This window comes from Aegilops tauschii, chromosome 3 (assembly GCF_002575655.3).
Source record: "Aegilops tauschii subsp. strangulata cultivar AL8/78 chromosome 3, Aet v6.0, whole genome shotgun sequence".
In the NCBI taxonomy this organism is placed as follows: Eukaryota; Viridiplantae; Streptophyta; class Magnoliopsida; order Poales; family Poaceae; genus Aegilops; species Aegilops tauschii.
In genome coordinates, this window is record NC_053037.3 from 133,288,894 (window position 1) to 133,359,602 (window position 70,709).

Genomic DNA, 70,709 nt, shown 5'->3' on the forward strand with positions numbered 1-70,709 from the left:
GCTTCGAGGGTCCCACTACCCACCAGCACACGACCAAGGCCTCTGGCGTGCCCTGGTGGGTAGTGGCCACCTCCTTCACCTTTTGGTCCTCCCATGAAGCTTCTAGTGCCTCTTATGTTCCAAAAAAATCATCAAAAAGTTTCGTTGTATTTGGAGAACTTTTATTTCTGCACAAAAAACAACACCACAGTAGTTCTGCTAAAAATAGCGTCAGTCCGGGTTAGTTCCATTCAAATCATACCGAAACCATATAGAATTGTTGTAAACATGGCATGAATACTTCATAAATTATAGATACGTTGGAGATGTATCAGCATCCCCAAGCTTAATTCCTACTCATCCTCGAGTAGGTAAATGATAAAAGAAATAATTTATGAAGTGTGAATGCTAGCATAATGCATAAGTTTGATCAATGATAATTTCAATCAGTTTTCTTATCATCATAAAAACAACTCTTTCTCATAAAACTCATCATGATAAAGTAGCAATTGAAAATGGAATTTTTGTTGTCGAATGCTACCTATCATATTCATCATATACTCTTTTCTTTTGTAGCATGGACATTTGGACTTGAATGATTCAAAGCAATAGTCTATAATTTAACATGAAGACATCAATACTCAACCATAGTAACAAGCAACCATGTCTTTCAAAATATCAACGCTAAAAAAAGCTATCCCCAGCCCATTATGCTCAATCATTGATCCATTCATGAAACACACTTAAATATTAGCTACATCCAATGCACAAGTATGATAATAGTGTTCCCTAGTTGGTGCTTTGTAAGAGAAGATGGAGACTCAAAATAAAAATTGCAAAGTAAATAGATAGGTCCTTCGTAGAGGGAAGCAGAGATTTGTAGAGGTGCCAGAGCTCATAGCTTAATTGAGAGATAAAATTGTTTTGAGTGGCATGCTTTTCCTGTCAACGAAAACCACCAAGAATTTCCAATACTTCCATGCTAAATAAATCATAGGCTGTTGCCAAACATAAAATAAAGTTTATTCCTTTTTCCACCATTCTTTCACAATCCATGGCTAGTGTTACCTCTTGAGCATGCGTTGGTTTTCCCTTGAAGAGGAAAGGGTGATGCAGCAAAGTAGCGTAAGTATTTCCCTCAATTTTTTAGAACCAAGGTATCAATCCAGTAGGAGACAACGCACAAGTCACCTAGTACCTACACAAACAATCAAGAACCTTGCAGCCAACGCGATAAAGGGGTTGTCGATCCCTTCACGGTCACTCGCAAAAGTGAGATCTAATAAAAATAGTAAAGTAAATATTTTTTGTATTTTTGTTGTATAGATTGGAAAGTAAAGATTGCAAAATAAAAGAGCGGCGACAGAAATTGGCAAGTTGACGGGAAACTAATATGATGTAAAATAGACCCGGGGACCATAGGTTTCACTAGTGGCTTCTCTCAAGATAGCATGTATTATGGTGGGTGAACAAATTACTGCCGAGCAATTGATAGAAAAGCACATAGTTATGAAGTTATCTAAGGAAATGTTCATGAATATAGGCATCACGTCCGTGTCAAGTAGACCGAAACGATTCTGCATCTACTACTATTACTCCACACATCGACCGCTATCCATCATGCATCTAGAGTATTAAGTTCATAAGAACAGAGTAACGCATTAAGCAAGATGACATGATGTAGAGGGATAAACTCAAGCAATATGATATAAACCCCATCTTTTTATCCTCGATGGCAACAATACAATACGTGCCTTGCTGCCCCTACTGTCATTGGGAAAGGACACCGCAAGATTGAACCCAAAGCTAAGCACTTCTCCCATTGCAAGAAAGATCAATCTAGTAGGCCAAACTAAATCGATAATTCGAAGAGACTTGCAAAGATATCAAATCATGCATATAAGAATTCAGAGAAGAACCAAATAATATTCATAGATAAACTTGTTCATAAATCCACAATTCATCGGATCTCGGCAAACACACCGCAAAAGAGTATTACATCGAATAGATCTCCAAGAACATCAAGGAGAGCTTTGTATTGAGAATCAAAGAGAGAGAAGAAGCCATCTAGCTAATAACTATGGACCCGAAGGTTTGTGGTAAACTACTCACGCATCATCGAAGAGGCGATGGTGTTGATGTAGAAGCCCTCCGTGATCAATTCCCCCTCCGGCAGAGCGCCGGAAAAGGCCCCAAGATGGGATCTCACGGGTACAGAAAGTTGCGGCGGTGGAAAAGTTTTTTCGTGGCTCCCCTTGATGTTTTTAGGGTATAAGAGTATATATAGGCGAAAGAAGTACGTTGGTGGAGCTCCGTGGGGCCCACGAGGGTGGGGGGCGCGCCTACCCCCTGGGCGCGCCCTCCTACCTCGTGGCCGCCTCGCGGAGTTCCAGACTTCAACTCCAAGTCTTCTGTTTTGCTTTCGGTCCAAGAAAGATCATCGCGAAGGTTTCATTCCGTTTGGATTCCGTTTGGTATTCCTTTTCTGCAAAACACTAAAATAGGCAAAAAAACAGAAACTGGCACTGGGCCTTCGGTTAATAGGTTAGTCCCAAAAATAATATAAAAGAGCATATTAAAGCCCATTAAACATCCAAAACAGATAATATAATAGCATGGAACAATAAAAAATTATAGATACGTTGGAGACGTATCAAGCATCCCCAAGCTTAATTCCTGCTCGTCCTCGAGTAGGTAAATGATAAAAACAAATTTTTTGATGTGGAATGCTACCTAACATAATTATCAATGTAATTTTCTTTATTGTGGCATGAATGTTCAGATCCGAAAGATTCAAGACAAAAGTTTAATATTGACATAAAAATAATAATACTTCAAGCATACTAACAAAGTAATCATGTCTTCTCAAAATAACATGGCCAAAGAAAGTTCATCCTTAAAAAATATATAGTATGGCTATGCTCCATCTTCGTCACACAAAATGTTCAAATCATGCACAACCCCAATGACAAGCCACGCAATTGTTTCATACTTTAGCATTCTCAAACTTTTTCAACTTTCACGCAATACATGAGCGTGAGCCATGGACATAGCACTATAGGTGGAATAGAATGGTGGTTGTGGAGAAGACAAAAAAGAGAGGAAGATGGTCTCACATCAACTAGGCGTATTAATGGGCTATGGAGATTCCCATCAATAGATATCAATGTGAGTGAGTAGGGATTGCCATGCAACGGATGCACTAGAGCTTTAAATGTATGAAAGCTCAACAAAAGAAACTAAGTGGGTGTGCATCCAACTTGCTTTCTCATGAAGACCTAGGGCATTTGAGGAAGCCCATTGTTGGAATATACAAGCCAAGTTCTATAACGAAAATTCCCACTAGTATATGAAAGTGACAAAATAAGAGACTCTCTATCATGAAGATCATGGTGCTACTTTGAAGCACAAGTGTGGAAAAAAGATAGTAGCATTGTCCCTTCTCTCTTTTTCTCTCATTTTTTTTATTTGGCTTCTTTGGCCTCCTTTTTTTATTGGCTTCTTTGGCCTCTCTTTTTTTATTTCCTCACATGGGACAATGCTCTAATAATGATGATCATCACACTTCTATTTATTTACAACTCAAGGATTACAACTCGATACTTAGAACAAAATATGACTCTATATGAGTGCCTCCGGCAATGTACCGGGATGTGCAATGAATCAAGAGTGACATGTATGAAAGAATTATGAAAGGTGGCTTTGCCACAAATACGATGTCAACTACATGATCATGCAAAGCAATATGACAATGATGAAGCGTGTCATAATAAACGGAATGGTGGAAGTTGCATGGCAATATATCTCGGAATGGCTATGGAAATGCCATAATAGGTAGGTATGGTGGCTGTTTTTAGGAAGGTAAATGATGGGTTTATGGTACCGGTGAAAGTTGCGCGGTACTAGAGAGGCTAGCAATGGTGGAAGGGTGAGAGTGCGTATAATCCATGGACTCAACATTAGTCATAAAGAACCCACATACTTATTGCAAAAATCTAAAAGTCATCAAAACCAAGCACTACGCGCATGCTCCTAGGGGGATAGATTGGTAGGAAAAGACCATCGCTCGTCCCCGACCGCCACTCATAAGGAAGACAATCAAAGAAACACCTCATGCTTCAAATTTGTTACACAACGGTTACCATACGTGCATGCTACGGGACTTGCAAACCTCAACACAAGTATTTCTCAAATTCACAATTACTCAACTATCATGACTCTAATATCACCATCTTCATATCTCAAAAATATCATCAAGCATCAAACTTCTCATAGTATTCAGTGCACTTTATATGAAAGTTTTTATTATACCCATCTTGGATGCCTATCATATTAGGACTAATTTTATAGCCAAAGCAAATTACCATGCTGTTCTAAAAGACTCCCAAAATAATATAAGTGAAGCATGAGAGATCAATAATTTCTATAAAATAAAACCACCACCGTGCTCTAAAAAGATATAAGTGAAGCACTAGAGCAAAATTATCTAGCTCAAAAGATATAAGTGAAGCACATAGAGTATTCTAATAAATTTCGATTCATGCGTGTCTCTCCCAAAAGGTTTGTACAGCAAGGATGATTGTGGTAAACTAAAAAGCAAAGACTCAAATCATAAAAGACGCTCCAAGCAAAACACATATCATGTGGTGAATAAAAATATAGCCTCAAGTAAAGTTACCGATAGACGAAGACGAAAGAGGGGATGCCTTCCGGGGCATCCCCAAGCTTAGGCTTTTGGTTGTCCTTGAATTTTACCTTGGGGTGCCTTGGGAATCCCCAAGATTAGGCTCTTGCCACTCCTTATTCCAAAATCCATCAAATCTTTACCCAAAAACTTGAAAACTTCACAACACAAAACTTCAACAGAAAATCTCATGAACTCCATTAGTATAAGAAAATAAACCACCACTTTAAGGTACTGTAATGAACTCATTCTTTATTTATATTGGCCTTAAACCTACTGTATTCCAACTTCTCTATGGTTCATACCCCCCGATACTGCTCATAGATTCATCAAAATAAGCAAAGAACACACGAAAAACAGAATTTGTCAAAACAGAATAGTCTGTAGCAATATGTATCATACGAATACTTCTGTAACTCCAAAAATTCTGAAAAACTAGGACAACCTGGATAATTTGTATATTAATCTTATTCAAAACTAATTAGTATTTTATCACGTTCTGGTGATTTTAAACAATTATTTTCGTGAGCACAAAGTTTCTGTCTTTTTCAGCAAGATCAAACAACTATCACCCAAGAAGATCCTATTGGTTCTACTTGGCACAAACACTAATTAAAACATAAAACCACATCTAAACAGAGGCTAGATGAATTATTTATTACTAAACAGGAACAAAAAGCAAAAAACAAAAATAAAATTGGGTTGCCTCCCAACAAGTGCTATTGTTTAACGCCCCTAGCTAGGCATTGATAATTTTAATGATGCTCACATCAAAGACAAGAATTAAAGCACAAATAGAGCATCATAGAACACGTGATAAACACATCTAAGTCTAACATACTTCCTATGCATAGGCATTTTATAAGCAAACAAATTATCATAACAAGCAAAAATTAGCATATGCAAGGAAGAAGAAAGAGATGATAGCAATCTCAACATGACAAGAGGTAATTTAGTAAGATAAAAAATTCTACAACCATATTTTCCTGTATCATAATAATTACATGTAGTATCATAGGCAAATTCAACAAAATAGCTATCACATAACATATTCTCAACACGATCCACATGCATGCGAAGTTGACACTCTTCCAAAATAGTGGGATTATCATTAACTAAAGTCATGACCTCTCCAAACCCACTTTTATCAAACATACCATAAGATTGAACATTCTCCAAATATGTGGGATCTAAAGTTTACACTCTTCCAACCCACTTTCAATATTATTGCAAACACTATTATCAATCTCATATTCATCATGGGGCTTAAATAAATTTTCAAGATCATAAGAAGAATCACCCCAATCATGATCATTGCAACAAGTAGTAGACATAGCAAAACTAGCATCCCCAAGCTTAGGGTTTTGCGCGTTATTAGCACAATTGACATCAAGAGAATTTATAGTAAAATCATTGCAATCATGCTTTTTATTCAAGGAGCTATTGTGAATCTCTTCATAAATTTCTTCATCGCAATTTTCAGATTCACGAATTTCAAGCAAAACCTCATAAAGATAATCTAGTGCACTAAAATCACTAGAAATTGGTTCATCATAAATGGATCTCTTAAAAAGATTAGCAAGGGGATGAGGATCCATAACTTTTAGCAAGCGAATATGCAAGCAAAAAGAAGGCACATGGTAACACAAGATCGAACGTAAGGAGGGCGAAGAAAAGGCAAAGGTTTTCGAAAATCATTTTAGAAGTGGGGGAGAGGAAAACGAGAGGCGAATGGCAAATAATGTAATGCGAGGGAGAAGAGTTTATGATGGGTACTTGGTATGTCTTGACTTGGCGTAGATTTCCCTGGCAACAATGCCAAAATCCTTCTTGCTACCTCTTGAGCATGCGTTGGTTTTCCCTTGAAGAGGAAAGGGTGATGCAGCAAAGTAGCGTAAGTATTTGCCTCGGTTTTTGACAACCAAGGTATCAATCCAGTAGGAGACAACACACAAGTCACCTAGTACCTACACAAACAATCAAGAACCTTGCAACCAACGCGATAAAGGGGTTGTCAATCCCTTCACGGTCACTTGCAAAAGTGAGATCTAATAAAGATAGTAAAGTAAATATTTTTGGTATTTTTGTTGTATAGATTGGAAAGTAAAGATTGCAAAATAAAAGAACGACGACAGAAATTGGCAAGTTGACGGGAAACTAATATGATGTAAAATAGACCCGGGGGTCATATGTTTCACTAGTGGCTTCTCTCAAGATAGCATGTATTACGGTGGGTGAACAAATTACTGCCGAGCAATTGATAGAAAAGTGCATAGTTATGAAGTTATCTAAGGCAATGATCATGAATATAGGCATCACGTCCGTGTCAAGTAGACCGAAACGATTCTGCATCTACTACTATTACTCCACACATCGACCGCTATCCAGCATGCATCTAGAGTATTAAGTTCATAAGAACATAGTAACGCATTAAGCAAGATGACATGATGTAGAGGGATAAACTCAAGCAATATGATATAAACCCCATCTTTTTATCCTCGATGGCAACAATACAACACGTGCCTTGCTGCCCCTACTGTCACTGGGAAAGGACACCGCAAGATTGAACCCAAAGCTAAGCACTTCTCCCATTGCAAGAAAGATCAATCTAGTAGGCCAAACTAAACCGATAATTCAAAGAGACTTGCAAAGATATCAAATCATGCATATAAGAATTCAGAGAAGAACCAAATAATATTCATAGATAAACTTGTTCATAAATCCACAATTCATCGGATCTCGGCAAACACACCGCAAAAGAGTATTACATCGAATAGATCTCCAAGAACATCAAGGAGAACTTTGTATTGAGAATCAAAGAGAGAGAAGAAGCCATCAAGCTAATAACTATGGACCCGAAGGTCTGTGGTAAACTACTCACGCATCATCGGAGAGGCAATGGTGTTGATGTAGAAGCCCTCTGTGATCGATTCCCCCTCCGGCAGAGCGCCGGAAAAGGCCCCAAGATGGTATCTCACGGGTACAGAAAGTTGCGGTGGTGGAAAAGTGGTTTCGTGGCTCCCCCTGATGTTTTTTGGATATAAGAGTATATATAGGCGAAAGAAGTACGTCGGTGGAGCTCCGTGGGGCCCATGAGGGTGGGGGCGCGCCCTCCTGCCTCGTGGCCACCTCGCGGAGTTGCAGACTTCAACTCCAAGTCTTCTGGTTTGCTTTCGGTCCAAGAAAGATCATCGCGAAGGTTTCATTCCGTTTGGTATTCCTTTTCTGCAAAACACTAAATAGGCAAAAAAAACATAAACTGGCACTGAGCCTTTGGTTAATAGGTTAGTCCCAAAAATAATATAAAAGAGCATATTAAAGCCCATTAAACATCCAAAACAGATAATATAATAGCATGGAACAATCAAAAATTATAGATACGTTGGAGACGTATCAGCTAGTCGTATCCACGGGTGCCTTCCATACCAACACTTTCCATGGAATTTATTATTTGACAACATAATGTTTTTTTCATTTTGGGGCTGGGCATCCCTATTACCTTGCCACACTCTCGTGCAATGACAAGTGAATAAACACTCATCTTGAGAATAAAATATCTAGCATGGAAAATATTGGCCACCCCCTGCCACTTCATGAGCGGTACGGGCACACGAAAAGGAAATTCATTTTGAAAATTAGATTTGGCACATACAAATTTACTTGGAACGACATGGAAATACAGCATATAGGTAGGTATGGTGGACTCATTTGGCACAACTTGGGTTTGAGGAGTTGAATTCACAAGCAGTATTCCCACGTAGTACAAATGGAGGCTAACAAATAGATTGAGAAGCAACCAACCAAAAAACAAAAACGATCATAAACGAGCATTAAGCATAACTAACACTGAATGATGCACCACAAGTAGGATATAACTTCATTGCATACCTATTAAATTTCGTGCTTGCATAGGGAATCACAAACCTTAACACCAATATTCCTACTAAAGCACAAATACTCACCAACATGACTCGCATATTATTATCTTCATATCGCAAAACTATTGCAAGGAATCAAACTTATCGTATCCAATGATCTATATGAAAGTTTTTATTATATCCTTCTTGGATATTCATCACATTAGGACCAATTTCATAACTTGTGCAAATTTTCATTACTATTATAAACTCTTAAAATGATATAAGCGAAGCATGAGAGTGTTCGACAAACTACTCCAAAAAGATATAAGTGAAGATCAAGTGAGTAGTTAAGTAAACAAGTAGCTATGTGAGGAATCTCTCCCATTTAAAAACTTCAGATCTAAGTATTTTTATTAAAATAGCAAGCAAAATAAAATAAAATGAAATTCCAAGAATAGCACACATCATGTCAGGAAGCAAAAACCTAGGCTCAACCGAGGCTAACCGATAATTGTTGATGAAGAAAGGTGGGCTGCCTACCGGGGCATCCCCAAGCTTAGATGCTTGAGACTTCTTGAAATATTATCTTGGGATGCCCTGGGCATCCCCAAGGTTGAGCTTTTGTGTCTCCTTAATTCCTTTTATATCACGTTTCCCTAAATCTTAAAAACTTCATCCACACAAAACTCGACAAGAACCCGTGAGATAAGTTAGTATAAATCAATGCAAAACCTTATCATTCCTTACTGTAGAAAATAACTAAAATTATGATTTAACATTGGATACTAAATGCCTCTACATATTTAATAGTCCTATCCTCAAATAGAACCATTAAATAAGCAAACATATGCAAACAATGCAAATATAACATCAATCTGTCTAAACATGATAGTCTTAAGGAATGCAATAAGGTTCATACTTTTCTAACTCCAGAAATTCTGAAAAATCACCACACTGTATAAAATTTGTCATAGCTATGTAAAAATTTCAAGATTTTATCATGTTCCGACTTTCCAGAAAAATTCAGACAATAATAGAAAACTTTATGTTTTCAAACAGCAACATATAGACTTGCAAAATAAGCATGGTAAAGGCTATACTTGACATTTTTATTGAAGCAAAAGATACAAAACATTATTCTAAATAGCAGCACGCAAAAATAAAAGAAAATGACACTCCAAGAAAAACTCATATCATGTGACGAATAAAAATATAGCTCCAAGTGAGGTTACCGATAATGTTGAAGACGAAAGAGGGGATGCCTTCCGGGGCATCCCCAAGCTTAGTTGCTTGGGTATTCCTTGAATATTACCTTGGGGTGCCTTGGGCATCCCCAAGCTTAGTTGCTTGGGTATTCCTTGAATATTACCTTGGGGTGCCTTGGGCATCCCCAAGCTTAGGGTCTTGCCACTCCTTATTCTCCTTATATTGATATCTCACCCCAAACTTGAAAACTTCAATCACACAAAACTGGACGAAACTTCATGAGATAGGTTAGTATGATAAAGCAAATCATTCACTTTGGTACTATCAAAGACAAGATTCATAACTGTTCTCACACAATGCCTACTGTAACTTATCATTTCCACAATTTATATTGCTTAATATAAGCTATGGAAACACTAAAACAAGCAAACTATGCATTGAAAACAGAATCTATCAAAAAGAAAACAACCTGTAATGATCTGAACAATGACCATACTTCTGCTACTCCAAAAGTTCTGAAAAATTAGGACAACACATGAAATTGAAATATCAATCGTCTGTAAAAATTTCAGAATTTTTAGACCCTCCAGTGAGTTTCAACAATTCTGTTACTAGGCGCAAAAGTTTCTGTTTTTTTGCACAGAATCAAGTCAACTATCATCCGCACTATCCCAAAGGCTTTACTTGGTACTTTATTGAAACAAAAGTTATAAAACATGATTACTAAAGTATCCTAATCATTTGAATGAACAAAATAGTAGGGTTAAATGTTTTGTTATCTCCCAACAAGCGCTTTTCTTTAATGCCTTTTTAGCTAGGCATGATGATTTCAATGATTCTTATATATTGAAATATAAAGAGAGCATCATGAAGCATATGACTAGTACATTTAAGTCTAACACACTTCCTATGCATAGGGATTTTGTAAGCAAACAATTTATGAGAGCAAGAATCAACTAGCATAGGAAGGCAAAACAAGCATAACTTAAAAACTTTCAACACATAGAGAGGAAACTTGAGATTATTGAGATATGTAAAAGCATATGTCCCTCTCTCATAATAATTTTCAGTAGCATCATGGATGAATTCAACAATATAGATATCACATAAAGCATTCTTTTCATGATACATAAGCATAGAAATTTTGTTACTCTCCACATAAGCAAATTTATTCTCATGAATAGTGGTGGGAGAAAACTCAAGAAAATAACTATCATGTGATACTTGGTTTACATAATCAATCTGAGCGTTAAAATGGTGATGACATGTTTCATGGCTATCATTATTGTTTATATCATAAGTGTCATCACAATAATCATCATAGATAGCAATTTTGTTCTCACCATAATCAATTGAAAGCTCTTCCAAAATACTGGATTCATCACTAAATAAAGTTATGACCTCTCCAAATCCACTTTCATAATTATTAGAATTCAACACCCTCCAAAATAGTGGGATCATTAGCTCCTAGAGTTGACACTCTTCCAAACCAACTTTCATCAATATACTCATCATAAAAAGGAGGCATGCTATCATCATAATAAAATTTCTCATCAAAACTTGGGTGACTAAAAATGTCATCTTCATCAAATATAGCATCCCCAAGCTTATGGCTTTGCATATCATTAGCATCATGGATATTCAAAGAATTCATACTAGCTACATTGCAACCATGCTCATCATTCAAGGATTATATGCCAAATATTTTATTGAATTCTTATTCTATCAATTGAGCACAATTTTCCGACCCATCATTTTTAAGAAAGACATGATAAAGATGAAGAAAGACACGATAAAGATGAATAATATGAGGCCACCTCAATTCCATTGTAGTTTTCTTTTTATAAACCAAACTAGTGATAAAACAAGTAACTAAAAGATTCAATTGCAAGATCTGAAGATATACCTTCAAGCACTCACCTCCCCGGCAATGGCACCTGAAAAGATCTTGATGTCTACTACACAACGTGTTCTTGTAGACTCGTGTTGGGCTTCCAAGCGCAGAGTTTTGTAGGACAGCAGCAATTTTCCCTCAAGTGGATGACCTAAGGTTTATCAATCCGTGGGAGGCGTAGGATGAAGATGGTCTCTCTCAAACAACCCTGCAACCAAATAACAAAATGTCTCTTGTGTCCCCAACACACCAAATGCAATGGTAATTTGTATAGGTGCACTAGTTCGGCGAAGAGATGGTGATACAAGCGTAGTAATGATAGTAGATATTTGATTTTTGTAATAGGAACAATAAAAAAACAGCAAGGTACCAATCGATAAAACGGAGCAGAAACGGTATTGCAATGCTTGAAAATGATGCCTAGGGTTCATACTTTCGCTAGTGCAATCTCTCAACAATGCTAATATAATTGGATCATATAACCACCCCTTAACGTGTGATGAAGAATCACTCCAAAGTTATTATCTAGCAAAGAATATAAGATGAAATTGTTTGTAGGGTATGAAACCACCTCAAAGTTATCCTTTTCGATCGATCTATCCAAGAGTTCGTACTAAAATAACACCAAATTATCCTTTCCGATCGATCTATCCAAGACTTCGTACTAAAATAATACCATATGATACACATCAACCAACTCTAATGTCACCTAGGTAGTCCAATGTCACCACGAGAATCCGTGAGTTGATTGTACGATATGTATCAAACAATTTCAGATTCATAATACTCGATCCAACACAAAGAACCTCAAAGAGTGCCCCAAGATTTCTGTCGGAGAAAGTAGGACAAAAACGTGCATCAACCCCTATGCATAGATTACCCCAGTGTCACCTCGGGGATCCGCGAGTTGAGTGCCAAAACATACATCAAGTGAACCAATATGATACCCCATTGTCACCATGGGTATTCATAGCAAGACATACATCAAGTGCTCTCGAATCCATAAAAGTATTCAATCCGATAAGAACGAAATCTCAAAGGAAAAAATCAATTCATCACAACAAGATAGAGAGGCGGAAACACCATATTATCCAACTATATTAACAAAGCCTGCGATACATCAAGATCGTGCCAACTCAAGAACACGAGAGAGAGTGAGAGAGAGAGAGAGATAAAACACATATCTACTAGTACAAACCCTTAGACCTGAGGGTGGACTACTCCCTCCTCATCATGGTGGCCGCCGGGATGATGAAGATGGCCTCTGGTGATGATTTCCCCCTCCAACAGGGTGCCGGACAAGGTCTAGATTGGTTTTTCGTGGCTAGAGAGGTTTGCGGCGGTGGCACTTCTGATCTAGGGTTATTTCTGGGGGTTTCTGTATTTATAGGATTTTTTGGCGTCGGTCTCACGTCCAGATGGGCTTCAAGGGGCCCACTACCCACCAGCACACGGCCAAGGTCTCTGGCGCGCCCTGGTGGGTAGTGGCCAACTCCTTCACCTTCTGGTCCTCCCACGAAGCTTCTAATGCCTCTTTTGTTCAAAAAAATCATCAAAAAGTTTCGTTGCATTTGGAGAACTTTTATTTCTGCACAAAAAACAATACCACGGTAGTTCTGCTGAAAACAACGTCAATCCGGATTAGTTTCATACTTCCGTTCAAATCATACCAAAACAATATAGAATTGTTGTAAACATGGCATGAATACTTCATAAATTATAGATACGCTGGAGAGCCGTCATATCCTTGTCGCAGTTGTAGCAGCACCCATGGAGCGACGCGGGGAGAGCGGAGCGCGGCGGGCGCGAGGAGAGCAGGCCCACCGGCCTGGGGCGGGAGTCCCGCGACCGGCGCTCCTTTCGACCCCTGTCATGCTACCAGGGCGCCCTACCGAGTCCGGCGCCGGGTTGGCCTGCGGTGGTGGTGGGGCGACGATGAGGGAGCGCAGCCGGGGAAGGGGGTTTGCGGCCTGCGGTGGGGGAAGCGATGCGGGCCCGTGGGGAGGGAGGGCTCGGACGGGGAGCCAGAGAGCTGGACGCGGCTCGCCATGCGTGCCGGGAGAGGTGGCCGCCGGAGCCGGAGGGCTCGTGCCAGGAGAGGTGGGGCACTAACCTTTTCCACGCGAGTAGGCCAGAATGGTTCCTCGGCCCAAATTGCCAGCGTACAGCACGGGCCGGCAAGTTGGGGCTGCCAAGCCCAGCCATACTCTCTGATCTGAAGAAAAAAGCCCAGCCACGCTCCTCTCCGGCGGAGCCGCCGCCTTGCCTCGCCGGACTCGGATCTCTTCCTCCCCTTCCTTCACCACGCGTCCACGCCCCTACTTCATTCTCCGGAGTCCAGCCTACTGTCTCCACTTAATTTCACGCGTGGTGACGGAGTCGGGGCGCCAACAAGACCTAGGAGCGACCCGCCGCCGGCGACAAGTCCGAATACCTTCGGCGACTGATCCGCAGACGGCGAAGACGACATCCATCTCTCAGGTAACTCCCCACGCGCCTCTGACCCGCAGTCGCTCGCGTAGGCCCCTTCGCTCCATGGATTTGACGAGCTTTTCCTTGTCTGCAGGCCTCCCCCGCGGCAGCAGGACGCCATGTTCCCACCGCCGAATGCCTTTGGACCACTGCGGCCTCCTCAGCCTCCGCCATGGCAGTGGCAGTGGCAGCAGCAGCAGCAGCAGCACCACCACCACCACCAGCACCCGCACCAGCACCAGCAGCTCCCTTTCCAGCCTGAGGCGGCGGCACTGGCGGCGGCCAGTTCCTTTTGGCAGCGTGACAATGTGCGGGAGCATTTGAAGAAGTTGCAAGAGACGGTCGCGATTTCAAGCGCTCTGTGAGTTCCCTAAACTCCCAAAGGTAGCTATGACCGTGTATCCAGTCTCTGTACCATTTGTGCTGAAATAAAGGATTTGAATTGGCAGGATAAACGAGCTAGAGGAGATTGCACTTGTGAGGAATTCATCTGATGCTAGTGCACAAGAACCAGATTCGTCTGCCGTAGCATCGTCTTCAGGGTCTGGTGTCTCTTCTGCGGGCAGGCCTTGCCATTTTTCGGACCTCGCAAGTGAAATCAAGATTAGCCAAGACACTCATGAATCTCTGGCGACAGATGCGGCTAATTATCTCTGTTCTCAACTTCAGCACCTCCTGGCACCTATTTCTTCCGCTATTAACCAAGACGGTCCTTGGGCAGAAAAATCGGCAATGGTTTCGTTAGCTCAGAAGCTGCAGAAGTCCAAGAGAAATAAGCGATGGAGGAAGAGGAAGAGAAAGCATGTAGCAGAGCTTTTCCAGAAGGTGGAACTCATTGTTTCTATTTTCCTATCTTTGTGAAAATGTTCCGTTAGAATCAAAATGGCCACGGATCCAATAAATGCATGTCATCCCTTCTCTTCATGTTGTTCAGGAGAGTGCAGAATTTGACAGAATTGATCAGGAAGCTGATGAATGGAGGGCTAGACAAATTTCTAATGACATTGCAAAACGCAAGGTGCCATGGTGCCATTTCATTTGTTGAAACTGCCATTTCATTCATAGGATTTATCTGTAGTAACTAGTAGGAAAACGCAATTGTTCCACAATAATGAACTCATTGTTGTATGTACAAACCAGGTGGAAAGCATGAAGCAGATTGCCAAGAAGAAAGCAAATGAGGAAAGAAAACGTCTAGAATCTGAGGTAAGTATTGTACAGGATTCTAAATCCTTGTATTTTATTGTTTTTCTGCAAGAAGATCCGCGCATACAATTGAATTTGGATATAATCTAATAACATGCTAATACTCTCTGAGTTTTGGATATGCTGTGAGCCTTAAGTTATGCAATTGTTATTTTCTTACCTTTCTCTTGACGCCTTATGTTTTTGTTGAATTTCTGTAAGATGCCATCTTGAAGATCTGTTAAAATTGCCAATTAGTTGTCTTCAACGGAGTTCAGCTCAACTTCTGTGCTTGATTCCATGTACCTTGCTTGATTGTTTTCTTTCAGATTTTTGTGCAAGCAGTTTTTGAATTCTTGAGTTGTTGTTTGTGTAGATTATAAGCTCTTAATATTTTTTTTTTGAAGCATCAGTGCAGTATTACCTTATTCCAACTAACTATTTTCTGAAAACAAATCTTCCATTCACAGCTCGAGCTTGCTCTAATGGTCGAGAAACTACAGGAGCTCCGCTCTGTAAGGGTTGAAAAACTGAAGAAACAAGGCAAGATATTTTCATTTAGCCACTCCCTCTCCCTTTATACCGCAACCAGCCATATGACCCATATCCCATATGCTTAAATGACATCCTGAAACCAGTCATTAGATTGGACCATTCTTCTCTGTAGTAAATGAAGTATAACAGCCCAAATCCCTCGCATAGCGTAATGGGCAGTGGTTTAAAAGATTGCTGTAACTAAGCTCTTATTTTCTCAATGAAACTACAGTGTTACAATCCACAGAAAACGGAATTGTATTAAAATGGAGGAAGTATACTGTCGCATTGTTCTCTGAACTAAGATCTCAGCCATAAATTTTGAATTCTGTACGCAGTTGTAGGCAACACTTTTACTTATAAAAGTTGTCCAGGTGTGATGATATGATTAACCTGCTTTATTCTGGCCATTGCAACCCATGCATGCCTGATAATTTACACTAACGACAGTTATATTTCAGGTCATTTTCTGCCAGAAGAGGATGATAAATATCTTGAGCGTGTCAAGGCTGCAGTTGAGGAAGAGGAGCGCCAAGCTGCAACTGCTGCTCGAACTGATGCTGCGAAGGATGCTATTCTCACCGCTGAGGAATCAAGGAAGGCTGCCCATCATACAACTGCTCAAGAAGATGGCCTTGGACAGCCTAAAAGTGGGTCGGCACCAGAGCAGAACCAAGGAGATGCAAGCATAAGTGAGAGAAGTGATCATGCAAGTCAAAAGACAGAACATGATGGTCAAAAGGTCGAGATAAAAGGGCCTGGGCATTCCGAATCTCTGACCAACCTGCCTTTTGAGTTCTACCACTATTATCATGGAAGTAGCTATGACCTGGGGACACTCATTGAGGTAATTTATTCCAAACTCTCAACTTCATGCAAGTGTCACGGGTTTGTAGGACGGTGTTAATGAACTACTCCCTCCGTTCGGAATTACTTGTCGCAGAAATCGATGTGTCTAGACGTATTTTAGTTCTAGATACATCCATTTCCGAGACAAGTAATTCCGAACGGAGGGAGTACCTGACTAGGCTTAACAATCTTTGATATGATCTGTTGGGTTTTACTGGATGTCACCATTGGGGATGTTATGGAGCTACCAGATAACCATTGCTTCAAGCACTAGTGAGAACTATGTGAAAGGAAAGCAGGAGATTGTGTTGAAGTTTTATTGATTTCATATTTTATTTCTTTGAGTAGGAGATTTTCCCCTCACTTTTAACAAAATTTCATACTAGTTCAGGTTACTCAATACAGTATCTTATATGTATTTCACCTCCGATTGTAGGTACGCAGAATGTGGGATTCTTTTATCAGACCTGGAGGAAGGTGAGGCTTTTACTTGTCAAATCATGCTGCTTTATCTTGTCTCGTGATAATAACAGCACTATACCATGCTAGTTATTTGACAAGCATCCTTCTCATGCAATGCAAATTCACTGTGTAAATATGATTTGCTGATTCTTTAAAGGTTTTGTTTTATAAGCTGGAAAATAAACTCATGAGAAACCATCACGTAATGGTGTGTTCAAATCGGCTGACTTTAGGTCCACTATGATAAACTAGCATCTTTGGTGAGCTACAAAGTTTGATTTATAGTTCGTAAAATATAGGCTGATATCTTAATGGTGCATTAAGGTTGCAAATGCTTGTGGATCTTTTATATAGCTTTCATCTAGTTTTACTTATGGTATGGCTGTAATACCAGACCGTGTCGTTGAACCAACTAATATTTGTAAATTATGATAACCTTCATTCATTGCAGTTCTGTAAGAACAGAATTTCACATATCCATTTTAGTCTAAATCACAACCATAATAGTTAGTTACTGCAGTGGACAGAGAGATCTCTGATGTGCCGTGTTGAACAAATGTTACATGTATTTTTATTCTTCTAAATGCATTTTTTTGCGGGGATTCTTCTAAATGCATTGACTGTCTGCACCTGCATGCAGCCGTATACCTGGCCACTGGGTTCAGCCACCCCCTCCAGCTAATGAGGTATGGGCATCATATTTGGTGCAGCCCAAGTAAGTGCTATTGGGTTCTGACAATGGTTCTTCTGTCCATCCATTAGAGCTTTGAAGGTACTTGGGTTACTTAAATTTCTTTATGTCAACTAGTGATGTAAAAAGATTATACCGGATACAGTGATTACATTGTCAGACAAAAATTATCTCAGTGAAAGCTCATTGCTGGTCTGTAGACCTTCTTTGATGAATGCTCGATTGTCCTGTGGCTTTGGCATGGACTATCGAGTTTAAGTTGCTGTCAACTGTGAAGTTTTTTTCACACCTGATATGCTTAAGATCTGTACCCACCCTGTCAGTTTCTCTGGGGTTTTGTAATGGAGGAAGCACCGTCAGTTTCTCTGGGGTGCTCCATCTGTGTTGTCTGTACTTGATGCATGAAAAGTGGAGTTTGGAATTGGGGAAAGAGCTGTATCTCCATTTCTCCTAAATGATTATTTGCTATCTTGGGTCTTGCAGTTGGATTTCAGCATGTTGCTTTGTGAGATATTCGCCGCAAGATCTGCCATCAGATTTCCTAGCAAATAAATGGGAATGCTCATCTGCAGTTCTGCACTATTGTGGAATTTTGCTTGGAAATGGTTAGCGAGAGAAAACCTTGGCCCTGGTTTGCGTTGGCTTGCCCCTCTTTCCCGGTGGAGACAACCCGCTGGCAGCTGAAACTGATGAAGCTGTCCATTTCTTCAGACAACATTTTAAAAATATATATGTCCTTAATTCAGCTCAAAAGTTTTTTTTAATGGAGGCACGAGCTTTGCCCCATCTCATTGATTAAGAAATAATGTAGAAATAGTTAGAAGAGAACAAACTCTTGAACATCCAAAAGTTTCTACTCTCGTGGCATGATCAATTTTAAATGCTTTGCCCCAGCAAAAACCCACAAGGCTGATTCATCTTTGATTTTGCGCTCAACTACTTTAGGCATAGAAGGTACATTCCTGAAGAACTGTCCATTCAGTTCATTCCAAAGCTCCCACGAAGCAAGCAAGAGAAATCTGTGAACAAGACCAAGGAGCCAAGGAGCTCCGCCACTCCAACACTCTATTGAAGTTTTGCCAATGCTTTATTTCAGTGTTAATAAGACGTAGCCACGCTTTGATGTCCTCCCAAACGCGCCCAGAAAATCTGCACTTGAGTAGAAGATGCACGGCAGTCTCCAGCTCATTTCGGCCGTCCCCTCCCTTGCAATCCACAACCATCGTAAAATTGACCATGCAAAGAATTTTTGCTTAGGTGGCGTCCATGTGCTCCAAACCGCCTTTTTCAAAGTCGAGTCATTTGCGTTTGCAAGTTGGGCAAAGGTAGGCCGAAGAAGCCGAGTATGAACCCAAAGCGGTGAAATTCCAAATGCTGCATCTTCAAGGTCAACCCAAAGGCTTTTACATGTTCTCATCGGAGCTAGTACAAGTTAGCTGTCGATGCTGAAAACGATATCAACACAACATTCTTGATTGGTATATATAGATCTAAAAAAAACCTTTCCTTTTTAGACATGAATCTGAAACGGTTCAGGGGATAACACCAACTGAATAACAGGTGCCTTCAGTTTCAGATACTTATAGAACCCAATCGACTAGTGCCCCTTACGGATACTCTAGTTACTCACCTGATGCACTAGATGGACAGCAAGAGATGAACAATGTATACAGTTCATGACAGTTTTAGATTTATAACTTGTCCTGTCATAACTTGCAGACATTCCTCCCTCCTTTAGAACAAATTCTGCGCTGACAACTTCAACGAAAGCAACAGTCTAAAGATCAAGCATCTGCCATCCAAATATCTGCTAGACAGGCGATACCAACAAAAACAAACTCCCAAGTTTACATGTTATTGTCAGACTGCGGCTCAAACAAAAGGAGGGCCGAATGAAACTGTAACTACTGAGGAAACGTAGGTCTAATAGCAGCAGAGTTCTTGCTATAGATCTGAGACGGTTCTTGCGAGTGTGTGCCATCAGGAACTTTGACTCACATCTTCAGCTCCGTGGTCCATGTTCCCTGGACGCTTGGCCTTTTCGTCACGTGTCTGGTTCTCAGCTTCACGACTTTCCTGCCCAGAGAACACCTTAGCCTACTAGCTTGCAACATTATGTCCTCAGGTGCCAAGTTTCTGACGCAAACAACTCTCTCGTTATGGTTTTCTGCATAAGAATGGCATTGCTTAAAAATGATAACTTGGAACATAAGCAACTACAGCCACACATTCATGAAAAATAACAAGGGTGACGTATTGATATGAATCGTTGTCGCGATGACATGTGAGTGGGTCCTGTCAATGAGACAAGGAGTGGTACTCCCAGTCATGCCAATCTTTTGGGTGGCATATATGAAAATCTCCTAATAACAAAAATACACCAAAAGAAAACCTCCTCCCGCAATCATCACATGCTATAAGGTTGGTTTGCAATGAAATGGAATTATTCTTGGGCTAAACACTAGGAGAGAGAGAAAGTACTTAAATTTGTGAAATGTATCCCACAGAACATGTTAAATGAGCCTGCTCCCCCACAAAATCTGCACTTGTCCTAGAACAAGTGCGCCCCTCAAACAAAACATGTCAACGTTTCCTTAAGAAGATTTATTCACTCAAAAGGCACACGGTTAACCATAATACCATTTCATTCTTGAACCATGTGGGTTCACCTTTGAGCTCTTGAGTGTGTCAAAATTCATCACAAGTATTTAAGCACATGGAAGGAAATGGGTGGCAAAAATGCTTAAACCAAGCGACTTCACCTGTTGAGCATGTCCAATTCATCACAAGTATTTAAGCACATGGAAGACGAGTGAAAAATGACACGGTGCTGCAATTCTCAACTAAATACAGGAACTGTAAACTACAGTGCTTGACTGCGACAGATTAACGAAAATCAACTAATTATATGCATTTGGTAAGTACCAACACAAAGATCTCCCTCACTACCAGAAAGTAAAATCATTATAAGTAATACAGTTACCATATAACCCCTGGTAACACTAAAATGGTCAAAAGGAAAGGAGGTTCTTACTGTAAATGCCCTTCAAGTTAGGATGCTGACCACGGACAAGCTGTGTCACCACCTCTAACTGGGGATTCTTTTCCTTGAGAGCTGGAAGATGCGACTCCATAAAAGCCCTGCAATTCCAAGGAGCTCTAGTCGTAAAGGAGCAACCAAATTGAAGCACCTAATTGTTATCAGACACTAAATTCAAATGACTGAAGCATGGTGTCAAGCCACAATTAAGCTCCAAAATCATACTGTTTATGCTTAAACAATAGCCCACTCATCCGCAAGAAAGGAAGATACCATGTGAATAAAATTAGGTTCAAGGATCACAAATGCAGGGCTTGATCACAACCCAACTAGCAAAATACATATAATTGACTCAACTGTGACTGAACTGTCTAATGGGCCATTCTTCCAAATAGTTATTCCCATTTTCAATAATATCAAAGTGTCCTCTAGACAGATGAATTACTCATGTTCGATGGGGTCATACGAATAGCTCTTCCTTTTCGTCAAAACCGACACATAATCGCACGCGAGGCTCACCTTCAGAGAAGAGAATTCCACATTTCGCCATGCACAATTAAGAATCAACAGAGCACTCCAGCTCAGTCGACACAACGAATACGTCGGATCTCCAGGAACAAAACTTAAGGCAGAATCAAATCGGCACGACGAACAGTACCTGATCCCCTTGCTGCTCCCTCCCCAATCGCAGAAGTTCACCACGAGCTTCTGCAGCTGCCAAACGCCCCTCAGCGCCATCCCGCCTCACTCCGGTCAACCCAGACCAGACCAGTAAGCTGCGCGGCTAGGAAGGAGGCGAGGGCGGAGGAGGAGGCGGAGGCCGGCGTCGGGTTGGAGGGGAGGACGCTCTGGGTTAGGGTTTAGCCCAACCGGATGAGACAAGGAGCGTAGGCCAACATTCGGCCCAGTTTCGAGGCCCAGCCTCTTCCGCTTCGTCGTAACGGTTAGAAAGGAGCCAGTGGCGGCAAAATTTCGTGTTCTGACCCTTTTGTTAAACAAAATCGAGATCTGACCCCAGTTTGAAAGTTTTTCGAGATTTGACCCTTTCCCCTATCGCCATGAGGCACGGCGGTAGGATCATATAGCCTACCGCCGAGACCTGCGGCGGTAGCAAACTTGTCCACGTCAGCAACGATAACGGCCTCCGTACCCCCTCCGTCACACCCTACCGCCGCTCCTCCCGGCGGTAGGGTGCGGACATATATAAACCGCGGGGCCGGCCGCCCCCACCCCCTTCTCCCCCCACCCAGCCGCCCCCCACCACGAAGAACAGAGCAGTTGCTCCAACTCGCCCTCTCTCATCCCCTCCACTCCCTCCCTCCGATCTTCTTCGTTTCTTGACGGATTTTGCGGATCGAGATGGCCCCGAAGAAAGAAAAGTAAGCTCTTTCAATCCCTCCAATAAGTTTTAATCAAACACTTTTCGATTCGTCGCATTATTCGATTCAAATCACTCCTATTTGAATTTTTTTTAACCCTAGGATTGATTTAGGTTGATTCTAGATGTTATATTGTGTTAGATATGAACTATATTGAATAGTTGGTATGGTTGTGTTAAGATGAACCCTAGTTCATATTTGATTTGAATGGTTTTTTTATATGATGGATGTTGGAGGTATTTGTTATGATAGATGATGCATGTTCCTATGCTATGATGCAAGTATTGGATGTAGTGTATGATGAATATTGGAGATGAATATTTGATATATTTGTTATATGTAGTGTATGAATCCTCAAGATGAACCCTAGTTCATTTTTTTTTGTTTTTTAACAAAAAATGAGATGATGCATGTTGGATGTTGTTGGAGAAATATGTGTTATGATGCATTTGGACCATGGTGATTGCATCTTCATAAAAGTATTTTATTTAGTTCTTGATATATCTATTGTATTTAGTTCATGTTCATGATAATCTTGATATATGATTATTCAAAGATTGAACTCATAGGTTCTGTTGGATGTGATTAATTTTTGTTATGCATCGATATGTTTCGTAGTTAATGTTGAATCCTAGTTCATGTTGAAAAATCTTTTGATATGCTTATGCAATTCTTTTAGGAGGCCACCTCTTGCGGACGACATTGACACGAAGTACAAAATGCTTGACCCTAGGTTCGACAAGCGTCACCGTGCCCGTTTCATTGAGAATGGAGTGGTAATTACCATTTTAAACCAAATCTTTCGAATTGATGAAAACAAGTTGCTAACTATTATGTCCATGCTAATTATGCTTTGGTTATTGATTTTCACAGATGCTGCCGCCACTGCGGATGAGGGCTCACAAGATGACGGTTAAGATGGAGTACGACAATCGGTACGCATCGTTCTTCAGGAGAGCCCGACTATTGGGTTTCGTCCTGCAGTTCAAGCGTAAGCTGCCGACGCTCGTTCACTCAGCTCTCACGGCTTTGATCGACCGGTGGCGGCCAAAGACGCACAACTTTCATCTTCCATGTGGGGAGATGACCGTGACCCTCGAGGATTGGGCGATGATTACAGCACTACCGCTCGAGGGTCGTGCTCTCACAGGAAGAGTGGAGAGGGCGAACTGGCACGAGAGGGTTGCCAGCCTCATCGGCGACTGCCCCCCCCCCCCGCTAAGAGAAACCGGACTTCCGGCATACCGCTGTCATGGCTCCTTGAGCACCGGAGCAAGTGCCCGGAAGATGTCGAGCCCCGGGTGGTGGAGCAGTACGCCAGGGCCTACCTGTGGTACATTCTCACGGAGGTAGTGTTTCCGGACTGCTCTGGGAACTCTGCCCTATGGATGTATCTCGACTTCCTAAAGGACTGGGATGCGGGGTACAGCTGGGGGGCCGCCGGACTCGCCTACCTATACCGTTCGGTAAGTGAATATCACTTTCTTTCAAATATCAGACATGTGCTGCTTTACATTTTTGACATCTTATCATCTGAACATGGTTTGTAGCTTGATGACGCGACCCAGAGAGCGGAAGTCACGTCCGATATGTGTGGATGTGTATGGGGCCTCTCCATTTGGATGTGGGAGCGAATCCCGGTGGCCCGTCCGGAGAAGCTGCGCTCGCGTGCATGGACGGACTATGGCCAAGATGACGAAGATGATCGGAACCCGACCGTCGCATACGCTTGGGACGTGGTGCGTGTCTACACGGGCGAATCGAAGGCCTTGTACAAGGTCTTCAGCAACGAGCTTGATGCTCTCACGCCTTTCCAGGTATAAGAACTACATTTTCACTTGAGCTTACCATTGTTTCGATAACACTTTCACTTGAGCCTAACATTGTTTGGTTATAGGTTACTTGGCGGCCGTATAGTGATGATCGAGAGTGGGGGTTCGAGCTGAACAGCATGTGCAAGCAGGACCGGCTTCTCTTCCGGTGCATCGTGCCCATGATTTGTGTCTATGCCGTGGAGTACCACTTGCCACAGCGCGTTGCCGCACAATTTGGTAAGGCACAACACACACCACCAGCCGGCCACGATACCGGTGGCTACGACCTACACCTGTGAGTACCACAAGCCGTCCTAATCGATTCTAAGTTCTTGTTTTGATGCTTTACATTCATAAAAGAAGGGTGTTTTACATTCTTTCTTATGCATTGCAGGATGAGCAGGCAGAAGAATCAATCAATCACGGATTGGGAAGCCGAACATGCGAGATACGTGAAGGAATGGAACGAGTGGAAAGGACGCAAAGACACGGAGAGGAGAGTGATTGACTGGGACGAGTACGAGGATCACATGCTGTGGTACGATGATGGCATCAAGCATCGTCTGCGTCTGAGGTCCCAGTGGACGACAGCAGATGCCAAAGACCTGTTCGATGACGCCTCAAAGAATGAAGCCTACAACGAGAGCATCATACAGCTTCAAGGCGGATTTAGGGAGTACGGACCCCTCATGAACAGAGTGGTATGTTGTTTTTACCTCTTTTGAACCGACGGTTGGATGAAATCAGCTTTTCGTGCTATTGACTCATTTTATTACTTTGCAGTCTTCGGAGCTGAACAAAAGCATTTTTGATGCCTCTGATGCGCTTAGTGATGTCCCTGGGACTTGAGATAGTGAGAACAAGTTGAGGGAAACAGTGAAGGTAATACGGAGTTCATTTTCGTTATCATTGGACATTCGAGAAGTTCATATTGTTTCATTATCATTGCAGAAATACGTCAACAAAGCACGCCGGCTTGTGGGCCTGCTTGGGTGCGCTACAAACACCGAGGATGTTTTTCCTCCTGCACCGATGCGTAGCCTCGCTTCATCGAGCCATGCAGCCTCGTCGTCTAGGGCGGTTCAAGATGACGAGGAGGAGAGCAGCGACGATGATGATGCAGAGGAAGATGAAGAAGAGGGCGCAGAAGAAGAACATGGTGAGGAAGAGGAAGAGGACGATGAGGAGGAGGAGGAGTACGATGATGACGATGGACCTCCAGCAACTCAGCCAACCCAGCGTGAGATGAGGAATGTGCCGAGGAAGGATTGGAAGAGTCCATCCCCATTTCAGAAAGCACGTCCTACGGCCCGCAAGAAGACGGCGGCCGAGAAGCGATCCAAGGATAATGAGGACCGAAAGTCGAAGAGGGGAAGGAAGGACTGAAGTTGTTGCCGTGTCGTTGAACTAAAAACTTGCATATTTGCTTCGTGAACCATATGAATTTGCTCGTGAAACTGTTTCGTTAATTTGCTATGTATAACTTGATGAAAACCTTTATGGATGTCTATTTGCTATGTATCGAACCTACCTTATTTATAGATTTGTGGTGTGTGCATCATATATCATACATTGTGTGCTTCATATGTCATACATATGCTGTTTAAATGTTGTCTGCCAAAAATTGAAGACAAAAGAAGTTAGAAGGTGCAAAAAATGCACACTGGACCACCCTACCGCCACACACTAAGGCAGTAGGTCCTCGGCGGTAGGGTGTGCAACCCTACCGCTGCGCTGCTTGATTTTTTGGTCATAGAAGGGGGCGTGGGGGGAGGCATCCTACCGCCGGGTGTGATGGCGGTAGGGTGTGGCCTCCTACCGCCGCGCCCTATGGCGGTAGGGTTTGGGCATTTATAAACCCAACCGCCCGCCCACCCCACCCCAACCCCTAATCCCCACCCACCCAGCCGCCTTCTTCTTCCTCTCGCCCATTTTCTCATCTCCTCCACTTCCCCACTCCGATCTTCTTCGTTGATTCACGGATTTTGCGGATCGAGATGGCTACGGAAAGAGGAAGGTAAGCTCCTCCAATCCCCCAATTAGTTTGAGTCAAATCAATCTGCTTTCTTATAGCCATATGAGGAACCCTCTCTAGTTGATATGATGAACCCTAGAACCTAGATGATTGCAATGTGATGAACCTAGTTGATGAACCCTAGGTTTAGTCTTTCTTATAGCCATACGAGGAACCCTCTCTAGTTGATATGATGAACCCTAGAACCTAGATGAACCCTAGAACCTAGATGAACCCTAGGTTTAGTCTTTCTTATAGCCATATGAGGAACCCTCTCTAGTTGATATGATGAACCCTAGAACCTAGATGAACCCTAGGTTTAGTCTTTCTTATAGCCATATGTGATGATTTATTGTGTGAATATTGTAGATATTTGTTTTGCTATATATATCCATTGATTTAGGTGGAATCTACCTATATCTGATGAATGCTTGCATTAGAACAAATATTGATGTTTAATTAACTTTATCAATCAATGCTTATATAAGGAAAATGGCGCCACCACCACCACTTGATGAGGATGATGACTATGAAGACCCACTTGAGGAAGCCATCTGTGCTCACAGAGTGAGGCTGAGCGATCAGGAGGTGTGCAACCTATGGGACAACTTTCTGCCACGTGCTGACTTGGTCGGGGTGCCATTCGTGACCCGTCTGACAAGTACCATGATCGATCGACATGTCATGGTATGTTATTAGTGTAGAATCCAAGGAACTGTTAATAGTTTAGATAATCCATACTTATTAATTGATATGTTTTTCTTATTCAGAAATTGCCAAAGAGCCTATCTGAGAGTTGTGGCATCGAGGCTGATGAAGAAGGCTATGCTAGAATACGCCTTACCGCAAGGGGCTCCGTCACTACTTGTGCGTACGGCGTGGACACGGACGGTCGCACACACTTAAGCTCGGTTGGGTGGAAGAGCTTCCTCGTTGACAAGAATCTTCATGTTGGACATGCCATCCTAATTACTATCAGGGACACCAACCGTCAAGGCTTGAAGATGATGATCGTCATCGATATCATCTAGAACTATATATGCGTGTGGCTGCTGATGATCGTCATGTTTGATTGCTACCTATGGATGAAACCTTTTATGTGGTCGATGACCGTTGAACTTGTTAAACTTCTTATGTTGGCTTCGTGAAACTATTTGGATGTGATCAAACTATGTTATGTGATCAAACTATGTTATTTGATACTTGTTTCTTAGTCCGTAATGGCAAAACTATTTGGATGTGATCAAACTACGTTATGTGATCAAACTATTTGGATGTGATCAAACTTCTTATGTCTATGAAATTGTGCTTATTGTTTCTTATGTCTATGGCAAAAAAATTGAAGACAAAATCAAAGCAGTTAACTTCATGCCACTATGATAACCTACCGCCAGGGCTCTCGGCGGTAGGTTTGTGCTGACTACCGCCGTGGCCTATGGCGGTAGGTCCGTAAGCAGTCATTAACGGCTTAACGGTCGTCAGCCACACCTACCGCCAGAACCTGCAGTGGTAGACTGTGCAACCCTACCGCCTGAAGGCCTGGCGGTAGCAAAAGGGTCAGATCTCGAAAAACTTTCAAACTGGGGTCAGATCTCGGTTTTGTTTGACAAAAGGGTCAAAACACGAAATTTTGCCGCCAGTGGCTCCCCCTCAAAAAAGAAGAAGAAAGAAGCCAGTGGATACACGAAATGAAAGAGAAAGAAGGATGTAAAAGACAACAAAAAAGCCGAAATCACTAACTGAGATGTATACTATTTTAGAGATCACTTACACCTTCTCAGGTTGTAACAAGTGACGCGCTGCATGTGCGCCACTTCTCATAACCTGAATGTAAAAAACAGCCCAAAAGGCCGAAACACTAATTGAGAAGTACTTTTTTAAAAGATCACTTACACCTCCTCAGGTTGTAACAAGTGGCACGCTGTATGTGCGTCACTTCTCATAACCTGAAAGTTTCCCGTTTTTCGTAGATTCATTTATTAAAAAAAATTATCTCTTAAACCGTGTGTCCAAATTTCAAACCATTTTCAGCATTGGATTTCTCGCGTCCAGATCTTCATGAACGTTTTCTTTCACGAAAAAACAGACCAAAAAGCTGGAAGAAAAAAAGAAAAAATGTCTTTTTTTGTTCCCCAGAGGCACAACCGTGCCCCTCGCGAAAGCAAATCCATGTCTCTAGCGGAAGCAAAAACGTGCCTCTCGTGAAAGAAAAAAACGCGTTTTTCGCGCAGAAAGGTTTTTTTCTCGAATACACACAAGCATGCGTATCATTCATTAAAGAGGAATGGGAAGACTCCCAAGTGTCATATGTACAAGGTGTATTTACATGTCGACATTTCCGACACTACCGAGAAGGCGGAAAAGCTACTAAACCGGAGCTGCCCACCTAGCTACCTCTGCATTTTGAGCAAGCTTGCCGAGCAATCCTGTCTTAGTCCAGGCCACCCCTTCTTCCATGATCTGCTGCTTGAGACATGGTAATGATGGCAATATACCGTTAAACACCACATCGTTCCTGTGCTTCCAAAGCATCCACAGGACTAGGAGGCAGGTTGCTCTTGTAGCTTTCCGGTTTTGATCAACCAAGTCCTGCCTGATGCACCACGAGTTTAGATCCTCGTTTCCGAGCGTCTCATATGCCGTCCTGCCCATGATCCCACCCACCCAGTGCCATATTTGTCTAGCGAAGACACAATCCAGCAGCAGGTGGTGGATGGACTCATCAGCTTGGTCACAGAGAGGGCATGAGTCTTGATGCGGAAGGCCTCGACTAGCAAGTCGGTCTGAAGTCCAACATTTGTTTTTGAGTGCGAGCCAAGCGAAGAAGCGGCACCGAAGGGGTGCCCGGGATCCCCAGGTGAAAGCCGCAGTTGGCGACACCTCGAGCCCCATGAACCGGGCAGCATAAGCCGATCGCGCAGAGAATTGGCCATTGCTCTCCCAGCTCCAAGAAACCACATCCTGCTCGCCCACCGTCGTCCGCACCGTCGCCACACATGCCCAGAGCTGGAAGAATTGAAGCAAAGCAGCTGGTGAGAGGTCCGGACCAATGTCACCCACCCAGTTGTTGTTTTCAAGCGCGCTCGCCACCGTCTTCGATCCTCTGATTCTAGTCGAGATCCTGGCGCACCCGACATCCCTGAAGCCACTTGTCCTCCCAGAAGAGGGTGGTTGTCCCGTCGCCCACAGAAATGTTAACTGCCGCATGCACTAGTGCCAGAGATTCTTTAGGTACCTTGATTCGAAACTCGCTCCAGGGTCTGCCCTTGTCATACTTCTGCAACCACGGCCATCTGGCCTGGAGGGATTTGTTCAGCCACTGCAGGTTGGGGATCCCGAGGCCGCCAGCCCATTTAGGTCTGCAGACAGATTCCCAAGCCACAGAACAGTTACCACCGTTCGCTTCTTTCTTACCACACCATAAGAAGGCACGGCAGATCTTGACAAGAGCAGAGATCGTTTTCGCCGGCAGGTCTAAGGCCATCATAGAGTGCACTGGGATTGCACACAATACAGACTCAATGAGCAGCAACCGTCCACTCTTCGGAAGCATGGCCGCCTTCCAGAGAGGTAACTCGTCTCCCACCTTGTCCACTAGAGCTTGGAGTTGGGCTGCAGTTTGTTTTCTAAGGGTCAACGGCAGCCCTAGATATTTGCACGGAAACGGTGCTGCTGTGCAGCCCAGAGCATCAGTAACAAGTTGCATTTTGTCCTAGGAGCATCGAATTGAAAGCGCCATGCTCTTGTTCATGTTGACTACCAGCCCCGAGGCCTGCCCAAACAACTGTAGGATGGCGTGGCAAGTTTGTGTCTCGAGCTCACTTGGTTTGAGGAAGAGGACCACATCATCTGCAAACATAGAGGTTTTTTTGTCCAAAAGTGTAGAAAGACTGGTGGAAGACAAAAAGCTGAAACCCAAAAAAACAGTCCAAAAAATCGAAAACGCGTGTGAAAAAAAATCTGAAGAAAGCGTCCAGAGCGCGACAGGTTGCGACAACTTAGAGTGTGATGCACTCTTGGCTCACCCCAAATGATCATCGAAAGACTTTCGAAGAAGCGCTCGTCAACTACGCTCTAAAAAAAGCCGAGGAGTCCAAATAAAATAAGCCTCTTCACGCTCGGCCCATCACATATGAAAAATACACGAAAATGATGCAGGCCGTTTTCCTAACACGCGAGAAATAGAAACGGGCTCCAACGGCTAAGCATGTGACTGAGACTTTTTTTCTCAAAAAAGAAAAAGAGAGAGAGCGAGACTGAGACTTGTCAAAGCCGTTTCTTCCACCGAACCTCCTGGGTCCATTCTGCGTGATTTATCCTCCAGGGCGAAATTAGCGCACCCATTTACGACCGAGCCTTTTCACCTCTGCTAGGGTAAGGTCCAGGTGGCCATGGAGGACGGCCGCCGCCGCAAGAGTGCCCAGAGGGAAACCACGCCGGCAACCAAGATCGATGCCCTCACGGACGATCTTCTCGAGCTCGTGTTCCTGCGCCTCCCCTTGCATCGCCACCTCGTCTACGCGGCGTGCACGTGCCGGCGCTGGCGCCGCGTGATCGCGGGCGACGTCGGACGCTTCCTTCTCCGGTTCATCTCGCTCCGCGGCCTGTCGCCAGCCCACTTCTCCGGCCACTACCGCGTCGACGAGCGCCACCGGCACCCGCGTCCGCCCGGCGGCAACCCCGTCTTCGTCCCCTCCTCCTCGCGGTGGGTGGCCGCCGCCGTCGCGCGGAACCTCGCGCTCGACTTCCTCCCGCGGCCGGGACTGGCGGGTCGCTGCTGGGAGCTCGCCGACTTTTGGGACGGTCTCCTGCTCTTGCTGCTCCTAGACAAGGAGACAAATTGGTCGCCGGCGTATGCCCTGGTCGTCTGCGATCCGCTCACGGGGCGCTACATCACCGTCCCGCCCTCGGCGTGGTTCCAGGGCTGCGGTTGCCTGGGCGCCTTCCTCCTCCACGGCGAGGATGCGGGCGTGCGCATCAGCCTGTCCAACTTCAGGGTGACGTGCGCGGTCTATCGCCCTGGGGACGGCGTCGCCAGGGCCTGCGCGTTCTCGTCCGCCGGCGGCGGCCGCTGGACCTCCGGCGCCGCACGTAGCAGCATGGCAGTCTACGGCAACCAGTTCGGAAGCGGCTGGGGTGACGAGGAACACTAGATGAGAAGAAAGAAAACACATGACAGATCTGTTTGGCTACTTCTAGATGCTTTCACTCTAGTGTAGTATTTTTTTCCTTTTCTTTTCTATCCTACCTACTGTTTTCTAGAGTCTTTTAGTTGTGAGTAGCTATGAGTAGAATGGTGAAACTTACATAATGTTTTCTAGAGTATTCCAGCTATAAGTAGAAGTATGTGAAGGCTTCCCAAAGCCCTATAAATAGAGGTCCTCGCCTCTACTTTGGAGGCAGACTATGTATCCCTACCTATAATAGAACTTGTTGTTCTTATCTAAGATCTTGGAGTAGATCTTGTGCCCTAGGAGTTCTGGATTGAACTCTTGCTGCCCTATCAACCTACATTCGCCTCTAGAGCGATATCTAGCGCAGCACGTTGAAGCTGTTCCTTCAACACTTGTGTTGTACACATTGTAGCAGCAAGGTGGAGTTGCTCCTCCACAAACTTTGTGCTGCTTCAGGTGGTATCAGAGCCTCGTTGACCCATACTAGTTCTTGCTGTCCTCTTCGAGAGTAAATTGCAGCAAGCAATGGAGCAATTGGAGAAGAGGATGGATGCTGCTGAACAACAAATCAAAGAGCTGCGTGAAGATCTTAATAGGAGATTTGACCAGCTGGTTGAGATGATAAGAAAGGGTGTCCCCCCTGCTACCAATGAAGGAGATTCATCTAAAGAAGAGGAAGATGTTCATCAAGAAAGAAGGAGAGGTAATCTTGGAGCAAGACCGCCACGACAACATGTTGTTCAACGTGCTTCAAGAAGGCCAATTTATGTTGAGGCTTCTGAAGGTGAAGAATATGATGATGCCCTTGAAGAGCCAAATCTCTACGCATATCGGAGAGCACCCAACCCTACATATGCAAGAGATACATACAAGGTGAAAGCTGAGATCCCAAGTTTTAATGGAAATGTTGACATTGAAGGGTGCCTGGATTGGTTATATGAAGTGGAGACTTTCTTTGAGGTCATGGAGGTTCCGGAAGATCGTAGAGTTCCTTTGGTCGCATACAAACTGAAAGGAGGAGCCGGTGCATGGTGGCATCGCATTCAAGAGGAACGCAGGCTGAGAGGAGAACCTCGTGTTAGAACTTGGCGACAAATGAAAGGCCTCTTGAAAGGGAGATTTTTGCCCGATGATTATGACCAGATCCTATTTATCCAATTTCAAAATTGTGCTTAAGGAAATAGGACTGTTTCAGATTACACGGAGGAGTTTCTAAGGCTACAAGTGAGGTGCAACCTTGCTGAAACTGAAGAGCAACAAGTTGCAAGGTACATCAATGGTCTCAATGATGCTATTCAAGATCGATTGATGATGCAACAAATCTGGTCCGTTGATCAAGCACAAGCTCTAGCCTTAAAGGCCGAGAGGTTTGTGAGGATGAGAAAGACAACTAAGGCTCCATATCCTCATACCGAAGGCTCATCTATGAGCCAACCTAATAGAGTGGAAGAAAAGACCACTCCACCAAAGACAAAACAGCCCATCCCGAAGCAAACTAGAGGCAAGGGTAAGGCAAATGAAGGCCCAAAGTGCTATAAATATGGTAAAGAGGGACACATATCCAGCGGCTGCCCACTAAGGAAATTTGTTAACACGACTATCCATGATGGTGAAAGCGATGAGGAAGAATACGAATCTGAAGATGTAGACGGACAAGAGGTTTGTCAAGAAGAAGGTGAAGAGGTGGTATGTGTGATCCAGCGTGTCCTATGTTCCACACCACAACTCGATGACACACAACGGAAGAAAATATTTGAGAGCAAATGCACGGTGAATGGCAAGGTATGCAAACTAGTGATTGATAGTTGCAGCTGCGAGAATCTTATCTCCCAGAAGTTGGTGGACCATTTAAAGCTTGAAACCCATGATCATCCAAATCCCTACACTATTGGATGGATCAAGAAAGGAGTGAATATGAGGATCACCAAACAATGCAACCTGCCACTTTCTTTGGGTAAGCATTATTGCTCAAATGTGTTGTGTGATGTGGTTGACATGGATGCCAGCCATGTTCTTCTTGGGAGGCCTTGGCAATTTGATGTGGATACTACACACAAGGGCAAGGAAAATTCTTACTCTTTCATTTGGAACAAGAGAATTATCTTACCAAACAAACCCGAAGGTAATACCTCTAAGGAGAAGGGAAAAATTATGTTAACTATCTCCCATACCTCTCATGAGTTTATGGAAGACTTGAAGGAGGCAGATTTGTGTGCTGCACTTGTTGTAAAGGGAGAAGAGCACCTGACTGTTGAAATTACAGCAAAGGTACGTGGTTTATTGGCAGAATTTCAGAACATACTTAGGGAGCCACATGGCTTGCCACCGATGAGAGGAATTCAACATAGAATTGACTTAATTCCGGGAGCAAGTCTTCCTAATCTTCCACACTATCGAATGAGCCCAAAGAAGCATGGTATATTGAAGGAGAAAGTGGAGGAATTGTTGCAAAAGGGGCACATTCGAGAAAGTATTAGCCCATGTGCTGTACCAGCCCTACTCACGCCAAAGAAAGATGGATCTTGGCGCATGTGTACGGACAGTAGAGCCATTAACAAGATCACCGTAAGGTATAGATTCCCTATTCCCTGTCTGGATGATATGTTGGATCAGCTTAGTGGAGCAAGAGTGTTCACAAAGCTAGATTTAAGAAGTGGATATTATCAAATCCGTATAAGACCCGGGGATGAATGGAAGACCGCCTTCAAGACAAAGGAAGGGTTGTTTGAATGGCTAGTCATGCCATTTGGACTCTCAAATGCACCAAGTACCTTTATGCACTTAATGAATCAAGTCCTTAGACCCTTCTTATCCCACTTTGTTGTGGTCTATTTCGATGACATCTTGATCTATAGCAAGGATGAGGATGAACACTTTGATCACATTCGGAAGGTGCTAGAAGTACTAAGGGAAAACGAGCTCTACGTCAACTTGAAGAAATGTGTTTTCCTGCAAACACAACTTCTTTTCCTAGGATTCGTCATAACATGTGACGGCATTCGTGTTGATGATTCTAAGGTTGAAGCAATCCGAGAATGGCCAACTCCTAAGACCATTTCTGAGGTAAGAAGCTTTCATGGCCTTGCAACTTTCTATAGGCGATTTGTTAAGAATTTCAGCACTATCATGGCACCAATCACCGAGTGTTTGAAGAAAGGAAAGTTCCAATGGGCAGAAGCAGCTGAAGCTAGCTTCAATGAGATTAAACAAAAGCTATCACAAGCTTCTGTCTTGGTACTACCTGATTTCAACAAGACTTTTGAGTTGGAGTGTGATGCAAGTGGAGTAGGCATTGGAGCTGTCCTATCTCAAGAAAGGAAGCCCATTGCTTTCTTTAGTGAGAAGTTAAGTGAAGCTAGACAGAAATGGAGTACCCATCAGCAAGAATTATACGCCGTTTTCAGAGCGTTGAAAACTTGGGAAGTCTATTTGCTGCCTAAAGAGTTCATTGTTTATAGCGACCATCAATCCTTGAAGCATTTTAGAAATCAAAAGCATGTTGATCGCATGCTAGCAAGATGGGCAGCATATCTTGAGAGGTTTAACTATCTCATCGTGCATAAATCTGGAATAACTAACAGAGTGGCCGATGCTTTGAGTCGTCGTGCATGCCTCTTGACTTCTTTTGAAGCTGAACTTTCAGGCATGGGTCAAATAAAGGAGTTGTATGAGGGTGACGAAGACTTTGGCCATGTTTGGGTAAAGCACGCAAGGGGCCAACCATTAGGTGATGACTATTTGATACAAGATGGATATCTCTTCAAAAATGACCGTTTGTGCATTCCAAGAAGTTCTCTACGTGACAAGCTGGTTAGAGAGCTCCATTCAAGTGATCTTAGTGCCCATGTTGGACGGGACAAGACTATCGCTAACCTGGAAGCTCGCTACTTTTGGCCACAACTAAAGAGAGATGCTGGAAAGTTCGTTCAACGGTGCCACGTATGTCAGACCTGCAAAGGCCAAGTCCAGAACACAGGGTTATACATGCCTTTGCCTGTTCCTGTTGCTCCATGGGAGGACATTTCTATGGACTTCGTCTTGGGGTTGCCAAGAACAAGACGAAGAAGTGATGCTGTATTTGTGGTCGTGGATAGATTCTCTAAGATGGCTCATTTCATCCCATGCCGCAAGACAACGGATGCTCATCATGTGGCAAACCTATTCTTTCGAGAAGTGGTCAGACTTCATGGAGTTCCAAGGTCCATTGTCTCAGACCGTGATAGCAAGTTTCTTGCTGCATTTTGGCTCACTTTGTGGAAGCAATTCAACACTGAATTGAAATTTTCTAGCACTGCTCATCCACAAACAGATGGACAAACGGAAGTGGTGAACAAGTTTTTGGGTAATCTGATCCGTTGCATTTGTGGAGAATGGGATTTGGCTTTATCTCTTGCAGAGTTCTCCTACAATAACTCCAAGCATAGATCCACAGGAAGGAGCCCTTTTTCCATTGTCTACACTAAAGTTCCAACACATGTGGTGGACCTGGTGAAGCTGCCATCAAGGGGAAACTCAAAATCAGCATTGTCCTTTGCTAATAATTACACCGAGTTATTTGAAGAGATTCGCGACGCTTTGGAAGCACAAAATCAGAAATATAAACAACTTGCTGATTGCAAAAAAAGAGGCCAAAATCATTCCAAGTCGGTGATAAGGTGATGGTCTACCTCCGAAAAGAGAGGCTGCCTTTAGGTGTTAAAGGGAAACTTAGGCAGCGAAGGTATGGGCCCTTCTCTATCATGAGGAAGATAAATGATAATGCTTATGTGATAGATTTTTCAAGTGACATGGGTATCTCCAACACTTTCAATGTTGCGGACTTGACTCTCTACCATCCAGAAGAAGCGCTCTATGAAGATAACTCGAGGGCGAGTTCCAAACAACCAGGGGAGAATGATGAGGAACACTAGATGAGAAGAAAGAAAACACATGCCAGATCTGTTTGGCTACTTCTAGATGCTTCCACTCTAGTGTAGTATTTCTTTCCTTTTCTTTTCTATCCTACCTACTGTTTTCTAGAGTCTTCTAGTTGTGAGTAGCTATGAGTAGAATGGTGAAACTTACATAATGTTTTCTAGAGTATTCCAGCTATAAGTAGAAGTATGTGAAGGCTTCCCAAAGTCCTATAAATAGAGGTCCTCGCCTCTACTTTGGAGGCAGACTATGTATCCCTACCTATAATAGAACTTGTTGTTCTTATCTAAGATCTTGTGCCCTAGGAGTTCTGGATTGAACTCTTGCTGCCCTATCAACCTACATTCGCCTCTAGAGCGATATCTAGCGCAGCACGTTGAAGCTGTTCCTTCAACACTTGTGTTGTACACATTGTAGCAGCAAGGTGGAGTTGCTCCTCCACAAACTTTGTGCTGCTTCAAGGGGGCTGGGCCCCTTCCACTTCGCAGGGAGCACCTACCGGTTCGCCTACTGGACGGTGGGAGACGGCATCGTGCTCGCTCTGGACAAGAAGGCCGCCGAGTTCTCCTTTTCCGTCGGGCTGGACGAGTCGAAGTACGCCGCGCTCGAGGACAAGCGACACATCGCCGAGTACGCCTACTAGAGCCCGTGGTGGACTCTCCTCTCCGGCGCCTTATGCACCAGTTCGCTTAGCAGGCGCTCGCGCGCGGCCTCGCATGGGCCGGCCCAGCTAGCACGCTCTCTTCCTTTCTCCGCTTCGATCGCTCGCTCACGTTTCCTTCGTTCGTTGTTTTTTTTGCTGTTCGTCCTTTCGTTCACAAAACTGAAAACACATGAATCTGAAATTTACGATCTTAAAAATAGTTCACAAATTTCCGAAAGTTCATCAATTTTTAACAAAAAAAAGAGAAAAGTTCATCGGATTTGAAAAAAAGTTCAACAGATTTAAAAAAAAGTTCATCGAATTTGAAAAAAAGTTCATCGAATTTGAAAAAGTTCATCAGATTTGAAAAAAAGTTCATCGGATTTGAACAAAAGTTCAACGAATTTGGAAAATAGTTCATCAGATTTGAAAAAAACAGTTCACCCAATTTTGGAAAAGTTCGTTAAAGTTGAAAAATTGTTCGTGAAATCCGGTGAAATTAGAAAAAGAACAAAAGGAAAGAAGAAAAGAGTTAAGAAAATGTAGTTGATCGCATAATGGCGCGTGGCGCGGTGGTTATGCCGTAGCACACGTAACCTCTAGGGCGCGCGTTCGAATCCTCGTCCCCGCACTTGATTTTTTGCATCAGTTTAGAAAAAAAAAAGGAATGTGGGCTGGCCCGTAGCGCATGGGGGGTGTGGGCCCTGTACGGTTAACGCTGTATTCGGCGCTGAGGGCGCCAAATAGGATCCAGCGCCCGTGGTTCCGAGCCTGCTTATCCTAGCTGCCACGCCGTCGTTCAGGGTTCTAAATAATTCCTTCCTTAATTTGCCGTTTGTTGTGATGATCCTAGAGCATCATACTTATGTGTTTGTGTGAGCTTCTCGATGACCGCTTGTAGGCATCAAGTGGCAAACACTTTTAGATCTTCTAATTGCTGTGCATTCGTAGTATGTTTATTTACAACTTCAGTTCGTTGGATTGTTTGGTTATTGTTTTGGACATGAATCTCGCCTTCAGTTTACTTTCAAAAAGGTGAAATTGTTTGTTTCGGAGAAGGTCTTGTTCACAAAATTGTGTAGCTTAAACATAGGAAAAATCATGGTTGTGCCACTATCCAGCTCCGAAATGTGAAGGTTGCAACAAAAATTTCCAAAATTTTAGTGCGCCACCAAACCGTGCGAAGAAACTAAGCATGGGCCAGTGAAAGACGTTAGCGCTTGTTGTCATCTGCTCAACCCTCTAAGCCATCTCCTTTGACCCCGTTCTTTGCTGAGGGGCCCACCATTTGGCCACGTAGTCAACAATGAATAGTAAGCCCAGTAACGGCATTGCTGAGCCGCAAATTTGCTCCTGCATTCGTCCTCGGACAGGGGAATTAGTCTACGGATACGGATGATCTTCGACTAATAATTACCATAATGAATTTCTCTTACTGCTTGGTTCCACATTGGATTTTGGAAACTTTTGTTTAGTAAGTGGTGTCACGACCGTGGGGATCAAATGGATGGTTCAGGAAAGTCTAGTGAAGCGGCACGGTCTAATCATATAGATGACCATAGTGGTACGGGAGCTGGCCATCCAATGCTACCCGCTTACAATTCAAAAACTGTTTAAACAATCCGGATGAATTTCATTCAAACCAGACTATATTCATACAAACCGGACGAAATTCATACATTTCAGACATATTTTAACTAAAAACTATACCGGACTAAGGCAAAACTAGTCTATGGCCGACGCTGGCGGATATCCATTCCCGCGACACGAATACCCTTGACTAGTCTACAACCGGCCACGACGGATCTCCATTATCTTCCCCATGTCCGGCAGCCCGCTCATCGGATTACCATGAGCCCAGGAGGTATATGATTCAGTGCAAAGGGCCTCCGCTTCCCCATGTTCGGCTGCGCCACTCATCGGAGTGGCACCACCGGGATATGCTTCAGCCGGAAGGAAGAGTGCCCTCCGCTTCATCATGTCTGGCAGCCCGCTCATCGGATTACCATGAGCCCAGGATGTATATGATTCAGTGCAAAGGGCCTCCGCTTCCCCATGTTCGGCTGCGCCACTCATCGGAGTGGCACCACCGGGATATGCTTCAGCCGGAAGGAAGAGTGCCCTCCGCTTCCGTGAAGCACGGATCAAGGTTGTTTTTTGGGGCGGGGAACGACGGTGGCCTGCGAACCGAGCAAGACACCGGCTGTGTACGTTGGCGTCGCCTTGTCGGTGGCCTTCATGGGAACCAAGCGGTGGCGGCCTCCCATGTTCTACTACTCCTCGATGATGGCGGCGGGCACGGACGTGCGGGCCATCGCCTCGTCGATCTCCGTGAAGCCGACTTCTTTCTTCGCCGGCAGGACGCGGTTCCACGAATGTTGACGGCGCGGTCGCAGGTACTGGAGGAGCGGTATGACACGACGTCGTCCATGATAGTCACGATGCCCATGTCGTCGTGCTCCCTTGCTACAACTAAGATTCATGGACGTGCAACTTGTAGTTTTTGATCTTGAAATATAAATGCTAGTTGTCGTAGTTTGTATGTGTAATGTATGTATTCAAGTGTGAGTAGGTCTTGGTAGTTAGCACAAAGTTTTTATTCATTTAACTTATTGTGAAACCTTTGTTCTGTTTCATCTAGATAACCGAGACTTGTTGTGAGACGAATTTATTTTTAAAGTATTGATAACAAGATAACCCGTGCATAAGAGAAAGTTCCTTGAGAGACTTGATAGTTAAGAAAACTGCTCATGTACTTCCGGGGGGCTTCAAGGATGAGAGTACCCTCCGCGTCATCTGTTCGACGGTGGCATCCGGTGGGGGCCTCTCTTTCTCTAGCGCCAATGTTATGTTTTATACTCCCTTCGTCTGAAATTATTTGTCGCACAAATGGATGAAAATGGATATATCTAGAATTAAAATACATCTAGATACATTTATTTCTCCGACAAATATTTCCGGACGAAGGGAGTATGAAGGTGGGTCAGTTGGGTTAGGGAGCGCACCTTTCAGCAGGAATTGGCATAGTTATCGATTGATGCATGCTAGTTTAAAAAAAAAATTTGATGCATACCTGCGCTCTTCGCACCCCAAAAACAACCTTAAAAAAACTGTGCTCTTTGCTTGCCGCGGCGGCGCATCTAGTTTAACCCTAGAAATGCGATGGCAGATAGGCAGGAGAGGCACGCACCGCCGGCGCTAGCGTGCACCGGGTGAAAGCAAAGCATGGACGGGGTTTTTTCTTTTTGAGGGGAAAAGCATGGACGGATTGGTACTCTTGTTTTCGTTGCTTTGGATTAGGTACTATAATTCGTTCAGTTTGGCCAAGTTGAATCCATATTATGTACTCCCTCCGTCTTAACATAAATGTTTTTGATTTAGTATAACTTACTACTCCCTCCATTCCAAAATATAGTGCGCCCGCGCTTCCCGAGGTCGAACTTTGACCATAAATTTAACGAACGAGACCGACTGCGGCGGGTGAAAAAATTACATAATTAAAAACTTCTTTCGAATACGAATTCACTGATATAATTTTTGCTCCCGCCGCAATCGGTCTTGATAGTTAAATTTACGGTCAAAGTTGAAGCACGGAGATAGAGGAAGCACTACATTGTGGAATGGAGGGAGTACTAAATTATATTAAATCAAAGACACTTATTTTGAGACGGAGGTAGTATAAGTTACAACTAATTGCTCCGTAACCATTATCGAGTCTCGAATATTTTTCAACATCTTACTTTCTTAATATTTTTGTACAGATAGATTTTAGTTTTCACCTTGCTAATTATACATTTTATGTGATATTTTTTTTGCATGCTATCAAATTTTGCTATATCAAACATTAGGTCCATCCTCCACTAGAGCATGTGAGCGTAATTTAGCTTCCCTGATGGCAAATGTAATTTGACTTGATCTCCTGGGTGATCACACATGTTTAGCTGTTTCTAACCAAGGCTTGATTTCTCGTGTGTCATGACCCGTTCGTCCGTGTGAAGAGGCCGAGTGACACTCGCAATGACGCGATTTTTTAGATGTTTCCCTAGTGACTACGCGTTTAGAAATACCGGGGCCTATGTTCTAGTTTTTGCTAGGGCCTTCAAAATCTCAGGACCGGACTGCTCACCGCAACACAACAACAGCCATGAGAGGATCTTAAGTATGCACGGCAACAGAACGACACACTCAACAAAGTTTGTTCAATCTTCCTCTCGGCAGCAGCATTTTGAGAAGACCCGCAGCGCACCTGTTGAGAAGACCCGCAACGCAACAGGAAATGATGACGAGCGAAAAACTTTGGAGGCCAAAATAAGACAAGCGGTTAGTGAATTGGATGGCATTATCTTTCAGTACTAGATATCCACGGAGAATACAATTATCAATCATTCAGTACTAGATATCCATAGAGAATACAATGGCACGGCATAGTGCGCAATGCCTTTCTTGTTATGCTTGCTTGCTCCTCCCATTCTCTATCTCTTTGAGGTGATTGCTTAACCCAACACTTTGGATTCCTTTTTCCTGAAAAGGACAATAAATCATAAAGCTCATAGAGACAAATTGATGACAATGGAAATTTGGGCAAGATATCTCGTCCTTTTTGTGAAAACTAGTGCTGTTCTGCTCATTGGGAAATTATTGAGTGCACTGGTTTCTTGGGTGTGATAGGAAACAGACCATCATATGTTGTACAGAATTGTGTTTGTTTCTTCCGGGGTTAGTATGCATCATCATATTCATTGACTTCTCTAAACAGTTTCCATTCTACATTTAGACAGGACGGTCTAGAAACAGGTCAATGAAGCGACTCATCTAATTTTGGTATACGCACTAATAAATTTAAGAAAGTCAATGAAGATCTTCATTTGCTATCTGAGATATAAACTGAAATCTAAACCAGGTAGCATAGATATTTGTCTGGCTGAAATCCATTTCCAGTTTAATTCACATACAAATGGAATTGACATCTAACCCACATTTGATACTCACTTCGTATCAAAATATAAGACGTTTTTGAAGTTCAAATCTTATATTTTGGTACATACTAGTATGTTTCTTACTTGACCGCTGTGGCTCTCACACTGTCGCACACAAGTGACTACTAGTTGAAGTGTGTGGGTGGAAAGTGGCTTAACCATATACCCAAATTGATTAGGCGTTGAGTGATTGCTCTTTTGTTTGGCCTTTAGGTTGTACTAGTTTATACGACATTCTTCTATTGGTTTTAGCAGAAAAAACAACAGAAAGAAACAAAAGCAGCATACTTTTGCTCTTTTGTGCTTTTGATTCATATCCTTGGAAAAAGTGATCAAATTTCAAGGTTTTGATCCCTTTAACCCTTTTGCCGACAACGTAACCTCCCAGATAGTTCGTGGGTTTGCCAGTAACTTACGACATCTTCAACACCGTCCCCTAAAATAAACACATTATCTATTCGTAGATGGGTCCGGACTCGCCCGCAGACACAGGTACGAGAGTCGGCCATCCTACACGTCACCTAAATGTCCGCCCAGGTCCAGTCTTGATGTCAAATGCATAGCAATATGAGCAAATTAAAGTGCGGTGCTTACAGAGCTCGATCACGATCAAAAAGAGGCGAATGTTCATAGTTTTTATATGCGCTCGATCACAAAAGTTTTAGTACTGCAGTCCATGCAAAAAAAAAATTGCCCTCCCAGACTAGTTATTTTGCATTCTCGCTCACTCTGCCGCCGGCTCCTCCTCATTAGCCGCCTCCATCTCGGCCACCAAGCGCTTCAACATGCTAACACGGACGTCACGCATGATCATTGCCGCATTGGGATCCAACTCATCCATCATCATGGTCAACTTTTTGGTATCCTCCGAAGCGGCCGCGAGCTCAACCCTCCTCTCTTCCAGCTTGGTCTTCTTCTCTTCAAGGTTGATCTTCTTCTCAGCCGCGAGCTTAACCTTCATCCCTGTTAGTGTCATCATACGCCATCTCGCCCGGCTGAGACATAGCGGCGAACAGAGAGCGGGCACCCATTTGGTCTATGGCTGACGTTTGCACCCGGTCAAGCTACGGTGATGGCTAGTACGCGAAATGAAGCGGCGCCGCATTGATGTCGATGCAATGCAGCATGTACTCGATGGCGGCGGCCGGGGACTACCGCTGACAACCGAGCTGCTTGGCACCATAGTAGTAGGGCGGTTGAAACTACTCCAGACAGGAAGACGTGTGAATAGATGAACCCCCCCCTCCCCCCCGCGCGTCCCCGCCCTCCCCCTGCACCATGTACCTACCCCAGCCCAGCGCCCTTCTTTCACCGGTCATCGCCTCCTCTTGATCATTTGCATTCCTTTTGTGGCGGCGGGTTTGGTGTGTTGTCGAGTTGATCTTGCGGGCGACCACCTTCTCTGGATCCTCTACCTTCGCTAGCTCCTCCAGCTCTTCGTACGGGTCCATGCAGCGGCAGAAGGCAAAAAGTGCAAGAATTGGGGTGGAGGGCGCCGACGATCGGAGCAGGGAGGGTGGGAAAAGTGTGGGTTTTGGCATGGAAACAGTGTGGACTACTCCAAATGTATACAAGGATGTAATGTGTAAATTTCAAGATGAAATACCTTGAATGCGAGCTACACAAATTTTTGATGGATTTTGAGAATGAACAATGCATGGGCTAAAAAAGCCACATATTTGTTTTTTAGCTCTCGCTAGAGTATTTCTCATAAAAATCTACAAACATGTACATTATCTCTCTAGGTATATGTGTATTCTTTTCAAAAAAATCTAACATAAAAATATGAATTTTGTATTTTTGAAATTCAGCCTTCATTTGGCATTTTCGAGTATCTCCACTTTACCAAGTGATGGATATGATGCGGGAAAGAGAATACCATCATATGTATGAGCTCGCCTGGTCGGGCTCGAGCCAGGGCGAAGGAAGTTGTACACTACATCCGTAAAAAAAAATTGTACATTAAGATTCTCTAGTCTATCTGAACCTAACTTCGCTAAAATTCTTTCTCGATTAACATGGCAATTGGATCGGCAGTTGGAGCTCTCATATATAAATCCCAAGAGACGATGGCCAGGGGACACACACACACACACACACACACACACACACACACACACACACACACACACACACACACACACACACACACACACACACACGGACAGCAGGAGCGAGAGAGGGGTGTGCAACGCAATGCTCTGCTTGCTTGTACACGTACACCATCATCTCTTCTAGTTGAGCAGGTGCTTCCGCAGACACGCCAGGACAGTGTTCCCTCCCGTCTGTTGCCGCTCCGTGTCTGCTGGTGAGTCCAAAATCCGTATGCCTTTGCCCTTCAGCTCTGCATCTACTGCGGCATATGTGTTGATACGTCTATCTAGATTGGCATAAATTGAGAAAAATCATACCGGATATAAAATTATAAGCTTCCAGTAAATAAAGAAAAACATACTACGCGCACGCGGCAACCCTGATAAGCTATCCAAAGAAATAAAGAAACTGGAAAAATTATCTTGGGAAAAGATGAACGAAAAATGAAAATAATTTGGAAATCGATGGTAAATAAATCTTAATTAAGAACAATGGAAACAAGCAATCAGTAAAATGCGACAAAAATGTAGAACTAAAATTATAAAAATAAAGAAACACTTCTTTACATATAAAGACACTAATTTTACAAGTTTCAAATTCCCCTCTTTTTATTAGAAAGTTCTACAAAAGGGGAAATTTGTATAAACTACAGGAAACTAGGTCAAATACGTCTTGATACTCTAGAACCATTTATGTAAACATTTAAATTGGTTTCTGTTTTCTAGGCAGTTTTGTTTATGAATTACTCTGTTTTCTCCATTTCAAATTTATTTTGCTTGTCACTTTGTTTTTAAATATTTCAAAGGTATTATAAAAATATTTAATGTCTTTCCAGTTGTTTATTTCCATTGAAATTTGGGACCTCATCGATGTTTGTATAATATGCAACACAAAGTACTAAAAACAAAGTCCGAAATCACCCAATTTCCATGGGAGGCATCGTAAAGTGGACTGTTTTAAAGGTTAAGCGGTGTTTCATAATAAATTCGCTCGCGATGGTGAAGAGCAGTGATAGAAACATAGCGAGATATGATTTTCTTATTCATGATATAAAAGGAACCATGAAGAAGCGTAATTCTTGTATTACTCATATTAGGTGATGACAGAATAATTATAGTCATTTTATGGCGACCTTTGATAGAGCCCAACGCCGAACTGTTGTATGGCTAGGTTTGGGGCAAGAGGATGTCTTAAACATCTTTAGACATGATTATAATTCTTAATCTTGGGTAATACAAGAATTTTCCCAAAAAATATTTTTTTAAACACCCCATATATTAATTTGGTAAAACAATATTCTTACAATCGTTCATTACAAACGTAGCCACACAGGGCGGAACACTATTACATAAAGCACCACCGGACCTGCTATCAAAACTAAATTTAGCAATCTCGAATCAAACTTGTATATACGAACTTGTATTCCAAAAAATATAAGATGTTTTCGATATCTCAATATTGGCTGCATATATAAACTAAAATGAGTGAACAAACACACTAAAACATGTTTATATTCATCTGATTCACAAAATGTTAGAACATCTTATATTTGTGAACGGAGGGAGTTCTTCATATCTCTACATAAACAACAATGACCCTCAGGAAAAAAGAAACAACAATGTAAAAAGCATATTTTGGAAGTGTTGAGAATAAACAGCCAAGCCCAGCCCGACCCCACTCGCGGCCCAGACCCACATCTGCGGAGACAGATCACATGGACCGACCCAAGGTGCAGGTGGCCTGCAACACCTAGAGGCTAGAGCTCGGCCCCACTCCCAGAGTCCCAGCCACAGAGGGCACTCACGCCACCGACCCAACCGAAGCCCCGCTGGCCGCGCCACCGCCCCCATTGCCGCCGGCGAATACCACCTCTCATCCTCGACCTCTCCCCAAACAACCCGCCGCCGTCATCCAGCCAGGCCTCCCCCTGAGCCACCCACATCACCGCCGGACAACCGCATTGCCGGCCGGCTGGCCTGATCGCGCGTACACTCCACAGGTAACCTACACACAAATCAGAACCTTTGCCTTTTTACCATTTCCATTTTTTCTTTCGATCGGCAAACAGCACAGTGTTCCTACTTGCTACTACACCCTTTCCTATGAGAGTGAAACCCACAAGATGACAAGACGACCACAAGAAACCTTCGACATTTACAGGCTCGCGTGCCCTGCACCCTTTCCTCTTCTGATTCCGGGTAGTTTTCCGCTAGACGCCATGGCCAAGAGCAAGAATGTCTCCTCAGTTTCGGATCGGAGGCGCGCACGCGCCCCGTGCCCGGCCGTTCGGTGGCATCGTTTGCTGCACTCGCCACGCGATTCGCTCCTGAACTGAACTGAAAGCGACGACTCATGTGGCGCGGTTTCAGTCAGAAGCCCTGCTGCCATTTCCTCTGAGTTGCTTGCTGCAAGGGACAGGGCGATGAGGAGGAAAACCTTAGCATCTTGTGCGGATTCTGCCCGCGGTTCGTTTTCGGCTCGGAAAGTTCGTTCGTGGCCTTGCGCGCTTGTGGCTGATCATCAGAAAGAGATGCGTTTACTTGCAAAAAGTATGAGGGGAAAGGTTAACGAGAAGACTTGCAGGTCTTGTCTTTTTTGGTGATGGTGACCTTGAGAGCAAGGCTACCATCACACGACGGCCGTATTCCTGGGACACAAAAGCAATAGTAACAATCACTAGTCACTTATACACTATATGAAGAAAATTGTAATGATCCGTCCGAAATCCGAATTTGTGCTTCTTTGGGTAGACAGTGATTAGACTCAGTGCCCTGACAGAGAAAAATGATATAAGGCCCCTATCTATCATAAGGGTTTTGGCACAATCCTCACCAACCGAAGCAAGCCTTAAATATGACCATGACAAGCAAATCAATCACACCCTATCGTTCCACCGATGATTCTCGACAGCGCTTTGCTGACTTGGAGCTAATTTCTATTGCTGACGTCTGAGGTGAAACTGGTAGAAAATTCAGACTTCGTCGCATATGCCCTGCATGAATTGGCACCATTTCTTACAAATGACAAAAAAGTGATTGCCTACATCCTACTCAATCGCCACAAGTTTGTGCTAACCGGCAATCTTTGCCTGAAGATCATATCAATTTCCTACAGTAGGCGTGTCTGAATGCTGTTTCCATTACCCTGCTTTGCAACACGTACTGTCAGTCTGTCACCCGCGCTAGGGTTACCAGCAGACCAGGGAAGATTCTGCCATTCGTCTCTGGAATCCTCTGCCCAGCATTGCCATACCCTTCGGCGAAATCCTGAGCGCCACAAGCGTGGAGATCCATTTCCTTTGACATCTTGCACATACACACACCACGAAATATATACATACGGCCATCGGTACATCGGCGTCGAGCTGCGCTGTTGCGCATGTACACTTGCCTTCTCAGCCAGTCCGGCACCGACACGCCGTGATCATTTTGTTCTGAAGCTGGCAGAAACTTGTTATAAATACCCTATGTGGTTCAGCGAGGCGGGCAGGCAGGCAGCTGGTTTTGGGTTCAGTTCCAGTAGCACCCAACTGAAGAATAAGTAACCGAGCTACTGAGGACTGATTACGTCAGGTTGCAAAGTTTGCTCTCGTAAGGTTAATAATTACGAGCGAATCGGTGGTTCGGTCACTGTGTTTCGATCGTTTTTCTGATTGATAACGTGCTTCACTTGCCTTGCAGATTCCACGAGGTTGATGGAGACGGGCGAGTCTGCGCGGCAGGGTGCCGCCGGTGCTCGCGTCCCGGCAAGCCGATTCGCCGAGGAGCAGGCCTTCAGGGTAAGTCTCGTAGCGCCACCGGCTCGTGCCATGGATCATGCAATGCCGACTTGATCGGACCACGAGGTTGAGCAGTGTCGTGCCGGTGTAGGAGCGGCATGGCGATGGCGACCCAATGATGGCGTCTCCGGGCCAGGACTCGCCGTTCAACACGTCCGCGCTCTTTGCGGCGGGGCACCCGGTCTCCGTCAGCCTGCCCGCCTCTCCGTCCAGGTTCGACGTCGCCCGGACGGAGGCGGAGTTCCCGCCCAGGCACCCCGCGGCCATCGTGCCGGACGCGTCGCGCATGCTGTCGCTCCCGCCGCGGCCGTCGCCGATGGTGTCCGTCGTGTTCGAGCATCTCGAGGAGGTGATGTTCCGCTCGCAGCCGATCCCTGCGGCGGCCTCCGAGTTGCCCGACGCCCAGGACTCACAGTCCCAGGTGCTGCACGACGGCTCGATGAGCGGGGCGCGCATGGGGAGGAGCAAGGCGCGCAGGGACACGAGCTACGACCCGTTCAAGACGTGGTCCGGGAAGCTGGAGAAGCAGCTCACCACCCACCTCCGCGTCGTCAGGCAGCCGCCGCCGCAGGAGGCGGAGCCCGAGGAGGACGACGAAGACGCGGCGACGAGTGGCCGCCCCTACTCCATGCCCAGAGTCCACCGCTTCTTCGCCGCGCTGGAAGGCCCCGAACTCGACAAGCTCCGGGTACACCACGAGCAACTCGTTGCATGTCTAAACGCATTGATGATGAAGCAGGGGACCTCACGTGCTGTCGTGTTTTCCGTGCCGCGTCGCCGCCGCCGCCGCCGCCAGTCGTCGGAGGAGCTGGTCCTGCCGTCGGACAAGAAGTGGCCGTTCCTCCTCCGGTTCCCGGTGTCCGCCTTCGGCATGTGCCTCGGCATGAGCAGCCAGGCCATCCTGTGGAAGAACATCGCCATCTCGGCGTCCACGCGCTTCCTGCACATCACGCTCCGGACAAACCTCGTGCTCTGGTGCGTCTCGGTGGCGCTCATGTGCTTCGTGTCGGCGCTGTACGCGTGCAAGGTCATCTTCTACTTCGAGGCGGTGCGGCGGGAGTACTACCACCCGATCCGCGTCAACTTCTTCTTCGCGCCGTGGATCGCCTGCCTCTTCCTGGCCATCGGCGTGCCGGAGATGGTGGTGGCGAGCCTGCCGCACTGGCTCTGGTACGTGCTCATGGCCCCCATCGTGTGCCTGGAGATCAAGATATACGGGCAGTGGATCTCCGGCGGACAGAGGCGGCTGTCGAGGGTGGCGAACCCGTCGAACCACCTGTCCATCGTCGGCAACTTCGTGGGCGCGCTGCTGGGGGCCATCATGGGGTTGAGGGAGGGCCCCATCTTCTTCTTCGCCGTCGGGCTCGCGCACTACATCGTGCTGTTCGTGACGCTGTACCAGAGGCTGCCCACCAGCGAGACGCTGCCAAGGGACCTCCACCCGGTCTTCTTCCTCTTCGTGGCCGCGCCCAGCGTCGCCTGCCTCGCCTGGGCGCGGATCACCGGCGAGTTCGGGTACGGCTCCCGCATCGCCTACTTCATCGCCATGTTCCTCTACACCTCGCTGGTAAGCACCTCGGTGGATCCCCATCGGTCGCATGGCCGGTCTCGATCGACCAGTGTGGTAACTGATCTGATCGCTGTTGCGGCATTGTTGCGTGCGTGCAGGCTGTGCGGATCAACATGTTCAGGGGGTTCAGGTTCTCGCTGGCGTGGTGGGCGTACACGTTCCCGATGACGAGCGCGGCCATCGCGTCGATACGCTACTCGTCGGAGGTGAAGAACGCGTTCACGCAGGCCATGTGCATCGTGCTGTCCGTGGTGGCCACGCTCACGGTGACCGCGCTCTTGCTGACCACGCTGCTGCACGCCACCGTGCACCACGACCTCTTCCCCAACGACATCTCCATCGCCATCTCGGAGCGCAGGCCCAAGAACAGCCCCATCGCCGAGCTAAACGAGCTGCACGCCAACAGCAAGGACGCCGACGCCGCATGCAGAGACCTCGAAGCCGCCTATAGGCCCTGATCGACGCCGAGACTGAACTAGCGACGCCTTCTTCATGCATGTGGCGAAGCAAACTGGTGGCGACTGGTCGATCGTGGAAGACTGAGCAGGAGCATGTACGTAGCCGGGACGTGTCTTGGAGAGTTCTCTGTGGGTCGAGTTGACTGCTGCCGTGCGGGGCGGTGTGCGCCGCGGTCGGAATCACCACGGTGATGGGAATGTGCTATATGCTGTAACTTCCGCGTGGTGGTGTGTAGTACTCCCTCCGTAGACTAATACTCCATCCGTTCCTAAAAGGTTTCAAATGATTACCACATACAGATGTATATAGACATATTTTAGAATGTAGATTCACTCATTTTGTTCCGTATGTAGTCACTTGTTGAAATTTCTAGAAAGACAAGTATTTAGGAACGGAGGGAGTATAAGAGTGTTTATATCACTAATGTAGTAATCTAAATGCTCTTATATTAATTTACAGAGGGAATACGTAGGACCTAGGAGAGATGCTGTTACTTATGGCTTGCTTAACCGTGAGATGTGATACGGCTGTACAATAAATCCGTCTCCGTATGCTTGTCCCCATTCGTCCTAGCATCACCCTTTGCGAAGCATGTCTTTTTTTTTGCGGGAACCCTTTGCGAAGCATGTCAATATGTCACGCCCACCTTTTCCCCTACGAGTTATTGAAAATTTGAGCAAATTTACGTTAAATTTGATCTGGAAACACAATAGACAAAACATAATAATCATAGTAGAGTAATCAAATGAAGTATGTGATGTAAGTAGTCATGCAATAGGGTACATAACAGATGAACATCATATGGACATCTACGGATAAAAATAGTAGACCGGGCACGGTGCCTAACAGAAGAGAGTACAAGACATACAGTGCGGTGAAAGAAGATGCAAGTGTTGTCCTAAAAAATAGATGCAGATGCGTTGTTCGTCATGTCAAGGAGGAGGTGATCAATGTTGGGGAAGAAGTCGTCGTGCTCAGCCACGGTGGAGGAAGATCCTCCGTACATGATTACACGAGACCTGGTTTCGAAGGATTGATGCCTCTTAGTAAAAATAAAGACACACTGGAGATTCTCGTCCTGAGAGAGGAGGGACCTCTTATAGGTGAGTTTACTAGTAGGCCAAGCGTTTCAACTTCTTTCTTGTGTGGCAAAAATAAAGGCAACACGTACACGTGGCATAGGTCCTAGCTCACCCCGATCACGAAACACGACACGTGTGTGAGGTGTGGCGAGGTGAGGCCGACCAATTTAGCGCATGCCGCGACAGTTAACTTTCATCTTAACCAGTTAATTCAGAAGTAACAATCACATAGGTACACCCTTAGCCAAACTAAGCGAAAATGTAAGGGGTAAACACAAGAGCGACATAACTCAGCTATTGACCAAAGAACAAGTCAAAATCGATGCATATATCGGCAAGAGGTCCGAGGACGTTTACCGAGGACTCCATGGAGTACCTTGGTGACAGTGTCCTGGACTAAGGGGTACTAACCTAGTCGGCCCGTGGTCCTCGGGCCGGGCCAGTGGGCCCTGATTCTCATTAAGGTGGACTCTGGAAGCTGCACACTGGGAACGTGATCAAGACTATATTTACCGAAGACTTGATGTATACTCCAAGACATCTCCTGCCGCCTCTGCGCATCCCCTGGATACCGACTATGTAACCCTAGATACCCTTACTAACATGTATACAAGCCAAGGGGTTTAGCCCGTAGAGGGGACTTAAACACGTTTACCTTCACCTAGCCCTAGAGTTAGAACATCACTTACGATCTCAAGGTAGATTAAGCTTGTATTCGATACATCTCCATCAATATAAACAAGAGCATGGGTTTTACCTCCATCAAGAGGGCCCGAACCTGGGTAAATACTATCTCCCTTGTTCTTGTTACCATCTGCCCGATATCCACAGCTCGGGACCCCCTACCCCGAGGTTCGTCGGTTTTGACACCGACACTGGTGCTTTCATTGAAATTTCCACTGTGAGACCGATAGAAGGATCAATAGCTCATCTGCAGATCAACTGTGGCACTGGCAACGGGGACGTATACGTCCCTGGCCAGCTTTTTGTGTTTGACAGCATGATTTTCCGCGCCGACTCGACAGGCCGTCTGGCCACCGTCGGAAACTAAGCTCCGGACCATATTGTAACGTTCGGAGGCCTGGAATACACCACGGATTCCCGCGACGAGCTCGTCTTGTCAGGCTGGACGCCCGACCGGATTGAGGGCTCGGCTAACATCGGAGGCTCGACCTCGGAACCGACCTCTCTTGAGGGCATCGGATCAGGCCCTTCAACACCGCCAGGATGCACAGAGGAGCTACCTCCCTCGCTTCGGACAGCCCCATTGTAGCACCAAGCTCTGACGTCGACCAGAGTTCAACTTCGGATACAACATCGGGTTTCGAGCCGATCCCGGCAACAAATCTAAAATTTGCTCCGGTCCCTTAGGCGTCCGAAAACGCATGAAGCGACCCGCCTATGCTACTTCGAGTTAACCCGGCCTACGACCGGGCCATGAACTCCATGGAGTTATCTCACTTGAACGAGATGCTTGACCGTATCCCGAGTTTATTGATCTCGGATGGTAAAACCTCAGTCTACGACAGGGCCGTACTTAGAGCCGACGACCGGGGAATTTATATCCCACCCACCACCCACCTAGTTGCCATAATCGATGACTTAACCGACGTGTTAGACTACGACGAGGCCACCGACATGGATGAGGATGTCGACGGCCCTGCAGAGGCCACTTCACCGCTGACAAACACTGGCAAGTGGACCACAACATCTACTTACGATGTACACATGGTTGATACTCCCAAACCCCCTTCAAGAAGTCGGCGCAGACGCGGTACCAACAGGGACCCCAGCGGGAACAACGCCAAAGCCAATAACGGCGGCAGCCGACGACGCTGGCAATCACGGAGAGGACTTTCAAGCCTCCCCAGAATGACATGCCAGCCCTGAAGGAATTCCCGAGGACTTGGACCCCAAAGACCTCTTTGAAGGGGCCGATGACAATTACATGCCCGAATCCGAGGAGGACGAGAGCCTCGGTATCAAGGACTACATAGTCCCCGAGGACCCCATCGCGCAAGAACGCTTTCGGCGGCGCCTCGTGGCCATCGCCCGAAGCATGAAACGGAAGCAGCAGTAGCTGCAGGCCAACGAGGACGCCCTAAATGACAAGTGGGTCGAAATACTCTCAGCCGAGCAAGATCTCGAGGAGTGACGTCGTAGTGCACCCAAATCTTACCCGCACAGACGTCTGCTGACCCAGTTCGTTGAAGAATTAACTGATGACGTGACATGTGGACGGGCAGATCAACCTGATCGACCCCCTAGAGGGCGCGACAGGCCTATGCGGGAAAATTTCCACACTCAAGCCGCACCATGCCGTCACAGTAAGGACCCTATCGACTACTTGGAGCCTCATGATGCTCAACGCTAGATAGAGGCAAATCGGGCACCACCTCGGTCCATCTATGGATCAAGAGGACGCGCGCCAGCCGGACTCGATGGCTATGATGCCTGGTTGGACAGGAAGGACCGAGCTCTAGACCAAGCCTACACACGGCTATCTCCCGACATCTGATGCGAAACTGCTCGGTTGAGAGGTCCGGCTCACCCGATCTGTTTTACAGTCAGGGTGACGGAACACCAGTTCCTGGACGGGATTAAACCCATTGACATAGAATCATACAATGGCACGACTAACCCGGCGGTGTGAATTGAAGATTTTCTTCTCCATATACACAAGGCCAATGGAGATGACCTCCATGCTATCAAATACTTGTTGCTCAATTTAAAGGGGCCGGCGAGGCATTGGCTCAGTAGCCTGCCTCCTCATTCCATTGGTAGTTGGGAAGACCTTGAGGTTGCATTTAGGGCAAATTTCCAGGGCACTTACGCCCGACCTCCGGACGCCGATGGCCTTAGCCGTGTCACTCAGCAACCCGATGAACCAACTCAGAAGTTCTGGAACAGATTCCTCACCAAAAAAGAACCAGACATAGATTTCTCTGATGCCGGCCACCGCAGCATTCAAGAATAACATCCGAGATGAGTGCCTCGCCCGCCAGCTTGGGCAGGATAAACTAAGGACCATGGCGGCCCTCACCTCACTCATGACCCGCTTTTGCGTGGGAGAGGACAGCTGGCTGACCCGCAATACTCATAATGGCGTGGCTGGCACCTCGGAGACACGCGACGCCAACAGCAAGCCTCGACGCAATAAAAACAAGTGCAGGCATAAGAACGGCGGGAGCGACACAGAGGACGACGCAATCAATGCAGGGTTCAGCAGACCTAGATCCGGGCAGAAAAGGAAGCCGTTTAAAGGGAATAGAGATGGACCAACCAGCTAGACAAGATTCTTGATAGACCGTGCAAAATTCATGGCACCTCGACAAGCCAGCAAACCACACTAACAAGAATTGTTGGGTCTTTAAGCAGGCTGACAAGGTGGCGACAGAGGGTCAAAGTAAAACCCAACCTTGCAGTGAAGATCAGGATGAACCTCGGCAGCCAATAATGGAGGCCAGAAGAAGTTTCCTAATGAGGTAGCAGAAGTAACCATGATTGACGTTACCCACATCCCTAAAAAGGAGAGGAAGCGCGCACTTCGGGACATTTACGCGTTGGAGCCCGTTGCCCTGAAGTTCAATCCGTGGTCGGCTTACCCGATCACATTTGATAAGCATGACCATCCAACCAGCATTAGGCACAGCGGATAGGCCGCACTCGTCTTGGACCCGATCGTCGATGGCTTCCATCTGACGCACATCCTTATGGACGGGGGTAGCAGCCTCAACCTAATCTACGCGGATATGGTCAGAAAGATGGGCATCGACTCATCCAGGATGAAGCCCAGCACCACGACCTTTAAAGGTGTCATACCAGGCGTTGAGGCCCGCTACACTGGAATGGTGACGCTGGAGGTGGTCTTCGGATCGCTCGAGAACTTTCGGAGCGAGGATTTAATCTTTGATATCGTCCCTTACCGAAGCGGATACCTGCTACTTCTTGAGATTGTGTTGGTTTTTCCCTTGAAGAGAAAAGGGTGATGCAGCAAAGTAGACATAAGTATTTCCCTCAGTTAAGAACCAAGGTATCAATTCAGTAGGAGGAACACACAAGTCCCCAATAGATGCACCTTCACAAACAAACAAATACTTCCACCCAACGCGAAAGGGGTTGTCAATCCCTTCACGGTTAATTGCAAGGATGAGATCTAATAGAGATAGGTATAAAAGATAAATAAAAGTGTAAAATAAAGTAAAGATAAATAAATTGCAGCAAGGTATTTTTGGGGTTTTGGTTTTATAGATCTGAAAATAATATGATAGGAAATAGACCCAGGGGCCATAGTTTTCACTAGAGGCTTCTCTCTTGAAATAAAGCATACAGTGGGTAAACAAATTACTCTTGAGCAATTGATAGAAAAGTGCAAAGTTATGATGATATCTAAGGCAATGATCATGAATATAGGCATCACGTCCGTGACAAGTACACCGACTCCTGCCTCCATCTACTACTATTATTCCACACATCGACTGCTATCCAGCATGCATCTAGTGTATTAAGTTAACAAGAACGGAGTAACGCCTTAAGAAGATGACATGATGTAGAGGGATAGATCCAATCAATATGGTATAAACTCCATCTTTTTATCCTTAATGATAACAATACAAATAAGTGCCTCCCTACCCCTTCTGTCACTGGGTGAGGACACCGCAAGATTGAACCCGTTACAAAGCACCTCTCCCATTCCAAGAAATCAATCTAGTTGGACAAAACAAATCAATAGATCAGAGAGAAATACAAAGATATCTTAATCATGCATAAAATAGTTCAGAGAAGACTCAAATAATATTCATAGATAATCTGATCAAAAATCCACAATTCATCAGATCTCAACAAACGCGCCGCAAAAGAAGATTACATCGAATAGAACTCCAAGAACATTGAGGAGAACATTGTATTGAAGATCAAACAGAGAGAAGAAGCCATCTATCTACTAGCTATGGACCCTTAGGTTTGTGGTCAACTACTCACACATCATCGGAAGGGCAGCAAGGTTGATGTAGAAGCCCTCCGTGATCGAATCCCCCATTCGACGGAGTGCCAGAAAAGGCCCTAAGATGGGATCTCACGAGAACAGAAGCTTGCGGCAGAGAAAAGTAATTTTTTGTGCCCTCTGGTATACGGGGAATATTTTGGTATTTATGGAGTTGAGATTAGGGTTAGGAGAGCCACGGTGGGCCCACAAGCCTGGGGCGCACCCCCCTCGGGCGCGCCTCCTGAGCTTGTTGCTCAACCGTGCACCTCCTGGCCTACTCCTGAAGCTTCCAAGGTGCCTTTTGGTCCAAGAAAAATCGTCAAAGTGTCATTCCATTTGGACTCTGTTTGGTACCGATTTTCTGTAGAAGTCAAAAACAAGGAAAAAACAACAACTCACACTGGGCACTTGGTTAATAGGTTAGTCCCAAAAAATGATATAGAATAGCATAATAATGCATATAAAACATTCAAGATGGATAATATAATAGCATGGAACAATAAAAAATTATAGATGCGTTGGAGACGTATCAAGCATTCCCAAGCTTAATTCCTGCTCGTCCTCGAGTAGATAATGATAAAAACAGAATTTTTTATGTGGAATGCTACCTAACATGTTTATCATGTAATCTTTCTTATTGTGGCATGAATATTCAGGTCCATAAGATTCAAAACAAAATTTTAATATTGACATAAGAACAATAATACTTCAAGCATACTAATAAAGCAATCATGTCTTCTCAAAATATCATGGCTAAAGAAAGTTATCCCTACAAAATCATATAATCTTGTCATGCTCTATCTTCATCACACAAAGTATTTATCATGCACAACCCCGATGACAAGCCAAGCAATTGGTTCATACTTTTAGTGTTCTTCAGCTTTTTCAACTCTCACGCAATACATGAGCGTGAGCCATGGATACAACACTATAGGTGAAATAGAATATGATGGTGGAGGTTGTGTGGAGAAGACAAAAAAGGATAAATTCTCACATCAACGAGGCTAATCAATGGGCTATGGAGATGTCCATCAATTGATGTCAATGCAAGGAGTAGGGATTGCCATGCAACGGATGCACTAGAGCTATAAGTGTATGAAAGCTCAAAAAAGAAAACTAGGTGGGTGTGCATCCAACTTTCTTGGTCACGAAGACCTAGGGCAATTTTAGGAAGCCCATCATTGGAACATACAAGCCAAGTTCTATAATTAAAAATTCCCACTATTAATATATGAAAGTGACAAAATAGAGGCTCTCTATAATGAAGAACATGGTGCTATTTGAAGCACATGTTGGGGAACGTAGTAATTTCAAAAAAAAAATTCCTACGCACACGCAAGATCATGGTGATGCATAGCAACGAGAGGGGAGAGTGTTGTCCACGTACCCTCGTAGACCGAAAGCGGAAGCGTTAACACAACGCGGTTGATGTAGTCGTACGTCTTCATGATCTGACCGATCAAGTACCGAACGCACGGCACCTCCGAGTTCATCACACGTTCAGCTCGATGACGTCCCTCGAACTCCGATCCAGCCGAGTGTTGAGGGAGAGTTTCGTCAGCACGACGGCGTGGTGATGATGATGATGTTCTACCAACGCAGGGCTTCGCCTAAGCACCGCTACGATATTATCGAGGTGTAATATGGTGGAGGGGGGCACCGCACACGGCTAAGAGATCAATGATCAATTGTTGTGTCTATGGGGTGCCCCCCTTGCCCCAGTATATAAAGGAGCAAAAGGGGGGGGAGGTGCGGCCAGCCTTGGGGCGCGCCAGGAGGAGTCCTACTCCCACCGGGAGTAGGACTCCTCCCCTTTTCCTAGTTGGATTAGGACTTGGGAGGGGGGAAAGAGGAGAGGGAGAAGAAGGAAGGGGGGCGCCGCCCCCTTCTTCTTGTCCTATTCGGACTAGGGGGAGGGGCGCGCGGCCCAGCCCTAGCCGCCTCTCCTCTCTTCCACCTAGGCCCACTAAGGCCCATTATGTTGCCGGGGGGTTCCGGTAACCTCCCGGTACTCCGGTAAAATCCCGATTTCACCGGAACACTTCCGATATCCAAACATAGGCTTCCAATATATCAATCTTTATGTCTCGACCATTTCGAGACTCCTCGTCATGTCTGTGATCACATCCGGGACTCCGAACAACCTTCGGTACATCAAAACATATAAACTCATAATATAACTATCATCGAAACATTAAGCATGCGGACCCTACGGGTTCGAGAACTATGTAGACATGACCGAGACACGTCTCCAGTCAATAACAAATAGCGGAACCTGGATGCTCATATTGGCTCCTACATATTCTACGAAGATCTTTATCGGTCAGACCGCATAACAACATACTTTGTTCCTTTTGTCATCGGTATGTTACTTGCCCGAGATTCGATCGTCGGTATCTTAATACCTAGTTCAATCTCGTTACCGGCAAGTCTCTTTACTCGTTCTGTAATACATCATCTCGCAACAAACTCATTAGTTGCCACTTGTGATATGGACCTTTATTATGCAGTCCGTCGCTTTTATTTCTTCCACATCACAAGATCGTATAAAGCTTATTTTCTCCACACTAATAAATCATACATATTTAGAGAGCAATTTTTATTGCATGCAACGATGACAACTTACTTGAAGGATCTTACTCAATCCATAGGTAGATATGGTGGACACTCATGGCAAAACATGTTTAAGGATATTTGGAAGCACAAGTAGTATCTCTAATTGGTGCAAAGAATTGGCTACATGAGGGAGAAAGGCAAGCTCAACATGTTGGATGATCCATGACAATATACTTTATTTCGGATATAGGAAAACATAACCCATTACGTTGTCTTCCTTGTCCAACATCAACTCTTTAGCATGTCATATTTCAATGAGTGCTCACAATCATAAAAGATGTCCAAGATAGTATATTTATATGTGAAAACCTCTCTTTCTTTATTACTTCCTATTAATTGCAACGATGACCAAAACTATGTTTGTCAACTCTCAACAACCTTTATTCATCATACTCTTTATATGTGAAGTCATTACTCTCCATAAGATCAATATGATCTCTTTATTTCTTTTTATTCTTTCTTTTCTTTTATTCCCTCAAGATCAAAGCAAAGTAATCAAGCCCTTGACTCAACACTAATCTTTATTATATATAGCCCACGGACTCGATTACATAGAAGGATCATAAGGCAAAACTCAAACTAAATCATACTAAAACTTTATTCTACTAGATCAAGATATTACTAAAAGGATCGAACTAAGAAAAACGGTAAAGATAGGAGTGTGATGGTGATATGATACCGGGGCACCTCCCCCAAGCTTGACAGTTGCCAAGGGGAGTGCCCATACCCATGTGTTTATGTCTCCTTCCTCGGAGGTGGTGATGATGGAGTTGTTGATGATGTAGGCTTATCGTCCATCTTCCAAGGCATAGGCTCACCATCATAGAAGGATGATCGAGTCTCCGGAATCCTTAAATCCGCAGCCAAACTCATCCTCTTGAATCTATATTCATACTCACAGTTTTGGTTTTGCAGGTCATAGATCTGGGCTTGGAGGTGCTCGATTTTCTCGTGAAGCTTGAAGATGGTCTCCCCAATGTTCTTGCCATCTAACTTGTGGTTGTTAGTGAACTCCGCGATCATCATGTGGTTGGCGTTGAGTCCGCGTTCCACCATCCCTTGGCACTTGAAAACTTGTTGCTCCATTACTCGGAGTCTTGTCTCCGCGCTTCCGGTCCTCCTTGGTCCCTCGACATCGCGGATGTGCAGCAACCCATCACGCATCTCAATGGTTTGAGGGTGTTGCAGCACCTACGCGAGGTAGGGATTGATAACCTTCTCGAAGAACTTGTCCTTGGGGGCACTTGGGGACGTCATGGTGATCTAAATCTGTCGGAAAAACAGCTAGAAACAAAAACAGAGGATATTTGCGTGATACGGTGGTCAAAACCTTCGGGAGATTATATAACGAATTTTTACCGACCAAAAGAAGTATCGTGCAAGAAAACGGAGTCCGGAGAGCGCGCGAGGTGCCCACGTGGCAGGGGGCGCGCCCAGGGGGTAGGGCGTGCCCTCCACCCTCGTGGACGCCTCGTGTCCTTCCCGGACTGCTTCTTATTTTCCTATTTTCTTAAATATTCCAAAACGGAGAAAAAATACTATTAGAAATGTTTTGGAGTTGGTTTACTTACCGTACCACGTACCTATTCCTTTTCAGAGTCTGAAATGTTCTGGGAAGTGTCCCTTATGTATTCCTCCGGGGTTACAGTTTCAATAACATTAGTTTCAACATTTATAGGATTACCTGAGATATAATGTTTGATTCTTTGACCGTTCACCACCTTTGGATTTGTGCCTTTGAAGTTGTTGATTTTTATGGCACTGGAACGATAGACCTCCTCGATAACATAAGGACCTTCCCATTTAGAGAGAAGTTTTCCTGCAAAGAATCTTAAACGAGAGTTGAATAGCAACACATAATCACCTACATTAAACTCACGCTTTTGTATCCTTTTGTCATGCCATCTTTTAACTTTTTCTTTAAACAGTTTGGCATTCTCATAGGCTTGAGTTCTCCATTCATCCAGTGAGCTAATGCCAAAAAGCCTCTTCTCACCGGCAAGTTTGAAATCATAATTGAGCTCTTTAATAGCCCAATATGCCTTATGTTCTAGCTCGAGAGGTAAGTGACATGTTTTTCCATAAACCATTTTATACGGAGACATACCCATAGGATTTTTATATGCAGTTCTATAGGCCCATAAAGCATCATCAAGTTTCTTGGACCAATTCTTTCTAGATCTATTAACAATATTTTGCAAAATTAATTTGAGCTCTCTATTACTCAATTCTACTTGACCACTAGACTGCGGGTGATACGGAGACATAGTTCTATGATTAACATCATACTTAGCAAGCATTTTACGAAAAGAACCATGAATAAAATGTGAACCACCATCAGTCATTAAATATCTAGGGACTCCAACCCTCGGAATAATAACTTCTTTAAGCATCTTAATAGAGGTGTTATGATCAGCACTACTAGTTGGAATAGCTTCTACCCAGTTAGTAACGTAATCAGCAGCAACTAAAATATGTGTATACCCATTAGAGGAAGGAAACGGTCCCATATAATCAAAGCCCCAAACATCGAATAGTTGAATAACAAGTGAATAATTCATAGGCATTTCTTGACGTCTGCTAATATTACCAATTCTTTGACATTCATCACAAGATAAGATAAACTTACGGGCATCTTTGAAGAGAGTAGGCCAATAAAAACCGGATTGCAATACCTTATGTGCAGTTCTATCTCCAGCGTGGTGTCCTCCGTAAGCCTCAGAGTGACACTTGCGTAGGATCTGTTCCTGTTCATGCTTAGGTATACACCGTCTAATAACACCATCTACTTCTTTATAAAGGTGTGGGTCATCCCAGAAGTAATGTCTTAAATCATAGAAAAACTTTTTCTTTTGCTGGTATGTGAAACTAGGTGGTATAAATTTAGCAAAAATGTAATTAGCATAATCAGCATACCATGGAGCAATACGAGAAGCATTTATGACAGCTAATTGTTCATCAGGAAAGCTATCATCAATAGGTAGTGGGTCATCAAGAACATTCTCTAACCTAGACAAGTTGTCTGCAACGGGGTTCTCAGCTCCCTTTCTATCAATAATATGCAGATCAAATTCTTGTAGCAAGAGAACCCATCTAATAAGTCTAGGTTTAGCATCTTTCTTTTCCATAAGATATTTAATAGCAGCATGATCCGTGTGAACAGTTACTTTAGAATCAACAATATAAGGTGTGAACTTATCACAAGCGAATACAACTGCTAAAAATTCTTTTTCAGTAGTAGCATAGTTTCTCTGGGCATTGTCTAGAGTTTTACTAGCATATTGGATAACATTCAATTTCTTATCAACTCTTTGTCCTAGAACAGCACCTACAGCATAATCGCTAGCATCACACATAATTTCAAAGGGTAAATTCCAATCAGGTGGCTGAACAATAGGTGCAGAAATCAATGCTTTCTTAAATATTTCAAATGCTTCTACACAATCATCATCAAACACAAAAGGTATATCTTTTTGTAAGGGATTAGTCAGAGGCCTAGAAATTTTTGAGAAGTCCTTAATGAACCTCCTATAAAAACCGGCATGACAAAGGGAACTTCTTATACCTTTAATGTCCTTGGGACACGACATCTTTTCAATAGCATCGACTTTAGCTTTATCAACTTCAATACCTCTTTCAGAGATTTTATGCCCCAAGACAATACCTTCATTAACCATAAAGTGGCACTTCTCCCAATTCAAGACAAGATTAGTTTCTTCACATCTCTGCAAAACTCGATCAAGGTTGCTCAAGCAATCATCAAAAGAAGTTCCATAAAAGGAGAAATCATCCATGAAAACCTCAACAATCTTTTCACAAAAATCAGAGAATATAGCCATCATGCATATTTGAAAGGTAGCAGGTGCATTACATAAACCAAAAGGCATACGTCTATAAGCAAAGGTACCGAAAGGGCAAGTAAAAGTAGTCTTTTGTCGATCCTCTTTTGACACAGGTATTTGAGAGAAACCAGAATAATCATCTAGAAAGCAAAAATGTGTATGTTTGGATAATCTTTCTAGCATTTGATCCATAAAAGGTAAAGGGTAATGATCCTTTTTAGTAGCTTTATTTAATTTGCGGAAATCAATTACCATCCTATAACCTGTAAAAATTCTTTGTGGGATCAATTCATCTTTGTCATTAGGAACAACGGTAATACCTCCTTTGTTAGGGACACAATGGATAGGGCTTACCCACTGACTATCAGCAATGGGATAGATTATACCTGCCTCCAGAAGCTTTAGTATTTCTTTTCTTACCACTTCTTTCATCTTAGGATTTAACCGTCGTTGGTGATCAACAACCGGTTTAGCGTATTTCTCCAATTTAATTTTGTGCTGGCATAGAGTGGGAATAATGCCCTTAAGATCATCAAGAGTATACCCAATAGCAGCACGGTGCTTCTTCAGAGTTTTCAATAATTTCTTCTCTTCATGCTCTAAAAGGTTAGCACTAATAATAACAGGATATATCTTCTTTTCATCAAGATAAGCATATTTGAGAGTATCAGGTAATGGTTTGAGCTCAAACACGGGATCACCCTTGGGTGGAGGAGCATCCCCTAGGATTTCAACAGGCAAGTTGTGTTTCAAAATAGGTCCCTGTTTAAAGAATACTTCATCTATTTCCCTTCTTTCATTCATAAACATATCATTTTCATGGTCTAGCAAATATTGTTCTAAAGGATCACAAGGGGGCACGACAATAGAAGCAAGACCAATAATTTCATCCTTACTAGGCAATTCCTCATCACGGGGTTGTCTACGAAATTTAGCAAAGTTAAATTCATGAGACATATCTCCCATACCAATAGTAACAACATCCTTTTCGCAGTCTATCCTAGCATTAACAGTATTCAAGAAGGGTCTACCAAATATGATGGGACAAAAGCTATCTTGTGGGAAAGCAAGAACAAGAAAATCAGTAGGATATTTAACTTTCCCACACAAGACTTCAACATCTCTAACAATCCCAACTGGTGAAATAGTATCTCTATTGGCAAGCTTAATTGTAACATCAATTTCTTCTAACTCAGAGGGTGCAATATCATGCATAATTTCTTGGTATAAAGAATGAGGCATTGCACTTGCACTAGCACCCATATCACACAAGCCATGATAACAATGATCTCCTATTTTAATAGAAATAACAGGCATGCCTACAACAGGTCTATTCTTATTTTTAGTATCAGGTCTAGCAATTCTCGCAGTTTCATCACAGAAGTAAATAACATGCCCATCAATATTATCAGCCAAGAGATCTTTAACCATAGCAATACTAGGTTCAACTTTAATTTGCTCAGGGGGTTTGGATGTCCTAATATTACTTTTGTTGACCACGGTTGAAGCTTTAGCATGATCCTTTAATCTAACAAGGAAAGGTGGTTTCTCAACATAAGCAGTAGGAACAATAGGATCATTATAAGTGATAGTCTTTTCTTCAACTTTAATAGGTGCAACTACTTTTACTTCAGTGGGAGGATTATATTTAAACCACTTCTCCTTAGGGAGATCTACATGAGTAGAAAATGATTCACATAAAGAAGCTACTATCTCAAAGTCAAGTCCATATTTAGTGCTAAATTCACGGAAAACATCGGTATCCATAAAAGATTTAACACAATTAAACTTAGGTGTTATACCTGACTCCTTACCTTCGTCGAGGTCCCAATCTTCAGAGTTGCATTTAATTCTTTCCAATAAATCCCATTTGAGTTCAATAGTCTTCATCATAAAAGAACCAGTACAAGAAGTATCGAGCATGGAGCGATTATTGAGAGAAAGCCGAGCATAAAATTTTTGAATAATCATTTCTCTTGAGAGCTCATGATTGGGGCATGAATATAACATAGACTTAAGCCTCCCCCAAGCTTGAGCGATGCTTTCTCCTTCGCGAGGCCAAAAATTATATATATAATTACGATCACGATGAACAAGATGCATAAGATAAAACTTCTGATGAAATTCCAATTTCAATCGGTTGTAGTTCCATGATCCCATATCATCACATAGCATAAATCATGTCAATGCATCTCCCTTCAAAGATAAAGGGAATACCTTCTTCTTGATAACATCCTCGGGTGATTGGGCTTCGAGGTGGAGTGGGGTTCAAGAAGCTCGATCAGCTTCCTATCGTGACGAGCCGGCAGCTGGGAGCCGGCCTTGGTCAGGCGTGCCGCCTTAGTCGAATTCTTCCGGAGTCGGGGGGCGGGAACCCGCAGGTATGTGCACCGGGCCGCGGGCCGGCCTCGGGCCGTCGGCGTGCCACGTGGCCGGAAAGCCTGCCAGCCCACGCGCGCGACGGGACGTCGCCGCAGGGAGGGGGCCCGCCACGTCCGCGCCCCGGCCCAGGTTTCGGCTCGCACTTATGCGTAATAAACGCGAGACGTGGGGGGAGTGGGCGCAGTTGATCCCACGTCTCCCCCCACGTCCGGCCTCTTCGGCCGCGTGAGGCTATAAGTAGGGGGAGGTGGAGGGCGGCAGGCCCTCGCACGCTCCTCCTACTTCCACCGTCTTCTTGCCTTGCTCGTTCTTGCGACAGCGCCTCGCCGCCGCGCTCTTCCTCCGCACGCTCCTCTGCCGCCGTGCTAGCTTCCGCTATGCCTCCCCACGTAGAGCAGCTTGGCGGGGATTGGGATGGCTCCATCGTCCACAACGATCACATCGATTTCCTCCGCGACACCCGGCGTCTGCCCAGCGCGGACAAAGTGGAGGTCCGCCTCGCGCCGGAGAAGGAAGTCAGGCCGGTGCCGCGGGATGGCGAGCGGGTGGTCTTCCGCTCGCACTTCCTGCGCGGCTTCGGCCTGCCAGTGAGCGCCTTCTTCCGCTCCTGGCTGGAGTTCTACCAGCTCCAGCCGCACCACCTCACCCCCAACGCGGTGGTGCTGCTGTCGGCCTTCGTCACCCTGTGCGAGGGCTATCTTGGCGTCCTCCCCACCCTCGAGCTCTGGGGGGAGTTCTTCCAGTCGAAGCTGGGCACGCGCGTGCGGGGCGTGCCGGCTCAGACCGGCGCCTTCATCGCGTCGCGGAGATCAGGCGCCGACAACCCCTTCCCCATCATCACCCTGATTCAATCAGTGAAGAAGTGGCAGAAGTCCTACTTCTACGTGCGGAGCATCGCTCCCCGGGGCGACTACCTCAACCTGCCGACCTACGTGGCCGGCCCACCGGCGGGCAGGCTGCCCCAGTGGTCCTTCCGGGCCGTGACGCTGTCGCAGGGAGGAAACGCCGCCATCGCCCGCCTGCGGGTGATGGTCCAGTCGGAGGGCCTGATGGGGCCCGACCTCCTGGCCGCGTTCGTCACGCGCCGGGTCCTTCCGCTCCAGAGCCGGCCTCATCTGATCTGTCAGATGAGCGGCCAGCTCGATCCGAGCCGGATGTGCACCAAGGAGATGCCGCAGCCTGACGCCGCCGACATGGTGAACTACCTCGCCAACTGCCAACTTTCCGAAGACTGGCAATTCGGCAAGGAGCCATACAGCCGCGCCAATCCTCCGCCTATGGTACGCTCCCCTCATCTCTTTTTTTCTCTCTCTCTCAGCTTTGTCGCCGAGTTCCTCTGGGCCGACTCTAACTTAGTCGTCTTGCTCTTTTGACAGAGTCGGGACAGATGTGGAGCGCCGCTTCGTCCCCGACCGGACCGAACACGACCAGGAGGACCCCGACCTGGGGGCGGTCCATATGGAGGATGCCGCCGAGCCGGCCGGCGGCGAAGCAGGCGGCTCCGGGTTCACCGCTACCTTTGACGACTGGCCGGACGAGGACGAAGCCGAAGCCGTCCCGCACCGCCAGCCGGCATCCGGACGCGGCGCGGGCTCCTCCGGCGCGCAGCCTGCTCGGGGTAGAGGCCAGAAACGTCGCGCCATCCAGGGCATGTTCGGTAGCCGGACGAAGAAGCCCAGGGGTGGGGCGGCGGCCACCAGGCGGGAAGAGGCGGCCGCAAAGGCGGCTCGCTTTCGCAAAGTGGTGAAGCAGCCGCAGACTGTGTCGGCGTAAGTTCTCTCTTTTTATGTACTGTCCTTCTTTCTTTCCTTTGGTGGTTCTTGAATCTTCGTCTTCTTGTTCAATGGTCAGAGCTCCGCTGTCACTTGAGAGGGCGGCTGTCGGCTCCGTCGTCGAGTCGCCGGGGGGCTCTGGGAGCACCACCCGCCGCGTGGATCCCCGCGCCGCCCTCCTGGAGGCGACGGAAAGGAACGCGCGGGAGGCGCGGGAGGAGCAGGAAGCGCGGGAGACGGAAGCACGGAGGGCAGCCGCCGCCCAGGCAGCTCGGGAGGAGGAGGCGGCGAAGGCGCTCGCCGAGGCCGCGGCCAAGGCCCAGGCAGAGGCCGAGGCCGAAGCAGCGGTAGGGGAGGCTTTGATGGTCACCCCCCTGCGCACCATGGCGCCCGAGGACGTGGATCCCTTGCCAGGGGGAGCCAGCGGTTCCCAGCCGGGGCTGGGAGGAAGCGGCGACGACGTCGTCATCTTGGGGGAGGCGCCGGGGCCGACTCCTCTGACTAGGGCGACCCAAGGCCGCCAGCCTGAGCCTGCGCCCGCATAGTCGGCGGAGGGCGAGCCGGCCGCGGGGGCTGAGGTGGCGGTCCGGGTCCCGCCAAGCCGGCGTGCAGGGAAGGCTGCGTCTGAACCGCAGAAGGCTGCGTCGGAGCCACAACCGGCCGTGGGCTCCAGCTCGTCGGCCCGAGACGCGGAGGCGGCCAGCGCTACCTCGGGGTGGACGCTGGGCGGAGGGTCAGCCGTGGTGAACGTCGCTGCACAAGATGTCCGGACCCGGCTGCAAAGCCAAGCCGCGGCGCTGAGGCAGTTCACCGACGAATTCCTCGCCACGCGGGCAGCCATCCGGGTTAGTATTCTGATCTTGTTCTTTCTTGAACTTGATTTCCCTCGTGGGGGCGCGTCAGCGCACCCACTGGGTGTAGTCCCCGAGTTCCGAGTCGGCTGCTGAGCAGGCGGCTTGGAACTTCTTGGAGATTTTGTTTTTGCTGCTTTTGTTCTCACGTCGGTCTTCTGTCCGTCTTGCAGGACTACCACAACCTCCGAGCGGCCGCCTTCAACTCCCAGGCTCGGGAGCTGACTCAGAAGACCGCCGATCTCACTGAAAGCCGAGGTATGTGACTTGATCTTTTTCTCATGTGGGGGCGCCTCAGCGCACCCACTGGGTGTAGTCCCCGAGATTCGGGCCGACTGCTGAGCAGTCGGCTCGGATCTTCCTTGATGATTTCTCATTGTTCTTCTTCTTCTTCTATCTCTGCAGCGGCCAACACCAGTCTGAGGGCACAGCTGGGGGAGTCCCAGACTGCTCTTCGTGCCAAGGACGCGGAGCTCGCCGCCTTGGTGCAGGAGCGCGACCGCCTGATCAAGAAGCTGGCTGACCAGGAGGAGGGCCACAAGGCTGCGCTGAAGGCTGCGCAGGATCGCGAAGCCGCCCTCCAGGCCGAGTTCGAGATGGAGGCGGCCGGCTGGGCAGAGGCCAGGCAGACTCTGGTCTCCGGCTATGGCCAGATTGAGGACCTGGTTGACGGTAAGTCGTCTACCCCTTCATCCTTTCTTGCCATCTGCCACTTCGGCTTGTTTTTCTGATTTTGGTGTTCTTCTTTTCTTTTCTTCTTCGCGCAGAGTACTTCCCTGGCTATTCAACTGCCGCTAACCAGGCCATCGAAGCCCGTCGCCAGGCGAAGAGGCAAGCCGGCTTCGAGATCTCGCCAACCGCCGGCCGCTCGCTGGAGGAACAACTCCTGGCGATCCAGGCTCGCATCCAGCCGGCTCATAGGCTACTCCGCCGGCTTCAGCGCGCGGGATCGCAGGTCTTGGCCGCCCTCTGGCCCGGCCAAGTGGTCCCTCGCACCCCCAGTCGGACCGTCGACTGGCTGGAGGTGGCAGTCGGCCGCTTCGAGGCTTGGAAGGCGTCAGCGGCTCGCTCCGGCGCCAGGCGGGCGCTGGAGTTTGTCAAGGCCTGGTATCCCGGCCTGAACCTGGACCAGCTGGCGACCTGGCGGCAGCAAGCCGACACGGAGCTGGAGCCGGCGCGGCCGGCCATCATTCGGCGGGCTTCAGCGATCGCCGATTACACCGACACCAACGTCTTCGCCCCCGAGGTGGACGACAATGGAGTCGCCCAGCCGGAAGATTGGTTCGGGCTGGACCCGGCGCACGGCGAGGACTCGGCGGAGGAGATCGACTCCAGCGACGAGGGCGAGGAGGAGGAGGAGGAGGGTGAAGACGCCGAGCCGGCTGGTGGAGAAGCCGGCCAGCCTGACCGCGCCTCCAGCACTACGTCGCGTGCGAGTGCGTCTCCTGCCGCGGGAGGTGGTCAAGCCGGGACCAGCTAGGCGGCCACTCCTTCAGCCGGCGAGCTGCCTTCACCGACCAGCTCGGCCTCCAAGTCGCGCCTTAGTCTTCTTTCTTTTGTTTTCCTGTCTTGTTACTTTTGAACAATGTTTGGTTAAGTCTGCACAATTCCACCCACTGGGTGTATTCAAACTTAAGTCTGTTGCCGGCCTGTGGGCGGCTTTATGTATACAAGTTATGCAATCGGTCTTTCCTTGTACTTTCGCTTTTTGTCCTTCTGCTTTTTTCCTTTGCCGCCCTCCCTTGGTTGCCGCCTCCCTAGTCAAACAGTTGCTCTGCAATCTGTAGCCGGGGAGTGCCTGGCCGATTGGGGAGGGGGAAGTACTTTTTGCTCTGCCGGACTTAAGCTAAGTTTTTTAGGAAGCCGGCCAGCCGGCTGCTGTGACAGCCGGCAGGCATATATGGAGGCCGTCTTTTTGCCATATAGGTTAGTTGTTCCTTAGCCGTTTTTCATGTGGGCGTCCTCTCTGTCTTCTCTCTTGCTAGTCGGACAGTCAGTTCTTTGAGCTGCGACTTTCAACAAGAGAGGACTTGGGAGCCTGCGCACTACTTTGCTGACTTCGGGAAGAACTTAGAATATAGCTCAAGGCGGCCAGTCCCCGGGCCGACTAGTCGGACCCGGTGCCGGACAAGAATTCAAAATGTAATAATACATTCATGGATATGACACTCGTCATTCATAGATAAATAAAAGGCAGTCCCCGAGTACTGTTCGGGGGGCCTGTTGGTTTGTAACTTAATACAAAAGGGGTAGCGTGATACATACTGCTTTTCAGCTGTAAAATCGTCTTAGGAGGTTTGCGTTCCATGGTCGCTCCGACTCCTTGCCGGAGTCGTCTCTCTTGCGTGCACTTGGCTTTTGCGCGTCGATCAAGTAGTAGGAGTCGTTGCCGAGTGCCTTGCTGACGACGAAGGGGCCTTCCCAAGGGGCCGAGAGCTTGTGCTGGCCGGCTGTTCGCTGGATCAGCCGGAGCACAAGGTCGCCCTCTTGGAAGGATCTTGGCTTGACCTTGCGGTTGTAGTAGCGGCGCAGGCCTTGCTGGTAGATGGCGGACCGGCTGAGGGCTAACAGCCGGCCTTCTTCCAGTAGGTCGACGCCGTCTTCTCTTGCTTCTTTGGCTTCCTCCTCCGTGTACATGGTGATCCGAGGCGAGTCGAACTCGATGTCTGTTGGGATGACAGCCTCGGCACCGTACACAAGGAAGAATGGAGTGAAGCCGGTTGACTTGTTGGGTGTAGTGCGCAGACTCCAGAGGACAGCCGGCAGCTCTTTGAGCCAGCAGCCGGCCGATCACTCCAGGGGTACAACCAGTCGGGGCTTGATGCCGGAGAGGATAAGTCCATTTGCTCGCTCGACCTGGCCGTTTGACTGCGGGTGGGCAACGGACGCTAAGTCCAGTCGGATGCCCTGTGTCGCGCAGAAACGTGCCAGTGCGCCTTTGGCGAAGTTCGTGCCGTTGTCGGTGATGATGCTGTGCGGCACGCCGTACCGAGTAGTGATGTCGGTGATGAATGTCACGGCAGTCGGCCCGTTCAGCTTCTTAATTGGCTTGGCTTCAATCCACTTTGTGAACTTGTCCACAGCAACGAGTAGATGTGTCAAGCCGCCGCGGGCTGTCTTGAAAGGGCCCACCATGTCCAGTCCCCAGACGGCAAAAGGCTAGGTGAGGGGAATGGTCTTGAGGGCAGAAGCCGGCAGGTGTTGTTTGGAACTGAAGACTTGACATCCTCTGCAGCTCTTGACTATTTCTTTAGCATCCTCCAAGGCAGTCGGCCAGAAGAACCCGTGGCGGAAAGCCTTGGCCACGAGGGATCTTGAGGCGGCGTGATGGCCGCATTCTCCTTGGTGGATGTCTTTGAGGATTGCCACTCCTTTTTCTGGCTCGACGCAACGTTGGAAGACTCGAGTGACGCTGCGCTTCACAAGCTCCCTGTTGATTATTGTGTATGCTGCGGCTCGTCGTTGCACTAGTCTTGCTGCGATCTCATCAGCCGACAGCTCTCTGCTGA

At 45.8% G+C, this 70,709-nt stretch overlaps 4 protein-coding genes across 8 annotated transcripts; 3 read left to right on the forward strand and 1 right to left on the reverse strand.

Annotated features, from left to right (window-relative positions):
- Positions 1-13,802: 13,802 nt before the first annotated feature.
- Positions 13,803-18,499, forward strand: LOC109772987 (U11/U12 small nuclear ribonucleoprotein 59 kDa protein). Of its 3 annotated transcripts, none has more exons than XR_002235239.4 (10): positions 13,808-14,104; positions 14,190-14,456; positions 14,545-14,920; positions 15,030-15,113; positions 15,236-15,301; positions 15,751-15,823; positions 16,276-16,661; positions 17,100-17,140; positions 17,766-17,897; positions 18,300-18,499. XR_002235239.4 is itself a non-coding variant. In XM_073510142.1 (10 exons), exons 2-10 carry the CDS (start codon positions 14,215-14,217, stop codon positions 17,842-17,844), a joined length of 1,302 nt encoding a protein of 433 aa, XP_073366243.1. In that variant the 5' UTR covers positions 13,816-14,104; positions 14,190-14,214; the 3' UTR covers positions 17,845-18,031. The 3 variants fall into 3 exon arrangements, 2 of the variants coding, with proteins under 2 accessions (XP_020187295.1, XP_073366243.1); XM_073510142.1 differs by lacking the exon at positions 18,300-18,499 and having other exon boundaries at positions 13,816-14,104; positions 14,545-14,595; positions 14,641-14,920; positions 17,766-18,031; XM_020331706.4 differs by lacking the exon at positions 18,300-18,499 and having other exon boundaries at positions 13,803-14,104; positions 17,766-18,031.
- A 1,076-nt stretch (positions 18,500-19,575) lies between these two features.
- Positions 19,576-21,775, reverse strand: LOC109772975 (large ribosomal subunit protein mL43). Its single transcript, XM_020331689.4, has 3 exons — positions 21,515-21,775; positions 20,851-20,957; positions 19,576-19,983 (listed from the first exon to the last, which is right to left on the reverse strand). The coding sequence occupies exons 1-3, from the start codon at positions 21,592-21,594 to the stop codon at positions 19,811-19,813; spliced, it is 360 nt and encodes a 119-aa protein (XP_020187278.1). The 5' UTR covers positions 21,595-21,775; the 3' UTR covers positions 19,576-19,810.
- A 7,965-nt stretch (positions 21,776-29,740) lies between these two features.
- LOC109772965 (uncharacterized) lies at positions 29,741-31,510 on the forward strand. The gene has a single exon (XM_020331680.3). It carries the CDS (start codon positions 30,455-30,457, stop codon positions 31,214-31,216), a length of 762 nt encoding a protein of 253 aa, XP_020187269.1. The 5' UTR covers positions 29,741-30,454; the 3' UTR covers positions 31,217-31,510.
- Positions 31,511-43,874: 12,364 nt separating this feature from the next.
- LOC109773005 (S-type anion channel SLAH2) lies at positions 43,875-50,063 on the forward strand. 3 transcript variants are annotated; one of them, XM_020331716.4, is made up of 5 exons: positions 43,875-44,078; positions 47,545-47,642; positions 47,734-48,330; positions 48,439-49,209; positions 49,311-50,063. In XM_020331716.4, exons 2-5 carry the CDS (start codon positions 47,559-47,561, stop codon positions 49,668-49,670), a joined length of 1,812 nt encoding a protein of 603 aa, XP_020187305.1. In that variant the 5' UTR covers positions 43,875-44,078; positions 47,545-47,558; the 3' UTR covers positions 49,671-50,063. The 3 variants fall into 3 exon arrangements, with proteins under 3 accessions (XP_020187305.1, XP_045090649.1, XP_040259586.1); XM_045234714.2 differs by lacking the exon at positions 43,875-44,078 and adding an exon at positions 46,966-47,459; XM_040403652.3 differs by lacking the exon at positions 43,875-44,078 and adding an exon at positions 46,966-47,436.
- Positions 50,064-70,709: the final 20,646 nt, after the last annotated feature.

What these genes read in the sequence shown, in the direction of transcription:
- LOC109772987 (XM_020331706.4), top strand. Translation starts at nt 14,215, where the DNA reads ATGTTCCCACCGCCGAATGCCTTTGGACCACTGCGGCCTCCTCAGCCT. An exon ending in GTCGCGATTTCAAGCGCTCT is followed by an intron (nt 14,457 to 14,544) that starts GTGAGTTCCCTA and finishes TTGAATTGGCAG; the next exon opens with GATAAACGAGCTAGAGGAGA. An exon ending in GAAAACGTCTAGAATCTGAG is followed by an intron (nt 15,302 to 15,750) that starts GTAAGTATTGTA and finishes TTCCATTCACAG; the next exon opens with CTCGAGCTTGCTCTAATGGT.
- LOC109772975 (XM_020331689.4), bottom strand. Translation starts at nt 21,594, where the DNA reads ATGGCGCTGAGGGGCGTTTGGCAGCTGCAGAAGCTCGTGGTGAACTTC. An exon ending in GGGAGCAGCAAGGGGATCAG is followed by an intron (nt 20,958 to 21,514) that starts GTACTGTTCGTC and finishes TTGGAATTGCAG; the next exon opens with GGCTTTTATGGAGTCGCATC. An exon ending in TAACTTGAAGGGCATTTACA is followed by an intron (nt 19,984 to 20,850) that starts GTAAGAACCTCC and finishes ATTCTTATGCAG; the next exon opens with AAAACCATAACGAGAGAGTT.
- LOC109772965 (XM_020331680.3), top strand. Translation starts at nt 30,455, where the DNA reads ATGGAGGACGGCCGCCGCCGCAAGAGTGCCCAGAGGGAAACCACGCCG.
- LOC109773005 (XM_020331716.4), top strand. Translation starts at nt 47,559, where the DNA reads ATGGAGACGGGCGAGTCTGCGCGGCAGGGTGCCGCCGGTGCTCGCGTC. An exon ending in CCGAGGAGCAGGCCTTCAGG is followed by an intron (nt 47,643 to 47,733) that starts GTAAGTCTCGTA and finishes GTGCCGGTGTAG; the next exon opens with GAGCGGCATGGCGATGGCGA. An exon ending in TGTTCCTCTACACCTCGCTG is followed by an intron (nt 49,210 to 49,310) that starts GTAAGCACCTCG and finishes GCGTGCGTGCAG; the next exon opens with GCTGTGCGGATCAACATGTT.